This window comes from Labrus bergylta, chromosome 3, assembly GCF_963930695.1.
Source record: "Labrus bergylta chromosome 3, fLabBer1.1, whole genome shotgun sequence".
In the NCBI taxonomy this organism is placed as follows: Eukaryota; Metazoa; Chordata; class Actinopteri; order Labriformes; family Labridae; genus Labrus; species Labrus bergylta.
In genome coordinates, this window is record NC_089197.1 from 14,716,348 (window position 1) to 14,786,942 (window position 70,595).

At 41.0% G+C, this 70,595-nt stretch overlaps 5 protein-coding genes across 16 annotated transcripts in view; 2 read left to right on the forward strand and 3 right to left on the reverse strand.

Annotated features, from left to right (window-relative positions):
• Nucleotides 1-8,320: 8,320 nt before the first annotated feature.
• On the reverse strand, nt 8,321-16,112 carry ctxn2 (cortexin 2). Of its 4 annotated transcripts, none has more exons than XM_065952787.1 (3): nt 15,982-16,112; nt 11,034-11,169; nt 8,321-10,091 (listed from the first exon to the last, which is right to left on the reverse strand). In XM_065952787.1, exon 3 carries the CDS (start codon nt 10,020-10,022, stop codon nt 9,777-9,779), a length of 246 nt encoding a protein of 81 aa, XP_065808859.1. In that variant the 5' UTR covers nt 10,023-10,091; nt 11,034-11,169; nt 15,982-16,112; the 3' UTR covers nt 8,321-9,776. The 4 variants fall into 4 exon arrangements, with proteins under 4 accessions (XP_065808859.1, XP_065808862.1, XP_065808860.1 ...); XM_065952790.1 differs by lacking the exon at nt 15,982-16,112 and adding an exon at nt 10,617-10,679 and having other exon boundaries at nt 11,034-11,395; XM_065952788.1 differs by lacking the exon at nt 15,982-16,112 and adding an exon at nt 10,617-10,784 and having other exon boundaries at nt 11,034-11,395.
• Nucleotides 16,061-26,292, forward strand: myef2 (myelin expression factor 2). Of its 4 annotated transcripts, XM_020641196.3 has the most exons (17): nt 16,061-16,253; nt 18,169-18,371; nt 19,117-19,169; nt 20,138-20,145; nt 20,256-20,349; nt 21,209-21,400; nt 21,754-21,907; nt 21,998-22,047; nt 22,130-22,190; nt 22,499-22,606; nt 23,110-23,154; nt 23,240-23,335; nt 23,447-23,542; nt 23,767-23,826; nt 25,137-25,324; nt 25,640-25,691; nt 25,911-26,292. In XM_020641196.3, the coding sequence occupies exons 1-17, from the start codon at nt 16,138-16,140 to the stop codon at nt 26,072-26,074; spliced, it is 1,740 nt and encodes a 579-aa protein (XP_020496852.2). In that variant the 5' UTR covers nt 16,061-16,137; the 3' UTR covers nt 26,075-26,292. The 4 variants fall into 4 exon arrangements, with proteins under 4 accessions (XP_020496852.2, XP_065808857.1, XP_020496851.2 ...); XM_020641195.3 differs by lacking the exons at nt 16,061-16,253; nt 18,169-18,371; nt 19,117-19,169 and having other exon boundaries at nt 19,272-20,145; nt 23,077-23,154; XM_020641197.3 differs by lacking the exons at nt 16,061-16,253; nt 18,169-18,371; nt 19,117-19,169; nt 23,110-23,154 and adding an exon at nt 23,077-23,109 and having other exon boundaries at nt 19,272-20,145.
• A 552-nt stretch (nt 26,293-26,844) lies between these two features.
• slc24a5 (solute carrier family 24 member 5) lies at nt 26,845-33,195 on the reverse strand. 2 transcript variants are annotated; one of them, XM_065952784.1, is made up of 9 exons: nt 32,903-33,195; nt 32,368-32,547; nt 31,327-31,410; nt 30,959-31,062; nt 30,711-30,811; nt 29,522-29,802; nt 29,036-29,242; nt 27,745-27,846; nt 26,845-27,573 (listed from the first exon to the last, which is right to left on the reverse strand). In XM_065952784.1, exons 1-9 carry the CDS (start codon nt 33,063-33,065, stop codon nt 27,251-27,253), a joined length of 1,545 nt encoding a protein of 514 aa, XP_065808856.1. In that variant the 5' UTR covers nt 33,066-33,195; the 3' UTR covers nt 26,845-27,250. The 2 variants fall into 2 exon arrangements, with proteins under 2 accessions (XP_065808856.1, XP_065808855.1); XM_065952783.1 differs by having other exon boundaries at nt 29,036-29,245.
• Nucleotides 33,196-37,445: 4,250 nt separating this feature from the next.
• On the forward strand, nt 37,446-40,226 carry LOC109989453 (RING finger protein 148). Its single transcript, XM_020641217.3, has one exon. It carries the CDS (start codon nt 37,760-37,762, stop codon nt 38,846-38,848), a length of 1,089 nt encoding a protein of 362 aa, XP_020496873.1. The 5' UTR covers nt 37,446-37,759; the 3' UTR covers nt 38,849-40,226.
• Nucleotides 40,227-62,581: 22,355 nt separating this feature from the next.
• The window catches only part of sema6d (semaphorin 6D), a 20,482-nt gene continuing 12,468 nt past the window's right edge, over nt 62,582-70,595 (reverse strand). For 2 of the 5 annotated variants that reach the window (XM_020641211.3, XM_020641212.3), the window contains exons 13-20: nt 70,209-70,382; nt 69,695-69,835; nt 69,409-69,486; nt 69,221-69,279; nt 68,567-68,623; nt 67,838-68,020; nt 66,529-66,770; nt 62,582-66,423 (exon numbers count right to left, since the gene is read on the reverse strand). In XM_020641211.3, coding sequence (XP_020496867.2) covers nt 65,299-66,423; nt 66,529-66,770; nt 67,838-68,020; nt 68,567-68,623; nt 69,221-69,279; nt 69,409-69,486; nt 69,695-69,835; nt 70,209-70,382 — 2,059 coding nt within the window. In that variant the 3' untranslated portion in view covers nt 62,582-65,298. The remainder of the gene's footprint in view (nt 66,424-66,528; nt 66,771-67,837; nt 68,021-68,566; nt 68,624-69,220; nt 69,280-69,408; nt 69,487-69,694; nt 69,836-70,208; nt 70,383-70,595) is intronic. The other 3 variants (XM_020641213.3, XM_020641214.3, XM_020641215.3) reach the window with 3 other exon arrangements.

A 70,595-nucleotide genomic window follows, 5' to 3' on the forward strand; every position in this document is an offset into this window, starting at 1 on the left:
TTTCCTAAGACCTCTTTGCATGAATCATAGAGGAAAACTCCTTGCAAAAGTTCAGAAAAGAACATAACTAATATGGCTACTCGGAAGAAGTTTCAAGGTCACTTACCGTTTATAATGTGCATTACTATGACAGGAAAGACAAGATTAATATTAGTTGATAAAGAATGATTAATTTCATAGCAGATATATTTGCAAAGGATATAATCAGGAGAGCTTTGATAACAGGAGGGAAACCATTCTCTTATATATTGGGCACATTAGAGTTTTATAACTGATTATGTCTTATCTCTAGTAACTCTGTCACAGAAGATATTCATAAGTTAAATGTGAGTTAATATGAGACCATGAATTACAGGAACATGCTGGAGGCACCTCTTAACAGCCACATGACTTCTAAAGTGCCTTTAACAGACCTCTTAACAGCTAAACTTCCTTATTACTGATACACCACAGTGATTTATGCACACAGTAAAAGGCAGGCTAATGACTGGAAATATGACCTTGGCAGTACTGCAGGCTGAGAAAAACACTCCAACACGTGTTTTATGTGCAGATTGAAAGGAAGCATCAATTGCACAATGGTTATCAGACTCTGAACGCAGTGGATCAAAGTAACTGAAAGAAATTTTTCCACATGGACTGTAATGAAAACTTCAGGTGCCTCCGTGCAGTTAAAGATCCTCAGGCCCTGCTAACGCTACAGCAGTCGGTTTGGTTATCTGGACTGCTAGCAGCAGGTGCATATGCTCCAGTTTGCACAGAACAAGGGAGTCTGCTCTCTAGTTAATGTGCAAAAGTCCCAACAGAAAGAAAAGTGATTAAGAGCCAAAAAGTGAAAAAACCAGCAGACAGGATTCCTGACATCTTAAAGGGGGTTTTAAAATAAAACAGGGTGGATTCACTTCATGGCATATATTTGCAACTGCAATTATCTCAATTATGCTTATTATAACAAAAGAAAACATCTCCATCAAACTTGTTATATTATGTTTGCTTATCTGTAGTGGACCTTGTTAGACATATCAGATATGGATGTCTTCATTATTCATCATTTGAATTTCCCTCTGGATTAATAAAGTATCTATCCCTCTATCTAGTATGTGATCCTATGAACTGACCATATTAGCGTCAGCAGGCTCTCTGGCTGGTGTGTTTATGACCAGGGCTATCCTGCACTGCAGATCAGCAGATCAAGTTATCTTAGATTAAAAAGAGAACAAAGTATGGAATAAGTTACTAACTAAAAAGTAAAACTTGCACACATAGTTTATAGATCTCCAGACTCTGCAAACTGTCTCACAGCCTTGACTCAATATTTTCTTGACTGTGATAATTACAGGACTGTAGCCCAGTAGCTTAGTCTGCAGGGACTTGGGTTGGGAACTGGAGGGTCACCGGTTCAAGTCCTGTTGCAGACCAAGCCTGGAAATTGGTCTGGAGACATGCCACTTCCTGAGCACTACTGGAGTACCCTTGAGCAGGGACAGCTCAGGAGCATTCACTTTAATATTGATATTAAAAAAACGAATGAATTAAATGAAAAAATAATTTCTGTGTGTAAATCTGTTAGGCTTACTGAATTAAAAATATTAGCCTAAAATGGACTCCGCTTCCTAAACATTCTTTAATCCTAATGGTAAGACTCATTTTGAAGTGAAAGAAGTGTAGTTTTCATTATTATTTGAAAGCAACAGTCACCTGCACATAACCAACAAAAGATACTGAAACACAAAGCAGACACAACATTTTGCTCTGGATCAGTTAAAAGTTAACTATTAGATTAATAGCTTTAAAATGATTAATAACTGCTATATAAAAAAAACAAAAAAAACAATAGGTAATGTGAGGTAATCATTGACCTGTCCATTCAGGCTTCTACAGCTGACGTCTGAACTCTAACTCAGCCTGGACACTCAGCAGAGTTATAATGTCACATCATAGATGATTTTTTTTTTTTAAACCACCTCTTTATTGTCTTTTATAGTAAAGCATAAACAGTGCATAGCAAAACAGTACACACAATACCAAAACTAAAAAAGAGGAAATAAAAGTAAAGGAAAATAAATAAATAATAATAATAATAAAAACAAAAACATAGCAGCCCTACTGACAGTCAGATCTGTTCATCAGTCCAAACCTCATTTTGTATGTCATTACCCTCCATTAAGTTATAAAAAATAGTCCATACTTTCCAAAACTTGTCAAGTTTGTTTTCTGAGAAATAGCTTATCCTTTCAAGAGCAAGAAAGAGAGTCATTCCGTTCAACCACTGAGAGACTCCACAGGTTGTCCATTTCTTCCATGAATGAGCAATGCATCGCTTGGCCTCCAGGAAACAAACATTGAGTAGATATTTGACATTATTTGAAAGTGCAAAATCATCAGGATAGATATTAAGAATACACAATTTAGGGTTAAGAGGCACCTACGAACAGGTTATACAGTAAAGACACCTGTCCCCTGGACTCAAGATTATCTAAAATAATGCCCCCAAGGGTAGATAGATGGGGAAGATCTAGGCTGTTATTTTGCCTTGACATTATAAAACTTCTGAGCTGAAGATATTTGAAAAAGTGCTTATTGGGAATGTTGTATGTAGCTTGAAGTTCCTGAAATGACATTAATTTATTATCCTTGTAAAGGTCAGATACTTTCACTGCACCCCTACTAGCCCAGAATTTAAATCCAGAGTCTGCCCTGCCTGGCCGAAAGTTACCAAGAAGTGGTGTAAAATTTACCCTCCCCCAGATGCAAAAGAGCACTGTACCATACCATTATAGTGTTCCTCAAGAAAGGGTTTTTTGTTTAACTTTTTCCTATCTGCAGAGTAAATATACAAGGGGGATTGCAATTGACTGGGATTCCATAATAAGCCATGATGGGGGGTTATTCATAACAAAATAGAACATAGCTGCTCTAATTTGAGCTGCTCAGAAATACCACATAAGATTTGGTAATTGCAGTCCACCCCTATCGTAAGGCAAATATAACAAGGAAAGTCTAAGTCTTGGGCGTTTGTTGTTCCAGATAAAATTGGAAAACGCTTTTTAAAAGGAGGGTTGTGGAGAAAGAGGTATTGCTTGGAAAAGGTACAGAAACTTAGGCAAAATTGTCATTTTTAAAATGTTTATGCGCCCAATCAAGGATATGGGTAGTTCGTTCCACCTGTTAAGGAGCTGCAATACTGAATCTGTGAAGGGGTTATAATTTGATTTTAACACCTAGGTAAGTAAATTCTTGTTTTGATCGGGGGGTTGAGTCTTTAATTTTCTGCCAAAAACATTATTATGGATTTATTATTATTTATTTTGTATCCTGAAAATGTACTGAAGGTTTGTATCAAGTCAAATAAGGCAGGTAAAGTTTGTTGCAGGTTTAAGCAAAACAAAATTACATCATCTGCATACAGGGCAATTCGATATCTCCTAGTTTTATTCCTGATATATTGATATGTTTACGAACAAACATGGCTAGTGGCTCAATAGCCAGAGTGAATAAAAGAGGAGACAGGGGACAGCCCTGTCTTGCTCTTCTATTGAGCTTAAATGGGGTTGATGTAAACCCGTTAGTTAAAATCTCAGCTTATGTGTTAGAGTAGAGAAGCTGCACCCATCTGAGAAACTTACCCCCAATACCAAACCTCTCCATAATTTCAGAAAGACATTGCCATTCTATTCTGTCAAAGGCCTTTTCCGCATCTAAAGACAGAATAGCATTGTCTTCGACATTAGTTTTCTCAGAAACTACGTTTAGCACTCTTCTTGTGTTGTGAAACCCCTGCCTCCCCTGCACAAATCCATTCTGGTCAGGGTGAATAATTGTTGGTAGAATTAGCTCCAATCTCTTAGCTAGTACTTTACATAAAATCTTAAGATCATCATTGTCACAACACCACAGGTAAGTGAACCCAAAAGCACGACTCACGACGCAGTCTTTGATGGGGGAAAAAAAACAGTCTTTACTTTTGAAGAAGATACAATCCAAAAAAGCGATCACAGGGGAAACAAAAGGCTTGAACGCTTCTCACAGGGGTCGAAGACGAACTGGCACAGAAGGAAGGGAAGCTACAGACTAAATAGTAGGGTGAGAGGGAAGACAACGAGATGCAGCTGGGAACAATCAGGGCGGGGCAGACAATCACACAGGTGGGAAACACATGAGGGCGGGAAGTGACGGATCTGAAACGAGAGGAGAAATTAGTGACCCAAAACAGAAAATAAAACAAGATAGAAATAAACACAACCTAAGACCCTGAGCTGGACATGACAATCATTGAGAAGAGATACTGGCCTGTATGATCCACACTGAGTGAAGGCTTTCCAGGTTTAAGTAGTAATGTAATAACAGCAGTGTTAAGCGAGGGAGGAAGGGATCCTTTATCAAATGATTCTCGGTACATATCTAGCAGAGGTGGTATTAGTTTGGACTTAAAGAGTTTATATATTTCAATTGGAATCCCATCAGGTCCGGGACTTTTTCCTCCTTTCAAGCTATTTATAGCCTCAGACAGTTCCTGTGTCCCGAGGTCAAGCTCTAATGAGCCCAGAATTTCTCCACTCAGGGGGGTAAATTCTAGTTTTTCCCCAAAAAATGTTTGTAGGTTTGGAGCTGAATCTGAATACTCAGAGCTATACAAGGAAATGTAAAATTCTAGAAAATAATTATTGATTTCCTTTGGGTCAGAAGTTGTCACCCCATTATCTGTTTGAATTGAGTTGATTGCTTTTTCTGTTTGTAACTGTCTTATGCGCCAAGCTAATAGCTTCCCAGCTTTCTCACTATGTTCATAATAGGACTGTTTTAGTCTCATCAGGTTTTTTGTTGCCTTATTTGCAGATAAAACATTATATCTAGCTCTCTGTCTATGTAGTTCCACAATTAGCTGCTGGCAAGGATTAAGGCAAATTTGAGTTTCAGTTTCTTCAAGTTGTTCCATCTCCATCCTGTAAGATTTGTGTTTGAAGCTAGTAAAACTTATCATTTGGCCTCTTAAAAAAGCTTTAAAGGCTTCCCACCTCACAGCTGCAGATGTTTGATCAATATTGCTTTCAAAATAGACATCTATTTGTGCCCCAAGAAATTCTATAAATTCAGGGTCCCTGAGCCAAGTTATCTGAAGCCACCATAGGAGGATGATAGACAATGTTCGGAAATTTTAACAGAAATGATGTTGAGGCATGGTCTGAGATTATTATGCTATCATACCAACAGTTAGTAATTACCGATACTAAGTCTGCAGAAACTAGGTAATAATTGATTCTGGAAATGGCCTGGTAGGTACTGGAGTAACAGGAGAAAGTTAACTAATTTGGGTGTCTACTTCTCCACATATCAATTAAATTAAAATCTTGTATACACTGAAACAGCTCTTTTCTTGTCTGTGGGTGTAAGGTGTCTATCCCAGTGGATCTGTCCAGCTCTGGCTGTAGTACACAATTGAAATCACCCCCAATGATAAGATGACCAGGCAGGGCAGCTAATGATAGGAAAAGGTGTCTGTAAAATGTTGAGTTATCACTGTTTGTCCCATATACAGTACATTGACTAAATTTAGCCTGACTGAAAGAATTTGACATTGAACAATAAGATATCTGCCAAAACGATTTTCAGTCACACATCCTCACACATCCTCCGCAGTTAAATGAGTCTCTTGAAGAAAAACTATTTTGGAATTTCACTGTCGAATCCTGCTAATAACTTGCTTTAATTTGACAATTTTGTTTAATCCTCTTACATTCCAGGAGGTAAATTGAAGTTCAGAGGCCATGAGTAAAAATCAAAACCATGTCAGGATGATTAAACTTAAAGTGGCTGCTGCTAATATAGAAAATAACATAATAAAAGAAAAACGAAACATAAAAAAGTGCAAGAATAACAAAGAGGAACCTAGGAACATTACTGAATGTACTTCCCCAACTGAAATACACCCACCCACCCCAAAGAAAACACATCCTAAAGAGCTCACTAAGGAGCCCAACTATGGGGCTACGCTGGTCCACACATGCTGTTGTCATAGTGAGGAACAGCCTACTTGACGGTCAGAGTGAACCCCCCCCCCCCCCCCAACCTCCGTTAATCAGTAATATTATCTAAAGGTGTAATTCTCGTCCCTCAATTGTCCGCGGGTTCAGGATGGTCGACCCTTAGTTTCCATACAAATTTCTCTGCCGCCGCTGCTATGTCAAAAGTGTGGCGTCTTCTCTCGTGCGTAATGAGTAGTTTTGCCGGATGAACAATCCCATAGCGTAGATCCAGAATGGAGAGAGACGCCAGCTCTTTCTTCACTTGGTCGAACACTTTCCTTCGCTTCTGCAGGTCAGCAGAGATGTCTGGGAAGAGCATAAACCGTTGGTTGTCCAGAAGTAAATGCCCCTTCACCCTGGCAGCCCTCATAATCTGTGTTTTGTCCGTGTAGTTTAGGAGTTTCATTATCACAACTCTAGGTCGCGCCGCCGGCCGCACTTCAGCTTCATTAGGTTTTTCAATTCTATGAGCTCTCTCTATCAGTAGTTGTCTAGGAAAGTTACCTGCACGAAGCACCACAGGCAGCCACTTCTCCAAAAATTAGCACAAATTAGTCCCTTCCCTCCCACGAGACAAAGGTTTGAGCGACGGCTGCGGTTTTCCAAATCGTCCACCTTATTTGTTAACTCCTCAATGGCCATTTTCATGGTCATGTTCTGAGCTTCAGCTTCTATCTTCAGCTTCAGAGATACGAACCGTCACCGCTTTCAAATCAGACTGTAACCCTTGAATTGCTTCAAAAAGTCTGTCGAATCTTAGCACGAAGTCGTCCTTCATCCCTTGAATAGCGGACGAGATATTGTCTGGGCTGGTAGCTATGCTAGCGTCCGTAGCTTCTTCATTAGCTTCCCCGCTAACTTGCAGCGTGGAGTCTAATTTTGCAGATTTCTGTGACTGCTTTGGTGGTTTCGGTGGCATTTGGAACTTTGCCCACGGCAATATAATATATGGTGGTCAGAATTAATTGTGGTCGTTTAGTTGCTAGATTCTTTGAACTTGACGGAGGCGAAGTCCATCACAGATGATTTTAGATACATTAAAGCTCTATATTAGCAAATGGATAAAACAGAGGCTTTTTAATAACTAAAATAATGGAATCCCTGCCAGGGACACTGTCTCTTCACTGACTTGATTGTTTTAAGATATTTGGGGAAAAATACAACACAAATGTTGCACTATTACAAATCTACAGCACTTTTAAAAGTATTGGCATAGCTTCATAGAAAGGCCTCATATCTCCAACAAATCAAGGACATAGCATGTGTAGTCCAAAGACCGCAAGCAATAAAACTGATGATTGATAATCAGCAGAAGCTAAGGTCCGTTATTCAGCTGACTCATTGGTCCTTCACTATGTAACAAGGATTCTGAAAGCACTCAGGTCCTATTATCTTTCAATCTAATTACATTAGTTTCCTAACTACTTCTGTGTCTTCACATCAGAATGATTGTTCCTGATACATATTTGCTTCGTGCAGAAGAATTGAAGCAGATCACTTGGAATATGCAGGGTGTAACTGTCAGCTGAAGTCTTGCTTGAAATTGTTTGGCACAACAATGATTACAAAGAGATGATCAGTCGTCTCTACTTTTCTTCCTGTCAAAGAAGGGAAAGTCGTTTATGGTGTATTACAAAAACCTCTGCCAATGTACAACCTGAGAGCGCACTGAGATATGAAAACACAATAAAAAAAAGGAGACACTTTTTGTGACCATTTGACAGGTTTATCACATGTGTTACTTCCTTTAAGGTTAGTGAGCCAAAAGAAGAAAAGGCCAGTGTTTTTCCCCCCGACTAAAAATAGATTTCAGATAAGGATGTCACATAGGTGACAGAGATAATGGTGCAATAGTGCATTCCTGGTGAGTGATGTGTTTCAAGGGAGTCGCCGGGTCTGAAATTGAACTGGTCACAGGAGGAAAGGCTGGTATGGCTCTGCAGCTTTATTATGACGTTACTTTCTCTGAGGATGTGTGTGTGCATTCCTTTTGCTGCCATGAGCCCCTTTCTCTCCATAAATCATGCACAAAGACACTACATGTCTGAACGAGCATCTACTCCTGTTTCTTTTTCTTCCAGCTTCAGCAGCGATGGAAAACTACTGCTAGACTACAGATTTAGAGGCAACGTAAAAAAAAAAAGGCTTGAAACTTTCATCTGCTATTTCATGCAACTAATAAATTCCAGCAGAGTAAACGGCCAATTGCCAAAGTGACAGCATTTTGTTTTCTTACCTGCTTTGCTCCACAGACTGCAGTAAAGGTCCAAAAGGCAAAGATTTGAACAACAATGTCATAAAGTGAAGAAATTCTATTTATTTCACATCACAATCAAATCTATATCAATGATAAATCTCTACCATCAGCTGAGCAAGCAACAGGTCAGGAGATGCACTATCTGTCATCATGATATTCCACACACTGCCACTCTCACGCTCACACTCACACAACCAGGTGCTTTAATGTATCTAGATGAAGGCACATAAACCCATTGAAGGTCACAGTAAGGCAGATTCACAGCACTAAGGAGAAACCGTAGACCGTAAGAAATAGCAAAGAAACAGTTTGACCAGTCTGTATTTTTTTTTTAGTTTTTTTTTTAGAATCTCAGTTTGTCCTGTTTCTCCTCTGTCTGGAGGGAAGAGAGCAGGTGAGGAAGAGTGAGGATGGCTGAGAGATAGGAGGAAATAGATGTCCACAAGAAGTGCTGACAGACATCCCACCCCTGTTTTCATGTGACCTTTTCCTTTTCAGACAGGTTGTGAGAGTTTATCCTTGTCATTAGAAAAACTAGCAGCGCTTAGAGAGAGAGAGAGAGAGACAGTCCTTTCTTGTTTTACATCCTCGTTTCCTGTAAAAGTTCTTTGGCTTGATCGCATCAGCCAACCTTTAGACGGAATGCTTCCTGGACAGTCCATAAATCAGCATTATTACATTTCTTTACAGACATACTGTCAAAAGTAAACAGTCGTGTTTTTTCTTTAGCTCAGACGTGAAATCGTGCAGAACATACAGAACACCATCAGCAGCAGTACAAACTCTTAGTGATGTTTTTGCATCATTTAGAAACAGTAACACCATAATGTAAATCACAGTTTGTTCAGTTGCCTTTCCCATGCTCGGAAAGGACCGACCTACACACAAACACAGCAGCAGCAGCATCCTTTGGATCACCAACAGACTGGATCAGACGAATCCACAAAACACTAGTTTGACATAATACCCTGTATCCAACCATGTACATTCTAGTGCAGAACAGCTCAGCTTTGCAGTGCTGCAACTGCTCTGTTTCCCATTCATATAAGGAATCTTGTCCCTGAGTCTTCAAACTACATCTGAATAATTTCCTAACGTGTCCCATGAACATCCTGCTTTAACCACCTCTACAGACATTCAACTTAAAGGTCTGGGTTAAAGGGAGCTACAGCTCTGTATGTGTAAATCTATGAGCTGAATCGCCGCTCCCTGGCAGATTAAGAGACAAAAATATGACACAGTGTCTGCCCCTCACATTCGCTCGGACATACACAATAACAGACACGTAGTCACACACAGTAGAGAGGCTCTGATCGAACAGCACACACACACACACATTTCACAACATACACAGCTCCAGTCTCTTGGGTTAGAAAGTCACAGAGAGATGTCTTAATGGCATGTCAGTGGCAGGTGCAGGGCTGTGGCTTGTGTGTATTTGTGTCCATGTATTTCTAGGCATTTTAGAGGACATCTATGGATGTATTGTCTCAGTGTTAAGTCAGGGCATACTCAAACGTCCCTTTCTCAAGCCCCTCAATGCCGTCTGCCCAGTTGGAGGAGGGCATGCTGCTGTAGGGGTCCAGCAGGATCCTGAAACACCTCACTATCAGCAGCCCCAGGAACACCAGCAGCATCCCCACAAAGGCGAACGCCGTCTTCTGCTCCAGAGTTAGAGAGTGCGCCATCATGTCGTTTCCGCTCATGGCAGCAAGGGAGTGGTTGTAGTGGACGCTACACATGGCAAACCAACGTCTAGGTGCCTCATCTCTCCTCTGATAGGGTCAGGCATTTAGAAGCCCACATGTTACCTGCACAGAGATAGCATGAGGGCTTCCGATTAGTGCTGCCTTGTCTCTTGTGCAGAAAGAATCCATTTAATAAACCAATTTACATTTCATCACAGTCAATGCATACACTGCGTCATCTTTAAGAAATAAGGATGCATGTATGGGAATGAGAGTTCAGTCTTTTTTTTTTCCAAATGAGCTGACCATGAAACATATAGGGGTCACAGGTTTCTATAAATAGCCTCTTTTCAATGTGCTATCAAACAGATGTCCAAAGACTTTGTTCGATCCCTCCCTCACTCTGCCCCTCTGGGAATTTTGCAGAAAATTACAAAAGGCAAACATGAACAGAAGAGTGGGGGGACACTGCAGGAAAACGGGCTCAGGAATATGAGCCAATGCTACGGCTTTATTCCTTCAAGTCGAGTTAGAATAAGAGTATGCCGCAGTGCATAGCCAGCAGTTAAACACAGGCAAAGCAGTGAGATATCAGTGATGAAGATGTGACGTTACATATATTCAGTTAATAGGAAAGGGCTCTCTAACCTGTTGCGTGTGAGCAGATGCCTGCCAGACACCGCAATTCCATTAAACAGGGCAGTGATGGTTCTGGATCAAACATGATCACAATAACTGGTGTGGTCACACAAGAGGGAGTCTGCCTCTGTCATTCTTTTCCCGCAAATCTTTCATATGAACACAAGCAGCAGGTGGCTGGATTGAGAGGAAAGGAGGGAGGGGGTTAAGATGGGAGAGAGAGTACATGCAGACAGAGACAGAGGAATGAACACAGAAGACAGACGAAGGAGATGGAAGTAGAATGATGAGACTGCTCAAGTATGCCTGGTGTGAGGGACAGAGAGGAGAAAGGGAGGGAGAGAAGCGTGAAGGAGGGAGAGACTGCATTGACAGATTTTTTTTTTTGGTGGGGATGTCTGAAGGAAGAAAAAGCAGGCATCTCACCATCATTATCGCTCCATCCTTATAGACCTGTTGCTGCTGTTTTCTCCGAGCAACTCCTCTTCCTCGGAGCCTTCAGACATGTATCCATTAATCCATCCATTGCTTTAATGCTGGAAGCGCAGGGCGAGCCTGTCATCTAAACAAAAAGCGAGGCACAAATGCAGAAATGAGGCTGGATCGAGCTATGTTATGTGTCTCCTCTCAAAGAAACAGCTCCTCTCCTCATGCTCCCTTACTTGCTGCCTCCTACTCATTATCATTCTGTTTCTCTATCTCTCCCTCAAGAAGCACGCACGCTTGCTCCTGCTGCATGGCAACCACTTGTTAGTCTCACTCAGCTGCTCTGCTGTCTCACTCATTCACAACACCCTCCTCCCCCCCCCCCCCCCTTCTTTCAGCAACACCAGTAACAGATGCAGCAGCAAAAACAAGTTGCCTCCTCTTCTTTTTCTTCTTTCTCTCTCTTCACTCTCCCCTCCCTGGCTTATTTGGCTTTTCTAAAATTACTCCACCAAAATGTGACAGGAATACCATGGCTTAGCCCGGACTAGAAATGCTGCCTCTCACTGCTCCTGGCACAGTAAATGATGCTGCAAAGGGTAGTTTTGGTACAGCACAGCATTATCCTGCAAGCCTTGTTTGATGATGTGTTTTTAATTGGTGCAGTTTGCTGTGGTCAAATTGAATTAGCCTCTCTGCTTTTATGCTTACGAAAAGTAAGGTCCCCAGACAAGTAGGGGGGAATTGGAGTGAACTAAAAGAAGTATTGTATAGGTCGTCTGATACCCCAGTGTAAAAGAATGCAGCAGTGAAGTGTCAAGCCATCGCTTTTGTTGGTATGCAGCGCAAACTCATATCAGCAATCTGGTTCGTCTCACAGTGGTGCAGTGGCTCGGATCTAAGGATAACCTGAGCCACAAGGGAGATGGTCATCACTTGTTTGATGTACAATAATTCATGGCTCAGAGAAGAGAGCTCATTTTTTCTTTTTCCAGTTGTACACAGCAGAGACAATCCCTCTGAGAATCCAAGCACAGCCATGAACTGCCTCCCTCACATTTACTTTTGCTTCATAGTTGAAAAAGTTTTTAATGCCTCTGCAGTGTCTTTTGATCTCTCTTTTTTTTCTCCTTGGGTCAGTAGCAATTTTTTCTCCTGCTGTGCTATTAATTCTTGGATGTATTTGGGAAGAAAAGGAGACTACAGCACCGCAGTGATTTATCGACTGACTCAGCTTCTCATAAGCACATTTTTATTTCACATTTATTTCAAGGACAGTTCTTGTAAATTGGATGAGGAGATGTAACATTGTACAGCCAATAAAACTATTAGACATTACCTCACTGGCCTCATGTCAATTAAAAAGACAAGGTCAGAATGGAAAACTATTGGGACACACTCACAGCACAATAGTGCTGCAGATAGTGTGATATTAATCCAGATGAATTTGCTGTAAAAATGGAAGTCATTGGAATGTTTTTATAAAAATGAACACAAGTTATATCACTAACATTGGGATATTTGCTTATGAACTGCCTTTATCATATCTGTCATAATCAGGACAAGCAGATGTGCTTTGGCTCATGGGTCAAGGTGTCCTCATGTGCTTTGAACCTAGGACAGTCTTAACCTGTTGCATAAAGTATAGACTCCCCGTGGCCATAGGACAAAAGGATAAAGACTGTTAGACCTTTATTTCCAACAGGCAAGAGGTCAGGAGCAAAGCTGATATTGAACACTATATAACAATGATTCCCTTTCAATGTTAATGAGCTGTACACCAAGCCCTCCTGTGATAATACAATCTGAAAGACAGATGCAGTGGAAGTACAAAGATTTTAAATACCTCATTAGGCCGCCCCATTACCCTGACTCCAGCAATTACTGATTCCTCGGTGGGCCAAAAACTTATTTACATTTCTATAGTCCATTGTAAATTAGATTGTCATCTGCAAATGATAGCTATTAAGTACAATGGAGGATTAGGGCCACGTAAAAAAAAAAAAAAAAAAAAATTGAGATTAAAGTCATAAATATACAAGAATAAACTCGTAAATTCACGAGTTCGAGACCAAAAAAAAAGTAGAACTCTGAAAGTCTTTAAAGACTAAAAGAATAAAGTCGTTATTTTAGTCTATATCAGAAGAGCAGCAGCATCCTGTTCTGACAAACATGGAGCATCTTGTCCTAAATGTTTCACTGATAAGGAAATAGGGTACTTCCTTGTGTAGTCGGTAAAAACAGTTAGTTCAAGAGAAGTTTTCACTTCAACTTGCAAGACCTTGTTTATCTGTTAAATGATGTATGAACAGGACACAAACTGGCTCTGCACATGAGACACTTTAACAAGGCAGACCGATAACAGACACAAATAGTTGTGTTGGGGCTTTACTTATGCAGATATGCAACTACACATGCTTTTGGCACATCATCATCTTCACATTGTCATAAAATATCAGCACTCTGAAAAGATACTGCAAGAAACTGTGGCTTTTCAGAAGAACCACACTGACTTGGAGGAAGTTGTCTGCAAGTTGTCTGAGGAAAATACTTTAAGAGTTCTACTCTTAAAGTATTCTAATCTCATAAATTTATGACTATAATCTCGAAATTAAAAAAAAAAAAAAAAAGTTTAACGTGGGCCTAATCCTCCGTCATAATTAAGAATATATATGATCTTAAAAAGAGCTCAACAAAAGTAAGGACATTTGTGTTTGGTAGATTCTTTTTTGCTGTAACAATGCTTCTTGGCAATAAATCTTATACCGTTGGAAATCCTGTTCTTTTCCCTTTTAAATGGTGCCACATTTGTAAGGAACATTTGTAAAATGTGGAGAAGATGCAGAGAACGCTCTGCTGATTGCTGCACTGATAGGCTACCTGATTGTCAGCACCTGGGGTATCATAAGCTCAAAACAAGAGTAAATAGCAACAGCAGAATAAGCTGTTCGGCATTGGCAGAGAAGATTTGGCAAGTTTTTCAAGGACGCAACCCACATACTCAGCTCTGCTGCTCATCCCACAAATGCATGTTCCTTACAAATCTGGCACCATTTAAAAGGGAAATAAACAGGCTTTCCAACGGTGTAAGATTTATTGCCAAGAAGCATGTTTACAACAAAGAAATAATCTACCAAACTCAAATTCTTTACTTTTTGTGCGATGTTTATAGTTATGGAAGAAGTTGCAAATATATAGTTATTAAAAAATGATCTTAAACATGTTTAAGCCTATGTATATATGGGGTCAGAAACAGACTTAATGTTTTCATAAACAAGCTTTAAATAAAGTATAGCTTGGAGGAGTTATGCAGTCTATAGGGGGAGGGCTAAATTGGGGAAATGTGAGTTCATCACAAACTCCAATATTCACTTTTTTGTTGTCATTTGATCTGGTTGTCCTGTTTGACTGAATTGTTTCTTTAAACTACCGATGAAAGTGTCCTCATGTTTCATTTCTTTGTTTGGTTTTTACAAGTGCATGAAATTTTCTGTAGTGTTTAAAAGGAAACCACTAATGGGAGGTCTTACTGTTTCTGACAAATATTATCACAGGTTCAAGTCCAGTTTCCACAAGAAAAATATGGCCTCAAAATTAGCTAAATGATTGAAGCTCTATAGTAATGTGAAATATGCTGCATTCATCTGTGTGTTGTGTGACGAAGTCAAGCCATCAAGGAAATGCATTTTCATTTTTAATGATCGGATTTTCATCTACAGATTAACACATGTACTTTACTCCATGTTAAAGGTTAACTTTTCTGCTATGTAACAGGTCAACAAGATTTACAGTCATAACTGGAAACTGTAGCAACTGTATCGATTCCTGAATGAAGTGAAAATTAGTTTTCAGCAGATAGGTCACATTGGTTTTTGAGTTATGCTATGCAGAGGGTAGCCCTATAACTTCTAGAATTAGAATAACCTTAATATAGCCCATATGTAAAACCCATATGATAGACAAGCTCTCCTATGGATGAACCTTAAAGTATGCCAGTTGTATGCGGCAATGCAACATTATGGATGCCAACCGCCTTTAAATTTAATCGAAGAAGATGACTTGCTGAGCAGAGAGTCAAGTTGCAAAGTATTGTTGACATTGAATGTATTCCTGCAATGAATGAGCATTACTCAAATAGTTTCAGGAATTTCAGGAAAGTAGCTCATCTGCACAATATCATTTGCAAAACGACATCTGGAGAGTACTGCCCTACAAAGGCAAAAGGCAGTAACTTCAATTTTTTCAAAAATTAGTTTTTGTCATTTTTGGAGCGTTACAGATGTGCTTTATTATGAGGACAGATATATTGAGTCAATTGTGTGTTTTTTTTTAGAAAATAGTAGGTTGTATTTGCCTTAACTTCCAAAAGCCCTCGAGAAACCAAGGCAGAGTGCTGTTGAGTGCAGTGAATGCCTTTTGCCTTGGCATGACCCGTTATTATTGTACAGGCAATGCAAAGGCAGAGTACCTTAACTTCCAAATAAGGGTCAAAGGTCATGTTTGAGCTAAAGATTTTTATGAACATTAATAACCTCATTAAAAAGACAAAGAATTGCCACATTTCCAATATTCTGCCTGCAACTCATTTGGCTGGACAACAAGAAGACTTTAAAGTCATTTTTCTCAGTTCTACACTCTGGCTGAGTTAAGGTCTTTTGCCTTTGTAGGGCAGAGTAGGCTTCTTTATTTAGGGACTAATTGATTCTGGATAATTGTTCAGGTATGTGCCTCAAGTAGGCCCACCAGGATCAAACTCGGTTTTACAGGTCTTGCCTAGGTTTTAGGTTTTTTTTGTGGGGGCTTGTGGTTTAGTATGGTATTTTAATGCAACTTAAGGTATCAAATTCTACTCTTACTTTTTAAGCCACTCTATCATTCTCTTATTAGGCTACACACTGACTCCTGCGACCCGTCAACTTGCCGCAGGACAATCATGTTTGTGCACTACCTTTTCGAGTGTTGCCGATCGTTCCACCGCGGCTGCCTAGCAACATCTCCCAACTCTCGCGTTGACGGCACAAATCCCACTGCACATTTTTGAACTGCGTAGAGAGACCGGAGAGATCGTGTGTAAAGCAGCGTGTGGCAAGATAATCTTCCAAACATGGCAGATGTTGTTATTCTCGACGAAGAGTCAACGCAAGAGGAATCCACCATTGATGAATCCGTCAAGTCCGAACCCGAGGAGACATCTGAAGAAACACCCAACGGCGTGAAACCGTGAGTGGGAAAAAAAAAAAAAAACCTGCAACCTTTAGCTCGCTCAGCTAAAATGGTGTCCTGTGATGCTAGCCATTGTCAGCTAAGACGCCTCTTACTTAGCATCCGCTGTCCAACGTAGAAAACAATGCAATTTTATCGTAACTGACTAAAGGTTTTGAAGCCAACACAACACAGCGAGTATTTCACAACCCTTAACAATATATTCTCCACTGTGCCTTTTTTTGTCCATAACGTCCATACCTTTGCTGCTATCGATTTAGCCTAGTGCTAATCTCTGTTGTGTTACGCTAGCATGCTCTTGATTGAAACTCTTTTTAAATCCTCACGGAGAAATGTTACAATCTTCCAAGTCGATAAATTCAACATAATTTAAGTAGTTGTAGACGGCGATACCAGCAAGGTAGCATCAACAACCCTGTTAAACTTCAGTGGGATGTGCACGTTTAACTGTGCAGAGCTAATGTTAACAATAACGCGCCTTTAGCTGCTAATGGCTGCGCTGCACAGTAATAATAATAATAATAATAATAATAATAATAATATCGTTATTTATTACTTTGGATATTTAAGTGATGTTTTTATGTGCAATTGGGGACAAGTTTTGATAAATTTCCTAAAATACAAAATGCAAGGGGCTACGAAATACACTTGATGTGAAGTCTTCAAGACATTAATAATTTAACATATTTCCTATGAATACCTTGTTTACATTTAAGATAAGATAAGATATACTTTATTCATCCCAACAGGGAAATTTAGGTGTTCCAGCAGCCAGCATACATACAAACACACAACACAACACATATATACATACATATCCCACCCATACAAAAAAAAAACATGATCCCACAATACAGTTTGATATATGATATTTGCAACTCAGGCTAAAGTTTAAATGTTTAAATGTCTTCTGTCCTTACTTAAAGGGAGTCGTTAATTATTTAAGTTTTTCATTCGTACATATTCAGTTTTTTTTGCGATGCTTTTTAGGTTCAGTGGTAAAATCGTGTATAGGTCTATTACTCTTACATTTTTTTTTTTCATATATGGTTCAATAAAGGTGTTTTAGCTTTTATCCATACAAAGTAGGGCTGGGCAATATGGACCAAAACTCTTGTCTTGATATTGAGTAGCTGAATGGCGATACTGGATGTATATCGATATATATTTTATTAACAGTGAAGACACATGGGGAAAAATAAACTACCTGTTTGTGAATTTAAAAAGTATTGTTTTAAAATAAAAATGTTCCTTAAATACAATAAAAGAGGGATAGACAGTCAGGGCGCGGTCACACTGGCCATCCGTACCGTGCTGTACCCAAGCACGATTGCGCCCCCTCGGAGAACAACACAGAGCATGACAGCTGCTTATTGGCTTATATATTGCCAAAGCACACCTCTCCGAAGTGTGCCAAAGCCAAGGAAGTGTGCCGTGCCTGAGCACGATACGGAGCGGTCACACTGGTCAAACGAACTGGACTTTACCGTTGAAGCGTGCTTGGGCACGGTACGGCTGGCCAGTGTGACCGTGCTCTGAGATGAGAAAAGGGTGACATGGCACCTCTATAACGTTATTTTAATGCAACATAAACTATATTGATATTAGCGATATTGCCTTACCCTATATCTTATCGAAAATATATCGCTATATCTGAAAAACTCGATATATTGCCCAGCCCTGATACGAAGTTTTACATTTAAGTACTTAATCATTGTTATTATGCTACTTCGAGTAGCTACCAGATTGTTTTTTCCTTGAGGCAACTGTTGTGATTTGAATACCTTTCATAGAGCCTACCAATTCATGTTAACCTGATATAACTAACATATTTATGTATTCTGATATATGGACAGGAATGTGTGATTTTGAGATTGGTTGTTCTTTGTCTGCAACTTTGTGTTTGTTTTAGGGAGGCTGATGATACTAATCCTGCCAAAGACAAGCATGAGTCTAAAGAGAAGAACTCTGGGAACAGAAGAGGAAGCCGCTTCCATCCTTACAAAGAGAAACATGGTGGAGAAAAGAAGGGTTCTCATAGGAACCGGGTGTTCATCAGCAATATCCCATATGATATGAAGTGGCAGGCAATTAAAGATCTAATGCGTGAGAAAGGTAATGTCCCCAGTGATGGGGATGGTCTCTTCCCTTCTCTCTATCTCTTCAGCTGATTAGAAGTTATTGACATTTTTACTTTGATGGAGCATCTTGCTTCTTGCAGTAGTAAATTAGTTTGTAGCTTTCCATGCAGATAGTAGGGAATCAACTTAGTGTGATATTAGGTTATTGGAGTTTTCAATTAAATTTTTTGGATGGGCACCAATTTAGTTTGGGCTGATATGTCTGTGAGAAATGGAAGATAAACTGAGTTACATTGTCACTTGTTTTTATGGCATTGTCAGCTCCAAAATGTAACCTCAAATGAGTAGTAGAATTGATTGTTGAATGATTTTGTTGATCTGTTGCTTGGTAAGTTTTGATGATATGAATGAAAATATTGTAATGTTTTACTTTCTGAATTATGGGGGTTTAAAGAAGCCTTTTGAAAGGTCAAAGGACAGCTTAAAACTCTCAACTGCTATGAATGGAATCTGTTGACAAACTGATCATGTCGAAGTCTTTTGAATTTCCCAGGTTTAATGTAGCTGTGTTTCTCGCTGGCCTTGGCCTTTGGGTGTCTCAGTCACTGCCCAGAAAGGCATGGTGTTGTCTGGTGGGATGTTGGTCTGGGCTGACTGTTGATCATTAATGGGAAATGTCCACCTGTAGCGGCATTGCCAAGGCCTACGGTGACTTGAAGACTTGGTGACTTAAATTCCTTTGTTCTTTTGGTATTTTTCCTTTTGTATGTCTCATGTAGTTGGTGAGGTTACATACGTGGAGCTCTTTAAGGATGCAGAAGGAAAGTCAAGGGTAAGTGATGTGGCCAACTTGCTGCACGAGGTTTTAAATGCCCTCAGCAGGCTCTTATCAATCAAGTGCTCTCTTAGGTTTTGATCCTTTGGGTCTTACTAAGTCACTGAACTGGAGATACTGAAGGTTGTGTTTAGAGCCTGATAGATGGCCAATGATTGATATTCATTTGAAAGGGAGATGTCCTGTTGATTTTGGAAAACTAGCCTAACGAACTCATCTAAGAGTACATTTTGCTTTTGTTGTTGTTATTTCAATTGGTGTAAAAGTTTGTTTGTTTGGCCATTTTCCAAAGGGAAATGTGGGTTGTGTGATTTGTCTTATCGATTAACCCCCATGTCTCCAAATCTTTTACAATTCTGTTATATGGCACAGCTCTCTCTTCAAAGGAACAAACAGCCTTGAAAGATAATGTAATGATTCATTGTTATGTTTATATATAAAAAATGGAAGTCATGCATTTTATAGAAACAAATGTGGACCACACCATTTTTATTAAGTAAGTTGATAAAACGTACCCCTAAACATTGTACTAAATATGTATTTTAGTGTCTTTATTATTTTCTACTTCAGAATTTATACCCAGTTCAAAACACTCAAATGTTTTAGCTAGACTGCAATGCATAGGAGTAAATGTTTACTGAATATTTTAAAGGACATTGATATTTTTTTTCTGTTATTATTATTATTAACTATTAAATGTCAACACTCAGTTTAAGAAAATAATAAAGGTAATGTCTTATCTGTCTTTGAAGTAATGTCAATTTTAGACTTAAACACAACCAAAAGTGCTGGTGCAAGCCAGTGCAAAAACTGTCCGACAGGCACGGAGTACAATTTCAGAAGCATGTGAATACATTCAATTAAAAATGTTCTTTTGCTTGTTCCAAATATTAATTGCACTCTGTTTGCTCCCTCCACTATGGACATCTGTGCTACCTGGATTCCTATGTGGCCTCCATGTGCAGGGTTGTGGGTAAGGAATTCTTCAAATCTATCAAACATTCAACTTTTTATTTTTTTTACATGAGATGTTTTATTTCTGACATGTGCTCATCAGATATCTGTGTTTCCTTCATTTAACAGTGTGGTTGAGTTCAGAGATGAGGAGTTTGTGAAGAAGGCAATAGAAACAATGAATAAGCATGACCTGAGTGGAAGGCCACTCAACATCAAGGAGGTGAGAACAAATGATAAATGTTAAATGTTGCATTAGAGTAGTGGATAATAAGAACTGTTTTACCGTCTTCATGTTGTGTTCTATAAAGTTATGAAAAATACATTATCTTAAATTACAATGTGGAAGCACTGTAGATAACCAAAATAGCCCCCAATGACAGATGGTGTGTTTAGGTCTTCTCTGTTTACGTCAAAACCAGTCTGATTCTATTGTTTCCAATTGGAAAGACCTAACTTCCTGCGAGCAACACGGCACAGTGTTTCTGTTTTCCTATCTGTTGCTTGCGTAGACGGACGAGGAAGGGGGGGGGGGGCTCTACACTGCTTACACTCGCTTTTCTAAGTCAACAGAGCCTTTTAGCTCGTCTTACATAGTGGTGCATTAATAATATCTACATCTGTGATCGAAATGTTGAGCTTTGACTTGTGTCAACAACACCGGAGAAAAACGTTTTTTTTTCGGCTCACCGCAACCATTTATTTATGTGCCTCTGTGTGTTGTGATTTGAGTCTAAATAAATAAAAAGCATCACATTCCAGTTTCACCTTCAATACAAAAGCACTAGATGTCATATTGTTTGCAAGGGGAAACTGAAAATCACAGAACAAAGAATTCTATATTTAACAGATGCAGTGTAGACAGCCAGCGTGCGATCATGCTATTAGGACATGGTGTAAGTGTTCATAAATAATTGCAGGAATCGATAGCACCAAAGTACGAAAGTTTGATGGAAAACACACACTGAGATACTGAATTTGTCAACAGGTATCATGTAATGCATAATAGTCTTATACTCGACTTGATTCTTTGGGTATGTTGAGATGGCACATTAAAGTATTGCAATCGATGTTTTTTTTAGGACCCTGACGGAGAACATGCTCGGCGTGTGTTGCAGCGCATGGGAGGAGGTCAACAGGGAGGTCGTGGGCAGGACATGGGGCCTGGTGGGATGAACATCCCTCACTCCATCACCAACAACCCCAACATCCCACATGACATTATTCTTGCTCTGCAAGCTGGACGATTGGGCAACACAGTGTTTGTGGCCAATGTGAGGACATAGTAGTAAATACTTTCCAAGTCTGGCTGTTGTTAACGATTCATCTCTTAAAAAGGTGTAGAGGAACAAAGGGGGCTTTGGCTCTGTAGAAGAGTCGTTTCTCTCTCAACTTGAAGGTCGCATGTTGAAGTGTCCTTGGGCCTCCCGCTGCTATGATGGTAGCATACATGCCAGTGGGGCAACAGCACGGATAGGCAGTCAGGCTTTTCTCGTAACATCCTCTGCCAGGTGTAAACTTAGTATAAATGGGTGAATGTGACATGTAGTGTAAAAGCACTTTGAATAGTGAGATTAGAAAAGTGCTCCAAGTCCACAAGCTATTTATCATTTACTTTGTTTTACAGCTCGATTTCAAGGTGGGCTGGAAGAAGCTGAAAGAGGTGTTTGGAATGGCAGGTGTGGTGAAGCGGGCAGACGTGAAAGAAGATAAAGATGGCAAGAGTCGCGGCATGGGAACAGTGACTTTTGAGCAGCCACTGGAGGCTGTGCAGGCCATATGTATCCTTCAGAGTTTAACACTTGTGTAGAAAAGCACTGAAAGCAATGCTTTACATTTCATAGAGACCTTCTCCTTGACTCAGGAATCAGCCATGTTCAATGGACAGATGCTGTTTGACAGACAGATGCATGTTAAAATGGTATGTTGTTTTAAGTTATTGTATCGAATTTCTACAGAGAATTAGAAACTGGACTTCCAACATTTATGTGTTGCTTTTACAGGATGAAAAATCTCTTCCCCCTGATGATTTCCATCAAGTAGAGAAATCTCCTCAGTTACCACGTGAGTGCACTGTAATCCTCTTGTTAGTTTTGGACACAAAATTCACATCCATAGTAATAAGCTCAGTGAATTGTGTGTAGGGTGGATTTTGTCAGTTTAAGAGTTGTTACCCTCTGGGAGCAAAAGGCACAATATTTGAAAGTGTATGTATTGTTTAGAGACGTTACAAAGGCTTAGATACAAATTATTCAAATGCAAGACAAAAATGCATTATGGCAGGCTCATTTTCTGCTCTTGTTGTCCATATTTCTATCAACCCTAAAATGAATTTGTTCAAACTTTTCTTTGTGTTGGTTTTTTGTGTGCAGGGGGTCTTGGTGGCATTGGGATGGGACTGGGACCAGGGGGGCAGCCTATAAATGCCAACCGTCTGAGTGGTGGAGGAGGAATGGGCTCCATGGGGCCTGGAGGTGGAGGTCAGGCACTTCTCAAATATTATTTGTGATTCTTGGGTAGAAAAGTCCCACAAGTGCTTCTTTGAGTTTATTACATGCTGTGTTGGAAACCAGTCTGTCCCTTCAGGCACATGCTTCTCAAAGAGAGGCAGAGACATCTCTGCTAGCTTATCAACACATTGTCCAATGATTAAACAACTTTCAATATAATTCAGTTCTGTTTAATGTACCTACAAACCAATAGACACAGGTAATGTGTAAACCACTCAGTCATTGACACTTGGCTGAACCCTTTCCTGGCTCATCTCTTGACCCTGCGGTCATCTCAGTGTGGGTCAAAGAGATAAGAGAAGCGGAGCTCCTACCAGCTGAAATACAGAACTTTTTTTGTAATGCCATGTTCCAGGGTCTGACTGTGTGCCTTTAAGTAATGTATGTTCAGAGTTTGGAACAATCAGGCTACAAACTTTACACAATTGTGTGTTTTATAGATATGGCCAGACTGACCTCATCTTCTGCCATAGGTATGGATGTTCAAGGTGGTGGTGGAATGAACAGACTTGGAGGAGGTCAATTTTTCCTTTTGAAAATTATTTTCCAGCTTTTTTTGAGGGAAGGAATGAACACTTACAAAGTGTGTGCGTCTGTTTTCAGGAATGAGTGGCAGCGGGGGCTATGGGGGTATGGATAACATGGGCAGCATGGGCGGTTTTGGAGGGAGAGACATGGCACCAGTTGGAAGGATGGGAGGTAAGTGAGCGTATTCTTTCATGATATCGAGAGAATTGGTTATACTACAAATATTTAAATTCACCTTTGTGTTATTGGCATCTTGAGTTCAAGGTTTTCCTCTTTATTTAGACATGTTCCGGTCAGGAATGGGGGGAATGGATCGCGACTTTGGCCACAGTGACATGTCAATGAACCGAGGATTTGGAGATTCTTTCGGAGGAATGGGTAAGTTACCAGCTTACCTCAGGCAAAGCTCATTCCAACATACTAACTCCCAGACAGAGAGGAGTGTATGCATGTTATTCTTTCTAATTTGGTTTTGTTTTGATAGAATTAAGGGATTGTTTTGTTGTTGTTTGTGCTCTTCTCTTTACACGCTGAGTGTTTATTTGCTTGTCACTAAACTGTTGAACTATGGTCCAACCTAATCTTCATGAACTTTCCTGTAGGTGGAGGTTTTGGCGGAGGCATGAGCAGTGGTGGCATGGGGCATATGGGAACTGGACTAGGTACATGAATTATTCCATTCACACCTTTTCCGAATCTGTCATTTATCACTTCTTCCTTTAAAGATACACACCAGCTTTGGAGGTTCTTCTAAGATTTAGTTGGATCTGTAGCAGAGCGGCATGCCTTTTTATTATTAACATTTAAAGTTAATAGCCCTAACAGTTTTATAGTTATTTAATGGTTTAAACTGTCAATAACTTAGAGGCATTAGTATAAGTAAAGCATGATGTACACAGTCATTATGTGTCATGCTTTGCTTAATACATGATGGGTAATAAGCTGCTGTTTTGTCACATAATCAACATCCTTTTTCGCTCTGGTTTATGATGCATGCTGAGGGAGGATCAATGCTATTTACATTGATAACATAAGTTATAGTGTTGCTGCAACCAAGAGTCTGTATTTCACTTAGTTTTTATTGCGAGACAAACTGCCAGAGAACCACAAAGACTTGATGATCTTGATTTGAATCACATATAAATGACACTTGGCTGTTACAGATTAACCCATCAGGTGGGACAGTTATAACATGTTTTATCAATGACACTGTCAATCATTATAGTATATAGCACCACATTCAAATCAATTGCAATTCAAAGTGCTTTACAGCGACTGAAACCCAAGAAAGAAAATAAGCTCATCAGTCATGTGTGGCATTGCCTTTTTGACGCTCTATTTTTCTGTAAAGAAGCCTCTGCATGATCCTGTTAACCTCATAATTTACTGAAGAAGTGTCTTTCCATATGTTGTGCTATTGTTGCTATACCTCACTGTTACTGGCACAGCAATAAAAGGAGTGATGTGATTGGATTAGAGTTTATTTTTTAATCACCACAACATCCAATCACTGTTTAAGGTAGCCTCCTGCCTTTCGCACTGCTAGATGAGTAAATCCAAATGGCACCTGCCAGTCATTGTTAAAAAAAACAAAAACAACCCTTCACGTTGAACTTGCATGAGGGAAATATCTTTGGGTTGTACACAAATTACAACGTGCAAATCACGTGTTTATGAATCCTTCTTAATTAGTTTTATTATATTTATCGACCTGGTCCAAAGTCCACTCTATCTGAACAAACAATGCCACGGTGACATCATAATCTGTGACAGAAAATGACGTTTGATGATGATGATTAGCATTTTACAGTGTTTATACACACCCTGTCACATGTCATTGTACTCGACTAATGACAACCCATGTATAAAATAGAAAACAGATTGGATATGCAGGTACTGTTAATAATAATCAGTGCTGCCCTTTGAACAGTGCACCATGTTACTCTTAAAGTTTTTGCTGTTTTATTTGCAGGCAGTGGAATGGGAAACATGTCGATGGACCGGATGGGCGGCTCCAACTTTGACCGTATGGGCATGTCAGGGATGGACATGAACCGTGGCTTTGGTGGCTACGGAGGCGGTGGACCGGGCCACATGGGCGGGGGCATGTTGGACAGAGGCTCCGGGTCCAAAGGCGGCTGTCAGATCTTTGTGCGAAATGCAAGTGTGGCTTACATTATTGAAAGCTACTATAGAGCTTAAGAAGACTATCAAACATGAGCGGGGTTACTGCTCCATCTTAAATACCTCCCTGAATTTCATGATAAATATGTTTCCTCTGCACTGATGTCATTGTATTGATTGAGGTTTAATGGGACACACCCCATGCCTGCCATGCATTAACATTTTAAAGTGATTAATTTGTGCTTTATTAATGCACTTCTCATTTCATTTGCATCTTGTTACTGATCCAGATATCATCCAGTTGATCATTTTGACTAAAGTTTTAATTCATTTCCATGTTTTGTGTTGCAGCTGTCCTATGATCTGACCTGGCAAAAGCTGAAAGAGAAGTTCAGTCACTGCGGTATGTCTCTTGTTTACTATAAACTATGATTTACTATGATGATTAGTTAACATGTGTTTTTCTTTATTCACAAACCCTGACTTCTCTCCGACCTTTAGTTATGAATGGCTGTGTAATATTTAAAAAAAAAAGAGGGGGGGGGGGTATAACATTCATCAACAGCTTGTTGAACGTTGTGCTCTTCAGATTGCCTCATTCGCTCCTGTTTGTCTCCTGCAGGCCAGGTTATGTTTGCAGAGATCAAGATGGAGAACGGAAAGTCCAAGGGCTGTGGAACAGTGAGGTTTGACTCTCCTGAGAGTGCCGACAAGGCCTGCAGGATGATGAATGGAACCAAGATCAATGGCCGAGAGGTGGATGTCCGCATTGATCGCAACGCCTAGAGCTTTTGTAGTAATCATGCTAACACACTTCCACATTCAGCCCTCTTGACGATGATCTTTTGTTTTGTTTTAAAAACACAATTACTTCATATCTCCGTGTGTCCACCGTTTCATTTTTTGTTTATATAAACTACATAGCTCTTTTATCTTTGTTTTGTAAACCCCTTTTTAATTTGTTAGGCAGTTTATTTGAACAAATAAACTTTTTAATTTTTAAACCTGGTGGTTGTAAAATCTTCTGGGATCATCGAAGTCTTGAGTTGTTGTTGTTGTTGTGTCAATGAGATGTTGATCTATAAAGAATTATTGCTCGACACTGCCATACAGTGGCCTGATGATGTGGGGAATTCTACTTAAACACAATGGCAGCAATAAGAACAGAGTGAAAACAGAATCAACATTGATTTTATCAGGCCTGCTCTCTAACAGTTATCACAGGAAGCCATTTCATTGTCCACAGATTGGTGTTAGATATTGATATTGATTGTTAGATTGTCACTTAATTAAACTGGCATGGTTACACATCTAAGTATAGATCAGTGTCTGAAGTCCAATCTGAACTTTGAATGAAATGATAAAAGCAGAGGAACTTATTTTTTTTACTTTGTCAGGAAGAGCAGAGTGGAAAGTTTTTTTTGTGTGGCTCTTTCCGCTTTCCTCCTCACAGGCAATAAGGAGATGCTCATAAAAGCTTATCAGAGGTTGTAGATGTTGCCTCTTTTTCTCTTAACTCACCCACTTGCTTAAAAAGAAGGACAAGGCCACATCAGAATAGTTAACACCTTTATTACTTAACTCTGAGTGGTCAGTTCTAGATTTATTTGACCTCTGCAGTCACTCCTGAGGCGGCACAGTCTCTGTTTATGGGTCTTGAGTAAGACAGAAGACATCTCGGCATTGATAGCTGGGCTTCATTTTATGATAAGTCCATTCTGGATCTCACAGGCACACACAAGCGAATGATCTCTGGTACATTTCCTCTTACAAAGATCATCCTCTTCATGAGATGTGACCAGCACAAGTCTTTACAGCAAACTATCTTTAGAAGCATGTGAGTGGGCTCATGCTTCACTGTCTTGACAATGTGAAGATTTATATACTTGGAAAAAATGTGTTGTGTTTATGGAATGTTAACAGTTTCCGAGAAAATGGCTCCGGTTCTGGGAAGGTCAAATCTCAGTCACCGCACAGTTTTATAGGATTATTCCCAATAATCCCCAGCTCATAGAGGATGGACAGAGTGGCAAAGAGGATGTAGCAGAAAAGACAAACCAATCCCAACTTCCAATCCAACTTCCATCCGTTAATATGAACGGCTACGAACAGGAAGACGATGGAAAGGAGGAGTGTGCAGGAGATGTAGACCAGCCCATTGCTGTTGACATCTACAGGGTTGGCGGTGTCCACAAAGACGGTCTTGATGAACCAGGGCAGGCCCAGGCACAGCATGTCGAACACATTAGAGCCCACAATGTTGGACATGGCCATGTCAGCTTTCCCTGATGACAAGAAAATATGATAACACCATGGATGGAAGTTAATCCACACAGAACATCAGTTTATGAATTATCTCTTGTTATCAAAAGGGCTGATATGAAATGAATCTCAGTGGTGTTAATTTTAGAGTTGTTATACTGGGCCTTAAACTAAATCCAGAAACACTTGTTTACCTTCTCTGGCCACCATCACACTGGCCACAGTGTCGGGTATACTTGTTCCAGCAGCAAGCAGGGTGAGTCCCATCACTGTATCAGGAATGCCAAGGGTCTCGCCTGTGCAAACACAGTACCAACCATGAACCATGTCAGAATACCCCTCCTCCAATAACCTCAATCTAGGGAATGAACAGTGGCTGATTTAAACAGTGGTCAACGGGTTAATAAATAATCACTGGAGGCAGGGCAGTAGCGCGGATTGGAGAAATAATGAGGTCATAAGACACAATTCCCCCTGGCAGAATCCTACCAACCTCAGGAAATTTCCATAAGCCTCTAACTTGACTCTGTAAAATATGTTTAGCAGTTACAGAACACATTTCATGTTTTATTGAGTTTTTAACTTTTCTGTTACGTGAAGCGTTTCTCCTGCATTCTGTGCTGGGGAAAGAATTCACCGTTTAGTCTTGGAAGTATCTGAATGAGTCTAAAGCTTTATAATCCCTTAAAGTAAACTCTCTTTCATGTCACTATACATCCCCCAAATTAGTGGAAAATTATTAAGGATATGAGCATTTGTCCTCATTGTCAGCAATGAAGCTAATTAGGCGCCATTGTGGGAAAATTTACTTTCAGTAATCTTAATCGCCACCGTTACCCGAGTATTAACCAAATAGTTTGAGCTTCCAGTGGATCATCACACTCCTGCCTAATGCGGAGCAGCAGCAAAACATTCTCCATCACATTCTGAATGGATGCCTCGTACCTGCTCAGTCCCATGCCTCCACTTTCATAACACTACATTTTTCTCCCTTGTGAGCCCATCTGAAGACTACGGCATAATAATCCCATTATGCTTCAGTAGACCTACCACCATCACGAGATGAAGGAGCCGCCCTTACGAGCCTGCTCCTAGGTCAGTTTCATGTGTCTGAACGTAGGGGGGATAGAGCTTCTTTTCAACCCGTGCCTGTGGATAGTTCTTTACTCACACGTAGGGCTCACATGATTGTGTATCCTTCGGGGTGAAACACTGTAATCCTGCTGTGGCTAGTTAGGCACATGGCCCGCTGGAGCTCCAATAAACCTCTCCCTGCCCCCCTTAACTTCGCAGGACAATGGCATCTCAAGAATTAGCCAGCAGACCAACATGTGATTCTACTCTGCAAATGAGACCTTTTTCTCACAAGCTTGAAACTCTTGTGATCCCCTGAGGCCCTGTAACCGCTGAGTGATGGGCTGCTTTACACCTGCTCCTAAACGACTCAGAAAAAGCTTTTATACAAAGTGGTAATAGTGATCTTACCGACGACTGTGACCATCCACACCAGGATGTACGTGAACCCTGAAATCCAGACAGCGGACATGAAGAAGGTTACCATGTACCATCTGTTCCAGAACCTCCTCCTGCAGTCAGGGATGGTGAGGAAGAGCAGGGTGATGATTGGCAGAGACAGAACCCAGAGGATGCGTTTCAAGTCGCTCTCCGGCATTGAAAACACACTTTTGTGCTCTGCTGAGATGACAGAAGAAACATTTAAAGAATGGAAATTTAATCAAAGGTCATACAAGTCAAAGTCCAAGTCAACTTTATTGTCAATTTCAAAATATGCCAGACATACAGTGGGATCGAAATTGCGTTTGTCTCCGTCCCGCGGTGCAATACAACCAAAAATGAGGTAAAAATAAGATAAATAATATTTACAGTAATAAATTCAAACATCAAGTCTTTGACTTGGTACAGGTGGACATGCCATGTTCAAATGCTGGAAAACCAGATCAGGTGTTTTACCTTCAGGAATCTCATTGAGGCCATGCAGGCTGAGGGACAGGTGAGAGTATCCTGAGTCGTCCTGGAAGATCCCGCTGTCTGTCCTGGAGCGACTGTGCACTCTGAGATGGGTGTCATCGTTCCAGCCCATCAGTGGCTGTATCTCAGTCTTAGCAGGTTCTCTGGCCACACAGGTGCAGCACGGGCTGATTTTCCTCAGGACAAACTCGCTGATGTTAAGGTCGAAGCACAGGACCACAATGTAGAGGACGTAGACCATCAACAGACAGGCAGCATCATACCTGTTAACAACCCGAAGAACACACTTTCAAGGGTACATTTCTAACTAAAAGTGCAAATATAAGTGATTAATAGTCAAAAACCAAGCCCCCACTAACTCAACCAGTTATGGAGCTTTCAACCATAATCCCATGGCCTACTTTGAAAGAACGGACCTTGATCTGTTGTCAACAGATGCACCAAATACAGAACCTTTGTCATGTGATAACATCTGAACAAGCTGCTGAAGAAGGCTTTGGAATCACAGTCAGAAGCTCAGGCCATAATCATAATAATAAATCAGATAGACCTTCCTATTGTTTATTAGGAAGGTTTATTATTGTTTACTAACCTAAACACGGCTCAAACTGTCTAAAGTGATCCAGAGACTTCAGAAATATATTTTTAAATGTCAGGGAAACTTTTCTAATTGGTTCCAGTTTCATAATCTAAATCGTTTTTCTTTTTCTGTTGCCCTGCTATAATGATGAGACGATCTTGTTTATGTTTCAAGGTGTATTTGTTCAAGCTGATAATTAGTAATGTTTTTTCAAATGTGTACGACAGTTTGGTGTCTCATTCCTCGTTTTTTTATTTTTTATTTTACAATAAGCTGTGTAATTAATCTTTGCCTTATGCCACATCCCTGTCAAAATAACGTTCTGTATGTGGACTTGCACTATATCTTAGTTTGCTGTCACCAAAATACAGCAATTGGAAGACTTTATTAATGGTGAATGCTGCAATTGCTGCGTTTATTTGAGACATTTATTATTCTGCACTCTCATTGTTATAAAATAAATCTGTGTGTTAGTGTACTGTAGTACAAATTGTTTGTGATACATTTTAAGTTGTTTTTCCTTATTGTCACAAGACACACTAAACTACTTAATTGGACTACCTTTACAGCCAAACGCACACATACACTCACCAGTAAACCTTGTTATCACAGATGATGGCAATAACAGCAGCAACACTGATGCTGTATGCCAGGCAGTCCCTGAACAGTGGCCAGCAGCTGAGTCGGCCTGCCTGATAAATGAAAAACAGTTTCACAGCTTATGAAACACAATGTACACAACTATTCTTCCACTCCGACCCAGTTTATATTTTATGTGCTGCTCGTTATGGGCAATCTCTGCATGATTGTTGTCAGTGTGAGGTTGGGACAGGATGTACCATAGAGGCCAAGAGTCCACATGCAGCACAGATTCCTAGCAGGTTGTAGACCGCTGATCCGACGATGGTGCTGATCCCAATGTCTCCCTTTGTCACAAACACACCTTACACAGAAAACACAAAGACAGTTCATCTAAGCTTTGAGGACAGGGTCAATGTTAATGAAAAGGTTAAAATGAGGAAGGAAACATCAGCATAATCAAAGGTCATAGTCACTTCCTGTTCCCATGTGGGTCATGCTACAGTTAAGGGGGGGGGGGGGGTAAGGTTAGGCAGGGACAGGGTGACAGTGCTGATGATGCTCGAGTCATCCTCATCATTACAAGGTGAATGTTAATTATTGATTTTTATTCTAATGTATTTTTTACCCAGAAAGGCAGTGACCAGTTCAGGTGCAGAACTCCCTGCTGCCATAAATGTTGCTCCTGCTACATCCTGAGACAGCCCCAGACCTGTGAGACACAAGAAACACCGGACAAGCACGACAGTTTACACGGAGCGTACAATATAAAAGAACCAACAAAATCACTGACAGCAATGACCAATCATATCGTAAGTTTCACTGATATGATACGTAGTGATGAGCTGTGTCAAGGGAAGCATGAAATCATAAATAAAAATATCTCAACTGATTTTTTTTTTAACAACAAATAATGTTGAAAATTTGCTGGTTCAACTTTCTGTGACTTAATTATTTTAAGATCTTTCTGTTTTATATCACTGGTGGGAATATATTTTGGTTGTGTGCTCCTGGTCAAACAAAACAAGACATTTGTACACATTACTTCGGCTTTAATAACTTTAACTTGTTTTGTTGGGTTTTCAAAATGTTGTGGATTTTTGCATAAAGAATCGATTCATTGAAAAATAATCTCCAGATTAATTGGTTTTGGGGAAAAAAAATCAAAAGTTGGAGCCCTAGTTGAGTTAATAAGCAGAAGAAGTAGAAAACTCAACACCCACACTGTTTTTCTTCAAAATCAATCAAACTAAAACACTTTTGAATTAGGCAAACCTGCTACATAGGTTTAATGAAAGGACCTATTGAGTTTATCATGTTTTTTTTGTTTTTTTTACACATTTATTGGTCACTCTCAAGAGTCATAGAACATCGGCACAGCCAAATCATTTGAAGTTTGTCAAAACTTTAACGTCTGGTGCTGCTGCTGTGGTATTCACTTCAATATCCCTTTTACTATACAGTTTTCAAAAATGATGATGGCATATCCTAATTATTCCCATACACCTCAGTAAACTATTATATATAGTTCATGTGATGATGCAATGATTCCCCTCACCCTTTACACACACACACACACACACACACACACACACACACACACACACACACACACACACACACACACACACACACACTATACAAACACAAAATGTTTCATGTCACTCACGGTCACTGATCACTTCTAAAGATGGCAGAAAGTAGTCATCGCAGACTATAGCCACAGCGAGAAGCATGTAGAAAATAAGCATAAAATAGATGACGAGGCCTCCATCCTTCCTCTCCTGCAGTGTGAAGAAGCCTTCAGGAAACTCGGTGGTCTGCGATGCGCTGCACTCTGTCTCATTCTCTGAAACAGAAAGACACACACACACAAACGTATCTTTGATAAACCCTGAAACAACCAGACTGTTCTGGAGCACTGAGTCGGCCTCATAATCTCTTAATGGCAGTTTCATGCTCTTTCATGCCAATAAGACAAGAGGGTTAGCTGAGCAAACACTGTCACAGCTGAAGAGCCACAATTGATTACTCACACACAAACAAATCTGTCTACCTCACAAACACAATAAATTGAATCAAATGACAACAAAAAGAATCAAATGATGACACAAAAATCTCTCCGGATATAAAGGGCGATTTAAAACTCCATAAAAAGACACAAAGTGGAACACAAACATTCTTAAAACATCTGATTTTCTTACCGACATCCCTTCGCACCCTGGCTGGGTGGCTTTCCTGAGCTGATTTTGCTGTAAATGATACAAGATGAACTGTGCAATACAAAAATATTACAAATCCTAAAAAGTAAGGTATAAAATCTTTTCTCCTCTTTTTCTGCAGCACTGCAGTCTTACTCATGGTCATTTAAGTCAATAAAAAATGAAATTATCAAATATCCCAAGGAGTCATATGTTGCTTTAAGTCCAACAAGTTTGCAAAGATTTAATTTGAGCTAAAGCTGCTTGTAACCGCTGCATCTAACACTACTCTACGACTACAAGACCCAAATAAAGAGATTATAGGGGGGGAGAAAGCATCTTTTAAGGGCTGGCGCTACCAAGTGTGGGGGATCACGAGTTGTTAGGCATTCCAGTCAACTAGAACAGACTCCGGCCTGAGGCTCATTTGGGGTGTAACAAAGCATAAAACCATCTTAACACCGTTCACATCTTTTCAACTAATTAGTTGTTCTCATTTTGGTAAAAGAATTATAACCTTAAGTCACATGTTTGTAAATATTTAGAGTGTGTGTGTGTGTGTGTGTGTGTGTGTGTGTGTGTGTGTGTGTGTGTGTGTTGTGTGTGTGTGTGTGTGTGCGTGCGTGCATGTGTTAAGGGGGGGGGTGGATTGTTTATAGCAGTTTTAATGCAACAATCAATAACAAATGAGTCTACAGTATAGCAGTATAGAATTAAAATGCATGTTTCGATATATTCATAAAAAAACTAAATATATACATCAATATCAACATTTGTATAAGAATCATTACAAAAAGGATGCCTTCACAAAATACTACAGCAGCTGTGAGCAAAAAAGGACAGTAGCACAAAGAACAAGTGGAAAAGGAAATTAATCTAACTCTGAAAATCAAAAAACGCAACTCATGCTTACAGTTTGATATTCTAATCTATGAGCACATCCGTTTAAAATCCCCACCCACTTTCCTTTGTTTAAAAAAAATAATTAGGTCCATAATTCGCTTGTTTTGTTGTTGTGCAAACTAGTTTCATATAAATAGGTTTGACAATTAAAATAAAACTAGTACAATGATCACAACCCCTGTGGGCCTATATGTCACATCAAGCAAAAGTTCACCAAAGCTTAGCACTACTATCTCCACTCTCTAGCTTAGGTTGGTAAGGCCTTAACCTTTTTTCTTAACCCTTAAAATAACGTTTTAAGGTTTCATTGCAAAGCCTAACAAACTGGACAAAAAATACTTTGAATTGGTGATCTAAAAAAACATGTTTCCTTGCAATTTTGCTGTAGCCTAAATGTCAATACGAACCCAAATGAGATCAAGAAGAAGAGAAAATAGAAAAAGTTATTCTATTTTTCATTTCAAAATCAAAAACATGTATGTTTTCATATTCAGTTCACAAGACTCTACGGAGCCCCTGTAGTACCAAGAAGTACACCAATATAAAATGGGCACAATATATTAACTTTATATGTATAGACCTTATATTGGGGACTTTAGGGGCTCCGTAAGACTCTCTCCTGCATCTTAATCATTAAATATTTGAATATATAAATATTTAGATAGGTAGCAAATCATTTGCGACCCATTTCAAATGAGTTAGATGAACAATGGGTGGATATTCAAAGTATAACTGACTGCTTTCACTTTTGGATCCAAAAAAAAGTATACCCTTGTGTGTCAGGAAAAAAAAGGGGGTGTGTGTGTTTGAGGAGCGACGGGGTGTCCTCGGACTTGCTTGGACATGCCCCAAGTTTCCCCAAATCCTGACAACCAGCGACCATGTGGGCACTTCAAAACAACCAGGACGAGCTCGGGAAAGACGAAACAACGGAGCAGTGTCTTCAAAGCAGAAAACAGGCCTGCAGAACTATTGGTAAGTGTCTCTGCTGACTTTGTATTACAATGGCATTTGCGTTCAAATTAAGTCTGCATGTGTTGGGCTAAGTCGTAATGCTCACACGGCGTGGTTACCTGAAGATTACCTGTTAATTCGGCTTTGAATAAGATTTCACTGGTAATCCAAGTAGGTCAGCCAAATGCAGCACTTGCTACTATTGTTGTGATGGATCATTTTGAAAACACATCAGTGTTTTTCTTACGTTTAGAAGCTCACAGTAGTGAGCAAATGGCGCCCCCGTGTGGTGTAACTATGGTGTTACTAGATAGGTTGTTTGACTTTTCTGAGAGCGTGAGTCATGTTGTACTTTTTTTACATCATACTAACTTGTGACAGTGCGTTAACATCATTGATGCCACAGAAATCCGAGGTTTAAATCGATCAGTCTACCAATCTTTATTTGTATAGCGCTAATTCACAACGTGTTATGTGTTCTGTCTTTTGAGTGTGATGTCATCTGATTGGGATGCGAGGATTTCTGAGCTTATAATGCAAGACACATTTCTGTGCAAACAAACAATAAACTGTTATCTTATCTTATCAAATATTATCTCAACACACTTTGGAAAAAGCAAGCGATTGATATACCAACATTAATCCATCATGAGCACAGCACTAAGCAACATTTAGCGAAGCAAAAGGCTGAAATCTTTGGCAAAACCAGGCTCATAAATGAATAGATAAAACAAATATTAATGATATGGCATATCTTAAATTCAGGACAATCAGTTTCATCCGGTTTCTTAAAACATTCAAACTTATCCTTAAATAATATAAGGTTGTATTTTAGGCCCATCTAGCTTTTTCTTATATTTTACGTTTGTCTCAATGACCCCCCCCATATGCATCTCTATTTAAAAAGTAGGAGGGCATTTTTCTTTTTATGTTGCTATAATATAGCCTATGGGTGCCTATATTTTTTCTTATATTATCTACCTAATAATGTCTTAATAATTACATTGCAATAATGGTCTCAGTACAATAATGGACTCTGTGCAATTACTGTGGTGTTTTAAGCTAATTGCACCCTATGTTTTTATTTTTAAATTTATTACATTCTTTTAAAAAAAATTAAGGTTTGAATATGTACGTGGGTATGGGTGAGATTTGCTTGTCTTGTGTGCTGGTGTATGTTTGTATATTTGATATGCTGCAGCTGGATTGCTCCAATAGAGTTTCGTTGTATAACACGGAATGAATGAAGGCGTGACCCCAGCAGCCTTCATGGTAACTCTTGAATCCAGCATTGAATACCATATTTTCTGGGGATAAAATAATCTGTGGGTCTATTGATGACATACACCTACATCTGGTACTATATCACCTGTAAATAACAGAGCTAAAGCCTGGCCGTTTGACCCACTTACTTTAAAGATTTTTTTAATATTTGGACTTTTTTTTGTTGCCTTTTTTAACTGAGAGAGGACAGTGGATAGAGTTGGAAATCAAGGAGAGAGAGAGAGAGTGAGGAATGACATGCAGGAAAGGAGCCACAGGCTGGATTCGAACCTGGGCCGCCCGCTTGGAAGACTATAGCCTCCATACAGCGCCCCTTTGACCCACTTACTTGCTCATTGAGCCCATTAGTTGGTTATAATTGTTTTTAACAAATCCTTGTCTGACCAGTAGATGTTGGTGTTGAAGCAGAAACTCCTTGAGCCTACCTTAAAACTATTGCTGCGAATTTCCCACTAATAACTATGGTCTAAATTGTTTGTTTCTTTTACATAAAACCATTGGTTCTATGTAGTCAATGTAAGGTTAAAACTTTGGGTGCAATACTGTTTTACCTTCTGCTATGTGTGGTATGTTTGAGTTTAAGAAATGTCACCTGAGTCATGGCAGCACCATTGTTCCTGTGAGCTGCAGCTGCATATCAGGCTGTGTTTTATTGACAGATTTTTGTCCCACAGAGATAAATTATTAAAAAAGCACATTCTACAGCGGCCAGTGTGCTTTGGTTTCTGTGTTGGAGCAGTGAGGTAAAGTAGCAGCTTGGCAAGAAGCCTCTCATTTGTCATTTGAAGCCTCTCTGTGTCTCTTAGTGTGTGTGTGTGTGTGTGTGTGTGTGTGTGTGTGTGTGTGTGTGTGTGTGTGTGTGTGTGTGTGTGTGTGTGTGTGTGTGTGTGTGTGTGTGTGTGTGTGTGTGTGTGTGTGTGTGTGTGTGTGTGTGGAGGATAGAGGATACAATGGAAACTTGACAATGACCTGTTCCATCTCAGTTGTCACTGGTATGCTTGCTGTTTGGAATAAAGCTTTTTGTGTGACTCTTGTATCAAAAAAAAGGAAAACATTTTAATACCTCTAATGCAAATCTTATGTCATAAAAAGAACACATTTGAAATGTGGATATAATAGCTAAAATGTGTGTTGGAGAAAGATATTTGTCTTTGAGAAGACATAGCCACGAGTTAGAGAAGTAGTTATTTCCCGTTTGTTTTTCACAACAGTGACCTCACCGAAATAGAGGAAGGAAACAAGCCAAACTGGAGGAACCAGTTGAGTTTCTTTACTCTTGGTTATACAAGGAAACATCAGCAGCTTTTACTAGTTTCACAAGATCTTTATGTGTTTGTGACCTATGTCTGTGCAATTATTCTTATCATTTTCTTATCACTTCTTGCCTTCTCATATGCTGTTCCTTGGCTCTTGAAACAGCACAGGTCTGTGTTTTTTTCGTACTTCAACTTGTTGAATAGCAGCACCCTGCCCTCGGAGAGGAGTGCTCACTGTTCAAGGTTCAGGAAGATAACGAGAGGTGAGTGGCTGACGCAGAGCTCGTGTTGTGTTACCAAAGACTCATATCAGATTACCATAGACAGCAGGTTGGGTGAAACTGTAGCTGTGTTCAGATCGCTGTGGCTCAAACAAACCAGGAACTGGGACTTACAGAGGAGTTCTGAACAAGCGAAAGAAGCTAACAGAGGGCTTCCTGTTGTTTTTAAGAAGAGTGTTACCATGGGTGAGAAGACACAACACTGCCTGCTGCTTTTGCTGTGTTTTTCAGCGCTTGTTCCCTGTTCAGCTGCCATGGTGTTTTGGACAGCCGTGGTGGAAATAAGCTATGCTAACAGCAACAATCAGACTGTGGACAAATACTGTGAGTGTGGGGTGTTTGGTCGCAACTCTCCTCTGGAGAAAGCTTCAGGCATTGTAACCCTTCCCAAGGGAGACCCCAAAGGCTGTGGCCCGGATCCTGTTTTCAACCGCAACAGCAGCTCACCACCTTGGATCGCCCTGATTAAAAGGGGCAACTGTACCTTCAGCGAGAAAATCAACGCCGCCAAACGACAAGGGGCAGCTGGTGTGCTGGTGTATAATTTGGATGGCAGCGGAAACAGCACAACTCACATGGCACACTCAGATGCATCTGATATTGTGGCAGTGATGATTGGCAATCATCAGGGCATGGAGATTGTAAAGTTGGTGAAGAATGGGACAGAGGTTCAGATGCTTATTGATGTCGGCAGCGCTCACGGACCCTGGATGGACAGCTACTGGCTTTACTTCCTGTCCATCGCATTCTTTGTTGTGACAGCAGCTGCGATCACATACTTTGTGTTCATCTCTGCGAACCGTCTCTACAGTCTGAACAGGCACAAACGCAACGAGAGGAAGCTGAAAAATGAGGCGAAGAGGGCGATTGGGCGTCTACAGTTACGCACACTTAAGAAAGACGACGAGGAAACGTCAAATGACTCCAACATGTGCGCCGTGTGTATCGAATCCTACAAGGCAGGCGAAGTGGTCACGGTGCTAACGTGTGACCATATCTTCCATAAAACCTGCATTGAGCCCTGGCTGCTGGAGAGGAGGACCTGCCCCATGTGTAAGTGTGACATCCTGAAGGCCTTGGGGGTTGACGATGAGACAAAAGACCACATTTCCACTGATTCACCACCAGATGTCACTGTGGTCACAGTGGCAGGAGGAGAGCCTTTGTATGAAGTCCCACTGACTGACCCGGGAAGCTTTGACCCAGAGAGTCATCAGCATCTCTATGACAACAGGGCCTTTGAGGGAGACTCAGAGGCAGCGAGAGGATGAACAACAGCAACGGAAACATAACAGCAACAAACCAGGACACAGTCAAATTCCCTGTTTGATGTTGTGAGTCATTTTTCCGAGATACAATGAACCAGCACAGCAGAATCTACAACTATTATGATCCAACATGAGAAAACACTGTTCATCTTGTAATGCAGGCATGCTGAAAAGGATGTTTGAAAAAAAAAAAAATCAAAGGATGACAAATATTAATGGACCTTTGTTTAATTATCTTGGATGCTGTTGAAGTTTCTTTGTATCTGCTTTGGTGCAAGTGTGAAATTATAGGGTGTGTTCCTGCAGGTACCTTGAGAGGGTTATAACAGCTTGTAAACACTGAGAAGTCGTGGAGTGCAGCCAGTGGCAAATTGCAGTTTTGCATAGTAACCACACCAGCTGGACACTGTTTGTGAAGGAAGTACAGCAGATCATTTTACTATCTGTGTGAGGGGTTTGGGGCCAAAGTGTTCATTTCTGTCATTGTCTTTTGAATTAATATCTCTTTATTCGATTCATCTTAACAAAACAAAACTGGGGCATGTTTTTTTTCCATGTTGACAGGGTGATATGCAAACACAACCCTTGTGGACACACCCTTGAATGGAAATGCAGGATGACACTCGTTGCATTAAAATGAGTGAATAACAATCACCTGAGGGGCTGGCGCTCTGTAGAAACATGCACCAAGGAAACATGTTTTCCAGATATGAGAATAAGAGTTTCCAGGCTTGTTATCAGGCCTTTCATTCTCTGATTATGAAATCATCAAAGGTGACTCACAGTGATATGATGGGGCAATAAATGTCATAGGAACTGTACACAACATGCATCCAAAGAATGTAATCTTGACTGTTGGATAGGGGGAAATTAGCTATGTGATACTGTTGTTTGACATTAAATATGTACATTGAGATTGATTTGTAAATCATTGAGGTAATATAAATATGAACATAATGTATTTATAGTACTTTTCTAACAGCTGATTTGTATGTACAAGCACAAATGGTTGAACAGGCCTTCCAGGTTTTACCTCTTTCTTATTTGGAACAGAGTATCCTGCTTCAGTCCTTGTGGTCTACCTCGGCACTCTCCAGACATTTTGTTCAAGACCAAGACTAAGTTTTGCAATTCTAAGTCGAAGTGTGTCCCTCAGTGGGTGATAAAGCTAACGAGTGGTTAAATTTCTTTATCTTCTGGTGAGGAAGTGCTGATTGTGGTACTTAAGATATTTTTCTTTATTGAATCATTTTTTTTGCTATACTGTTGAACAGATTCCAGGAGTCTTAAATCATTATGTGAAATGAATATTACTTGCTGTATTAAATCACATTGATGCTTATTAAAATGCAATAAATCCCTCAAAATGAGGCTAACGTTATGAGCATACTGTGTGATCTTGCAAGAGTGCTGTTTCTGTGTGTATGTGTGTGTGTGGAAGCAGTGTTTAAGAGTGTGTGTTTCTCCACATCGGGCCGGTCTGTGTGTAGTCAACGGGCGTCTCACTTATGGCCATGTTCCCATTGACCGTTGGAGAGAAAGGGAAGCTGTAATTACCTCCGCACAGGTGGGAGCCGATCTGAACACGCCTCGAGCCTGAGCCTGATAATCATCATATCATATAAGTAGGAAGGCTTGATGGAGCAGGCAGAGATATGCAGCTGTTAGCTGTTATTCGTTTTTATTACCCTTCCTTTGTGTTTCAGAAGTACATCAGAGAAAACTTTTTGTGACGCTGTTGAACACATTCTGTGAGTCACGCAGGCCGTTGTGATTGGTTATAAACCAGTTCTCTGAAACAGATGGCTCGTGACCTCTTAAAATAAAGTGTACACCCTTTCGTAACTCTCTCACCAGAGACTATGGCTTTTAGTGTGACATCAGGTCAGAGTGATCATTTCATCTTAAGAAATGTCTTTCCTCTTGAATTGTTTAATAGTGAATAGTTTTAAGGCTATAAAGAGGTGAAAAAATCAATTATTACACAACATACATTCAGAATCTGATCTTTATTTTGGGTTTTAGCGTGTCCACTGTCATATTTGTGTAGAATCTCATGCTTTATTTGTGTGTTTCTTTTAAAAGTATTTCTAGAACCAAGGGACTATTTCCATAACTCCACTGTTGTCCAGGATTTGCTGACAAGGATCCTCGTTGGCATGCTTTAGCCCCGTTTCCACCAAGCGGTCCGGTTCAGTTCAGTATGGTACCTATTTATTAGCGTTTCCACCGTCAAAAGTTGTTCCAAAATAAGGGATCCTACTTTTTTGGTACCCTTCATTTGTGGGGCCAAAGGTACCAATCTGACCCTAAAAGATCCCTACTTTTTTTTTTACTGTGTCCTGTTCTTCTTCTTCTTCGTTGAATTTAATCAATAGCGGGCTACACCGTGTTGGGCTGCTATGATGTCACACTATTTCGTAGCTGACACGGCTATCTCCATCTGGCCATCCTTGCTCCAATACTCCTTCAGTGCTTTTGTTAATAATAGTAATAATAGTTTTCATTTTGTTATCCAGCTAATTAAATAGAACAACATAGTCTTAAAAGTCACCAGAGGACTGAGACCTGCACCAATGCATCATGAAAGCAAATGAAAACACTTTTTTTTCATGGTCCTTGTTTTTGTGGGTTTAAGGTAAGTGAGGAGCCATAGTGAGCTGAGATGGGATGTTATGTTATGTTATGTTAAAGTTAAAAGTCTAAAGCAGGTCATGAGCTGAGGGCAGACACTCAATCATAAAAAAACAGTCCAGCTCTCTCATGGTGTCTCCTCGCCCCTATGAGATCAGTGTACACTGGATCTCAGGCCAGCACTCTGAGCTCCGATTCATAGGTCAGATAGTTAAAGTGGTATCACAGTGAGACAGAGAATCAATAGTGAACTAACTGACCGGGCTGGAAACAACTGGCAGACTCGAGGTTAGAGGTGCGCTCTGCTCGGTGGTGGCACCGCTCTGATTTATTGCACTTGTTAAGAGAAAATTGAGTCAGAAGGCTTTCATTTAATGGCATGCTAGTCTTTGGCTGTACTCTAATACAGCACTTGACCTTCAGTTTCAGATGGGAATCAAGAAGTGGAATTAAATACTGTAGTGGTCTTAGAACGTATCTGCACCTGAAGTGTGTGATCACTGTAAATAGCTCATGTTATTCTGAACAAAGATAAACATGCAGGTTTAAGATGAGGCCATGTTAGATAAACAGCGAAACACTGGCTTTATGTCGAGGATTGTTGCCCATGCTCCTTGTTGTGTCTCACTTTGTTCCTTTGACTCTAATGATAGAAAGCCCTGCAACACCATCTGCTGGACTAAATGTGTACCTGCAATGAATTTACATTCATACCAAGCCAATTGGTCACAAGCCAGTCCATCGTTTCATTTTTGGTTTAAAGGTGTGAGGGGATTTTTTTTTGGTGCTCAAATGGAAAGTACAAGTAGTAAGTAGTAGAGGGGCGACTCTTTTAATATGACCCATGGATTTGTGGCACCTAGGTCGTTGGTCGTGAATATTTTGTAAAGTTTTTAAAAACGTTTTGGCCTTTTAAAATATTCACCTGAAAATTACTGAAGTACTGTAGAACTGTTGCTTAAGCCGTTTTCACATATGCACTCCGGATAATATCTAGATAATTGCAGGAGGACCGCTTCGGAGAATCTCCCGACCTAGCTGTTCACATATGCTCCTCACAGCGGGGGAGGCAACAGAGTCTGCTACACGACGTTATAATGACAATATTTGCCTTTAGCTCTATGCTATGTGTAATCCAATGGAATGACAACATCCACAAAACAGAGGAGAACAACAAACTGACCAACAGAAAACATAATGCAGCCGTTTAATTACGTGCACGGAGAGCGTAGTGGTCGCGTGCAGACACTTTATACAGTCACTGTATATAAACATCATTCTCTTTTCATTGGCTGAAATTGAAATCTCCGGAGTATATTCGGCCGCGATCAGACATCAGCTCACTCGGACTCCGGGTAAAGACCGCGCGAAAAATGCGGCTTTTTGCGTTCACACATAGCCTAAAGACCCTCCGGGTTAGCCAAATCTCAGTTTTTCAGGAGATTTCCAGATGTGTGAAAAGGGTTTTAGAGTATGTATTTGTGCTGCTTTTTGTGTATACTTTAATGTCTGAATTTGAAATCTCTCTCTCTCTCTCTCTCTCTCTCTCTCTCTCTCTCTCTCTCTCTCTCAGCCTTGCTGCATTGTGGTCCCTTGTGCAGCCTCAGCAGAGTAGAGGAAAGTCTTTCTAATGAAATTACAGTAGTTGCTCTCGTCTCGGCCTCTGTTGTCCCAGACAGTCTGAGTAATTATCCATATGAAGGGAGGAAATTTGATTACAAAAGTGCACTCGGAAACAAATGAATCCATTTAGCCAATACGTACAACATTAAAAACATTTCTTTTCTTCTCTTACTGCCTGCTGCTCGTACAAAGTATCAGATCAAACACTCTGGTTAGATAAGTGTTATCCTCCACTCGGCTTTCTTAGTGTGTCATTGGCTCTGTGATTAAGAGCAAAGATTGGGTATACTACTCACAACTTCTCTTCATCCCAACAGGTTTGTCTGGTTTTTTTGGCCACTCACTTTGTGTTCACATTATTAAAGAAACTCTTACTCCTCCTCCTTAAATAAAAGTACTTTCACTTATAGTGTACATGGCTCAGGAGGTAGAGAGTTCGCTGCCAGCATCTCTAATCAGGAAAAGGAAAAGCCATCTCCTGTACTGCATAAATTTCTCTCCATATAACAGTATATATACTTTCAAGTTACCAAGACTGCAGCAAAGTTTCAGGTTTGTCCAGCTGTGAGCTCCCCCTTGATGTTGTCAGGCCTTCCTTCCTGTTGTTGGCCCTCTGGTAGATCAGATAGTGCTGAGTACACGGGACAAAACAACTGTCATCCTGTGTCACCGTCGTTTCCTGTCATGTCCTTTGACAAGTTGGCCGGCTCGCCCTTCTTTGCTCTCTTTTTCCTGCTGACAGACAGCAAAAAGGGCAGGCAGGCCATTGTGTGAGGTTAAAGGAAAAGAGAGGATGTCATAGGAAGAAACACCTTTCCCCCCTCCGACTCAATGGCAGGGGAAGGAAGTGATGTCATAAAGTTATCTGTCTCTCATACAGAGGCTTTAGTTTGTGTTTTTAGATTCACTCCTTCCAGTTTGAACTCACTATTCATTTTCAATCTGGTGTGGTTCAGGAGCAGCTAGGGTGCAGAAATAGAAAGTGTGCCATCTCCTGGAGACATATCAGTATCGCATAGTGTGAACTAGCTGAGAAATGAGGAAAACCTCTTCATTGATGATACTCTGAAACAGTTTGAAAATTTGACTTCTAGTTGTGATTTTTATGCAAGTGTGCAAAGTTTTGTGTATGTGCTGTTGAGTTCACCAAAATAATCGAGCACAAACTGTTAGTCGGTTAATCATTTGTATCTATTAGTTTCAGGAATCAATCCTAAAGAAAAACTTGTTAGTTTGAGCTGATTCAGTTGCTTTTTCATGTGAGTATTTTGGCTTGTTTTTGTCTCATATAATGGCAAACTCATTATTTTTTGACTCTCAAGGGTAAGCCTTCTGTTCTGAGAAACTGTGAAGACATTTCTCACATTTTCTCTGCATCCAAACAAATGAGAAAACATTCATCAGAATAATTGATCCTGAACATAATGGTTTCTGCCCTTGTATTTAGACATCTTAATTACTAGTAAAAGCAGTAGTTGTCTCTATGTCCTGCTGTGTGGTGCAGGACACATTTGGTATTCTGTCTGCTGCTGCGGATTCCAAACATTCCCAGCATTTGTGCATGTTATTACCTCCGTGCTACCCCAATCTATCTATCATCTATTCCACAAACACACACACACATCAGAGAGAGAGAGCCAGAGACAGAGAAAGATAAAAAGAACTCCTCTGTGTGCCTCAAGAGAAACCCTGCTTTAAAGCAGAAAAGGTCTGAGAAACACGTCTGCATCCACAATCAGCTTCTGTCTCAGCAGCCGAAGTGATGCCTCAGCAGCGAGCCGGCACCTGTCTGGGACCGGCTCTGTACTTATCAAACCCATTTACTCAGTATGAATCCAGCCTGCGTGAATCCTGTGTGGTTTCCCCCGTCAATAGCCCTATTTGTATATACTTCATGAAATGATTTGTCAGCACTCCTCAGTCTTAATGATTGAGCTTGTGCACCATCACACGCTGGAAAAATATCCTCTTGTCTCTCTCTGAATGTTGATGGCCCGAGGCAAGGTTTCAACTAAAGTTTTTCTCCTGGAAGAAACTGCCACTCAGCACACATTGAGGACACGAATCAGTGATCAAGCTGCTTTTCATCAACTCCTGCCATTTCCTCTAACTCCATTCATGCACACATTTCTGGAGGCACGCATTGCAGAAATGTCAATAGCCTGTGAAAGTAGGCACGTGTGTGCTTGTGAGCGGATCCTCTGGTTGTCGACAAAAACCGGCTGATCCACCACTACTGGTAGCCCCTTCCTGGACACTCTATCAGCCCGCTGTTCTCAGTCTTTGCTGGAAAAACTGCCGTTCTCCACAAGCTAGCTGCTAGCCCTGTCCCCCCCTTCGGTCCTGGGGTCCTTCTCCATTGCAGCTCCCACCCTCTGGAACTCTCTCCCAAAAAACATCAGAGGATCCCCCATACTCACTTCCTTCAAGAAATCCCTAAAAACTCATCTTTTCATCACCGCCTACAACCACTGACTGACATCCTCTTCCCTTGACACTATTTCTATTTTGTATTGTTCTCTTAGTTTTTGCTTAGTTTTTTGTTGTTGTTTCCTGTCAAAGCGTCTTTGAGTATTTAGAAAAGCGCTATATAAATCTAATTTATTATTATTATTAAGTGTGTTTGTGTGTCATGCTCTTTCGCAGCAGTCCATCCATCCAGCCTGATTAACTCCTGTTGCCCGCGGCGATTCATTAATGACCCATTTGCTTAATTGCACAGAGTTAGCAGGACAAAGGCACAGAGGCAGTACCTGGGGGAGCAGAGTGGGGGGAACAGGGTGTTTGTGTTTGGATTTAGACCAACAGTAGAAAGCAAGAGAATCTGAGGCTGGAAAATCTAAAATAGATGTAAATCTAAAATAGATGTAAATCTAAAATAGATGTAAAAATCATGTGGAGAAGTCTCAGGCTCTTGCTCTTTGTCTTTTCTTTCTGAAATTACGTTTTCCTGTCATGTTATGTTTTTGTGTCACCATGCATTGTCAGTATGGCTTCACGTACGTGTCCAACAATGACACAACAGAAGCTGCAGGTCTGTCTCTGTGTCTCTTTCTGTGTCATTGTGCTGAATCTGCTTTCCTGAACGCAGTGCGCATTGTCGACAGTCACCCCGTTCACTCCGGCCATCTGTCGCAGGCCTGCCTGGGCTTCCCTACACAGTTTGTCCACAAGCTGTGGCTGCCATTTGGTTCCCCAATAAAAGTCACTTGAAGGTTTGTCCTAATTTTTTGCACACCAAGGGTCAGAGCTGGGATATTGACCAACTTCAGCTAGATGAAAAAAAAAAGAAAAGAAAATGTCACTAAAATTAGAGCAGATTAGAGGCCCAGGGAGTGGTACTCTTCAGTGTGCACAAGCTATTGTTTTCATCATTCTCATATTTATATATTATGTATTTCATACTAGAATAGGCAACAAGAAGAAGGGAGGAACTAATAGGAGAGCTTTCTGAAAGAGAGCTCTAGGAACTGTTGGAGCCCTCCCCCCTTTTTATTGATTCCACACTGCAGGAACTATTTTAGTTCCTAGAACCCTTTTTAGAGGAACCTTTTGAGCTCCTGCTTCAGAGTAGGTACCATGGCGGTACGAATTTGATTTGAAGGAAACGTTAAACATTAGAATTATTAGCATTTGTTAATCAGAGTGTATATGTAATGAAGTCACAATAATCCTGTTTAATGTTAAACTGTGAACAAAAAAGATAAAGACTCTATATAGGAGCCATATTGTGTATTTTTAACTCTGTTGGTTGGTTGGTTGCCATGTTTCAGCCCTTATATGTTATATGTTTTATGTATTGTCTATGCAGCAATTTCCCAGTATCCGAGACAAATTTCAAACAGACAAATAAACCTTGACCTTAATGTGGGTTTGATATAGTTTCCGGTAATTTGCAGCGGGCCTTGTTTTATCTCATATTTTTACCTGTGCATTGGTGGGGCGGGAGGCTAGACAGAGAGGGTGAGTGGGTTTGAATATTTTCTCTTGACTGTCATTGTTATCTTTATCGTCATCGTCATCATCGTATTAATCATCATCTTTTGCACGTTTTGTTTAACAAATCAACAAACTTAAAGTCCCCATGGTGTGCAGTTCTCAGGGAACTCCCTCGTGGATAGTTCCTCTTCAAAAAGTTCTCAGAACTGTTCGGTCCAAAAACACCCAATATTATACTTAACTATTTTGAGTATTCACTGTTCCTCCACTTTCTCTGATGATGAATATAGTACAGTGTGCATCAGTATATAATCAATGTTTACCTTCATAAGTAAACCCCCACTGCTAGATGAGGAAAGTGTAAGGGATAGTTTGTTTTTTGTAGTTCCTCTGTATCTCTCCGGTGTGTGTATTCTGTGTCTGCGTTTCCCTCAGCAGTCCCTCGCAGGTTTCTCTGAATTTATATTCATGCCAAGTCACCAGGCTGGAGTTGGTAATGTCTGCTCGCTTATGTTTGTTTATACAGAACAGGCCGCTTTTATAAAAATGTGGAATAATATAGAATGTGGATAGAAATGGGGAGGATGATACTGTAATAGCAGAAGAATGCAAGGAGGCTTCAGATCTAATAAAACCTAGAGGACAAGTAAGCACAGAGGTACAGTTGAAATGTCAGGAAAGAAGACGGGACACAAATCAAAGTATTCTCAGAGAGGACTGTCCTAAATGTAGAGTATATAAATGTCAGCTCCATGTACTAGATCATCAAAATTACACAAAAAAAAGTCTCATCAACATGTGCTTCTCGTCATCATAAAAATAGAAAATTAGATATTTCTGTGATAAGACCTATCTCTGTTTACATGTCTTCTCTTTCTCCAGCCAAAGTGTTTTTATTCACTCCATTTATCACTCCGTGTAGAAAAGCTTTTATTATTATGTTCCGCCTTTTATACTATTTTTAGGTATTTCCTTTTCATGCTGTAATTAATTTTTATAAAGATCAGGCGCTCATGCTAAAGAAATTAAGGTCCTGACCTGAAGGGGCGGAGGAAGGAGAGAGGGTCGGGGGAGGAGTGCTACATTTGTACACGCTGGTTGATTCAGCCCCTGCATTGTTAAAATCAATAAAAACAATGTTAAAAAGAGGAAAAGTTACTTTTCATTTGAATGAACCAGCTGGTGTGTATTAGAAGTCATTTTCATTTAGATAATATGAAAATTTTTGCTCCGGGCTTGAGTCGGTTGATCATCAGTTTTTTTTTTTTTTTTATGACTTCATGACGATGTTTCTCCTTACCATCATATCTTGTTTATGGAAACAGCATTATCATCATATTTGATCCTTGTGACTTTATGAAGTGCAATAATATTTGGCACACAAACAGTCACAGATAAGCAGCAAGCAGGAAACTAAAGCCTGAGAGATAAAAACTTCATCAACTACTTTGTGCATTTTTTTTAACTTAACTCTGTAAGATTTCAGTTACAACTTTTGTGCTAATCAGTGCAAAGTAGACTTCAAACCAAAGTTACTGTCTAAACATGGATGCAGCTAAAAAATAACTAAACAACATCAATGTTAGTTGATCTGCCAGACAGAGTGTAGCTGGTCTGTTAGCAATAAGGATCCTATGGAAACTATACATTCTCAGCACGGAGTGTTTTTTTTTTTTTTAACTTTGCCAGAATATATATCTTAAAGGGACTCTTCACCCTCCTTTTTTATGCTTATATAACAGTATCATAAAGAGTGGGCGGGGCTTCTGGGCTGACTAAAGGTTCCTTGGGTTCATTTATCTTTATCTTACTTCCCCTTCATCACACTATCAGTACACTAAAATATTTTATAATTTGCTTGTTTTTTTTTTTTAAACAATATTTTTAAGTAATTTTTTTTGTCTATTTGAACTAAACATGAGGCCTTTTTGTAGCTCTTTAGTTTTTGTTTCAAATGTCCGCAGTGAACTTGTGTTGTTCGAAAAAACAAAAGGTGTTGTTGTATCAGGAGGAGAATGGAAGGCTTTGTCCTGACTTTCTATATGTGCAGGCATGAGTTACATCCTAGTGAAGCTTCCTTTGTCCAAGCAACGGGATAGCTGCTCTGTGACTGAGCTGAGGCCAGAGCGGGGGATGGGTGGAGGGAGGCTTGCAAAGTTGAAGCTTGGAAACGGATACTAGTCCCCGGCTTCAGGTGGGGTCATCTAGAAAAGCATGTGACGCAGCGTAAACAAAGAGGATCTTGGCCTCAGGCTGGAAGAGGATTGTTACGCAGATGAGACAAAAAGAGGGACTCACTTGACAAAGTTTGTTTGTGTTCAGATTTTCTCCAACCACAGCCGCAACTCTTTGTGAGAGTTTCCTGTGTGGTCTAGACTGAGCATGGATTTGTGGTTAAGGTGAGGTATGGCACCAGGGGAATAGCATGCAGTTGGTGTATGATGTCAGTAGAGGTGACACCATTCTGAAGAAGAAGCTCTTTACAAATGGTTTACAACGATTCCATTTATTAAAGATTAATGCATCAGGAAGACTGAGCGCATATTTTCTGGAAAATGCCCGAGAGCTTCTGGACCACAACCGATTTATTAACAACATGAGTGTTTACAACTGCAGGCTTGAGGAATTGTGGTAAAAACCATTATCAATGACTCATTAACGTATATAGCTGCAGACGTGATGGCTTTTTAAGAAATGAGAAGCCAGTAAACACACCATCACTTCCACAGTTGGAAATGTCAGGGCAACCAGCTGAGACCCAAGGATGTCCCTGTTCCCTGAAAAGAAATAAACAGCTTCATGTATTCAAACTCCTTAAAGGAAGAATATGCAACTTTTTGATCCAGTAGATGTCGCCCTTGAGCACCAGCATGAAACCAAAACAACTCGTACTGCATTGTTGTGTTAGCATGCTAATGCTAGCGATCTTTAGTTTGCTCGTATCTTCACACTGCATGTAAATTTACACAAAATGACCGTGATCTAAAAACGTTTAAGTGACATTCAAATAAGCAGTGAGTACAGTATGTTGTTCTTCTTTCTCTAGTCCCTCAATTAAACAACTTTTATACGCAAGGGGATGAGCCTGCTGGCTGTCTCGACAATGTAAACAAAGTGTAGCTATGGCTAGGAAAGCTCGGAAAGCATCACAGACAGTGGGACTCGGGTGTCACACCCATTGTAGACAGTCATGACTCACAGAGTTATTTTCAGAGGATATACTTGATTTCTATTATATTTAAGTGTGAAGAATCACGTATTCTTCCTTTAAAGAACGGAGATTTAATGTCTGACTGAGCTGCACAGATGCAGCAAGGGGGCAACGACTGTAAAGTTAAGCCAACTAAAAATAACAGCAACATTTAGCAACTTCGCTAAATATTTAGAATCATAACATGTACTTTTAACATTTAGATATAACATTTATATAGCTAAATGTGGAGAAATGTTTCTGCTTATTATTAAGTGTTAAGTGTAAATCGACGCCCAATATGCAGTGTGGCAGATTTAGTTACATTTAGACATGGACAGGCCAGCTGCTCTTTTTCTATTCATAAAAAAAAGGTGCTCTTGTCTATATTATTCATATACTGGCAGGTAGCCAATCTTTATTAAATACTTCTAATTTACAGCTGATTGGACCGCCGTCAAACACAAATATTTTGCTGGAGCTTCCCTCTCAGTCATTTTTAGAAGCTGTCCACTAGCCTATTGTTTAGAATTGCAGTTGAAGTCAGATGATACATTAAAGAGCACAAAAGTACACCTGCTGAAGAGCATGGTTGCTTTTCCCGTGTGAAACCCACGTTAATGCAGGGCCTTCTGCCTCGCTGTCCATATTTTTGTGTCCCTCATGATGTGCTGAGTGAAGTTTAGAGTTTGCTCCCCTTCACTCCAGAGTTCTCAGCCAGCGCATGAGGCAAAGCCTCGAAGGCTTTAACAAATGTTTTGATGGCGTACTGCTCCAGACCAGAGCAAGACTCTTCATACGGGCTGATCTGTTTGGCCGGCTCGATCATAGTGGCTCCTGCTCCGGGTACCAGACGTTTGTCCCTGACCAGAACCTTGAAGGTTTTTGACTCCATCATCTGCAGCCCTTGTCATGTGGTCCATCAGGTTGTCTGTGGAGCCTCTGATCACGACTGTCGAGATGGCGCCCGTGTAGTCTATGTACTTCATCAAAGAAGTTGACATTGTTTTAAGTTATGTAAAGTTGGTTAGGCACGCACGTTAGTTATGTCAGTTATGTTAGTTATGTGAACACATGTTCAAAAGTTATGTAACTGCCTGCCTACATAAGAACATTTAAATCCAAACCCTGACCCTATTTTCTCGACATAACCAATTAGTTTGAAGCCTTGAAATAACAAAACTTTTTTTTAAAAGTTTATCTCAACATTGATTATTGTTGAAAACTCATCAAGTGTGACCTTTTGTGAAGAAAACTTTTCATTGAAGTCTAAGCAGATTTATTATTGCTAGAGTGGCCACTTAATTTTTTTCAGGCTTATCCTAAGAAAGGCTCACTTGACCTGTATGTACAAACTGAACACTAGAGTAGTTCCTATGTTGTCATATTTTAGAGCAAAGGGGCGCTCATGACTCTTTTTCAGAGAGCAAATGGTTTCACAAAATGTCAGAGTATTCCTCAGACTGTACCTACAATGACAAAGCAAAGCTAGAGGGATGTACGTGAGCATTAGTATTTGTTAATCAATAACCATGGTGGTTAATTTGAACTTTTATACCCGTTGCATAATCAGTGCCTTACTGGAAAACGATACTCGTCTAGTTAAGACACACACAATGTACATAGATGAAACAGCCTCACACACACACACATTCCCTCAATTGATCCTCCTTGTAAATAAATGTAATTTACAGCCATTGAGCTGAACGGGCCCTCAGAGTTCAGGCACGGCAAACTCGACTAAATCAACCCTGACTCCAACAACAAATCTAACAGCAGGCTGGTCATCGAGGAACTGTGAGCAATACTGGATCAATGAGAAGGGAAACAACAGATAGAGAGAGAGATGTAGCTCTAAGAGAGGAGGAGGGATACTCCTCTTTTACCTACATGCATGAATTCACACACACACACACACACACACACACACACACACACACCCACAATATACAGTGTCTTATCTACAGCCTGAGGGAGTCAGTGAGAGTCAGGGAGGTACCCCACACAGAAATAGTCGCCATGGCTCTCCACGCCTCTTGATTGCTGCTTTAGATCTCTGCAGGTGAAGGACAACATTGTTCAGGGGTTTTGTGGGAAACCCCGCTTCTACCCCACAGTGGTACCTCACATTTGCATTTCCTGAACTCATATCGCTCTGCACTGAATTCCCGTCGGAGAAGATCCTTGGACTCATTATACATATTTTGATGTGGAAACCTTTTCCTGAGGGATTCATATACGTTGATTGGCTTTAATTATGTGTGTGTGTGTGCATTTCACATATAATGAGCCAATGTGTGTGACCGTCCATGTGAAGTGATGTGTGACACTGGTAACTGCAGGCTATGATGGGATATTTTTCCTTGTGGGTGACTGAGCGAACACGTCATTCTCTTCAGGCTTTTATTTTCTTGCCCCTTCAGTCAGGTTGTCGGTGTGTATATATGTGTGTTGTGTGTGTGTGTGTGTGTGTGTGTGTGAGAGTGTGTGTGTATGATGTGTCATGTGTGCTTGTATGGCTGCGTGTGTGTGTGTGTATGATGTATTATGTGTGCTTGTATGGTGTGTGTGTGTTTGTGTGGAGGGTTAAGAAATGGGCCTGTCAGAAGTGAATGATCAGACTAATCAGGTGGAACACTGCAGACAGCAGGATTAAGACACAGGAGAGAGAAAGCCCGAATATAGCCAGGGTCAACACACGTCTCACGCTAGGGGAGTGTGTGCGTGTGTGTGCGCACTGTAGAGCCAGTCTTGTGATGCCCCATGATAGGCCTTTTTTTTTCTTTTTTTTTCATGTAATTGCTTTACTGTGTTATGACGTGTGAGTCAGAAAATCCATCATCAACATCTCAAAACCTTTTTTTTCTTTGTGAGGAGTCAGGTGGGAGTTTACACACACACACACAGACAGACACACACACACACACACACACACACACACACACACACACACACACATCCAACTACAAATCTACAGCAACACTGACATCGAGCACAATCAACCTTTTAAGTAGGACACCCATGCCAATTAACAAACAAAGCTGCTCCTTTAAAGACAATCCCTTTACCAGCAGGCCTTAATTGCATTTGCTTGCTAAGTGGAATTACTTTTTTCTGGAATAAAGCCTGACACATTGTTTACCTCCCATAACAACCAACGCATTCAACATAAATGAACCTTACAAGCCTAAACGGATAGATCATCAGCCCAGAAGACAACAGCCTGTGTTTATCTGCCTCATCTATCCATTTAGTGATCCAATCACTGATAAATGTACATTCTCTCGTACGGACACACATATCCGGCTTTCGTTGGTTTCTTATTAGACAGAATAAAAAACAATAAATATTAATGGCCACTCTATTAGAAGATAATGCTCTCATTCATAATCATCCATTAATGTTTGTTTACACAATTTGATTAGACCATAACCCCAGCAAAGGCACATCATGCACTTCCTCGACGTTGTTTACAATGGAGGAATACTGAAAGTGTGGAAGCTAATTAAACTGAAAGTTGGATACGTCCCATTAAAGTTTACTCACATTTGCTGCTATTTGGCAATAAACTGCTCTAGGACCGGGACAAAATATCAATACGGGAATTTATCGCTGTCTTGACTGGTGTGAAACATTCATCCAATCACTGGGGCCAAATTTGCATTTTTTTATTTTTTTTAAAGATATGGCACTCTAAAATGATTAGCCTGCCAATTTTACTCACTGCGTCAGTACTTCATGACTCCTTGCTGTGGCGCTAATGACATGAATGAGGGTAAAATGAACAGAAGCCTCTTGGCCAAAGAACAAATTGTCAGCGGGATAAAGATAGACGACAACAGCTGGATAATGTTGGAGAGCGGTGAAGAGAAGTGAAAGAAAGAAGCATGACAAGAGGTGAAACTGAGCCTCAATTGCAGTTGACAAAAGTCGCATTACACGAATCCTGCACTTTACAATATTAGGAGCATCCTCAGTTAATCAGTTAATCAGATATAATGTGTTTAAAATGTTTAATCCATTGTTTATGTTTACCGTAATGCACCAGAAACAGACACACTCCTTCTTTGTACAAATCCATTTTACAACAAATTCTAACTTTAAGTCTGATTCCGATCAGTAGCATGTGACAAAGACGCTCATGACACCACCAGATCTAACCTTTGTCATATTTCACATCATGTTGTTATAATACATCTCATTACATTTTCAATCAGAGTTGCACAGCATTGTCAAACGGTGTGAATCCAATTTTCCCCCTCTTTCCCCCAAGGTTTTTCTCATATTTCTCCTCTTATTTCCATCGCGCGTGTTCCTCCCTCTCCTCCTCACTCTCTGCCGTCCCTCCAGTGCTGCTCTAATTAAACACGGGGTCGTTCAGAGTGGTGGTACAGAGTCTTCCAGCCGAGCAGAGGAGAAAGGCTCTAATTCCAGCTCTCAGGATGGAACTCTGACACACAATGGCCCTGCCATCCTCTCTGCCCCCCCATAGACTCCCATCTGAAAGCCCTCTCCTCAGGCAGCTTTTTAATAGGCCTCCCCTCAACCAGCACACACACCCACCCACACATATAAACACACATGCATAAGCACACGCAAAAACACGTGCACCTCTGCAGTAACATACATATACAAAGTACACACAGACTCACAAGACATTGGCCCCCTGTGTGTGTGTGTGTGTGTGTGTGTGTGTGTGTGTGTGTGTGTGTGTGTGTGTGTGTGTGTGTGTGTGTGTGTGTGTGTGTGTGTGTGTGTGTGTGTGTGTGTGTGTGTGTGTGTGTGTGTGTGTGTGTGTGTGTGTGTCTGTCTGTCTTGTGCTGTAGCTCACACTGCTCTGGGCTTTTTGAAGTGCTCCTTAGGCCAGGCGACAGCCTTTTTACTTTCTGGCTCATGCAGAGCAGCGACCGCTATGCTAGGGCTAGAGCTCTGACCAACCTGTATTGTAAGAGGAGCACTCAAGAGCAGACTGTTGAGGACCAAAGGTTCTTTTGGCCATTTTCTCAACATGATGTGGATTTTAAAAGCACTTCACGCAAACTGATTTAACACAAAAAGGAATTGTAAAAAGCAGGTTGTTCTGCCTAGATACAGTGTCACTGTGCTGAAACTGTATTTCGATTGACAATTTCTGTCAGAAAAGTCAATCCAAGTTTAGGATGGTCATCACGTCCAATTAGGCTAGTATTGTTGTATGATTTAGGTAGCCTTATACTGTATATGTAGCCATTTTCACATATGCACTCCTGAAAATATATAGATAATTTCAGAAAGGACCGCTCTGGATAGTCTCCTGACCTGGCTGTTCACATATGCTCCTCACAGCGGGAGACTATCCCTGTCAAACAGGAGGGGGTCTCCTGAAAAAGCTGACGAAGCAACAGGGGCCGCTATACGATGCTATAATGAGAATATTTGCCTTTGTGCTATGTGTAGTCCAACGGAATCAGGCTATCAAAAAAAGAACGGAGAACAACATTCTAATGAACAGAAAACACTATGCAGCCGTTTAATTACGAGCACAGAGATCGTAGTGGTCGCATGCAGACACTATGCACCGTGCAGCAGTCACAAGATAGAAATGTCACTCCCCCCTCCTATTGGCTCGAGCTGAAGTTTCCAGATGATATCCTGCTGCGTTCTCACATCAGCTCACTCGGACTTGCTGCAGAAAAGCATTTAGGGGTCTGGCAGGAGAAACTCCGGGTAAAGTCTGAGTGAAAAATGTGGTTGTTTGCGTTCACATGTACAGCTCCGGGAAATATTCTGAGTTTTTCAGGAGTTTTCTGCAAGTGTGAAAGCTCTGTTCATCCCAAAAATTATTTCAAACTCAAATGTGTTTATCAAATTCATGCAGTTGTCCATGTGACACCAAGGTTATTTGGGGGGGGGGGGGGTGGATTTGTGGCAGAATAAACCAAAAAATAATAATCTTGCAATGTTTTATTTTCTATAATGAAAAAATGCCACTTAAACAAAAAGTTGATCTTACTAACAAGAAAGGTCAAAGCCTCATATAGCGCCACGCTGTGCCGTTAACCTCGTCTGTCTAAAAGCTTTTAAAGGCCAAAGCTGGACCATTTTACTGGCAGACATTTTGTTTCACCGAACATGGAAACTTAGTTTTAATACGTGCAGGTGTAAATAGTCACAAGAGCAGCGTAAGTGTGTTAAACTGCGGAAAGTAGTCCTAGAAAAAAAAAATCAGCTCCTTTAAGTTATTTTTTAAACCAAGTCATGTTTAATAAAAAGTAAAATACACATGTGGCACTTTGCAAAGGTTTTCATCTTCATTAGTAAGCCATAGTTTCATTCCTTAATGTCCCAAACAGAGCTATGAGGTGGATACACTTTTTTATGAGTTAAGGTCAGGTTTACTGTAAACTCCATGAACAGTAAGTTATGAAATATGTGTTCATAGCGACTTTATATCCAGAGAGATGAAACAGATTGAAATCTTCTTTTAGGTCCTGTGTGGGTATGTGCTGATGGGGAGGGGGTGGTGCTAAGCTGTATCCTGTGAGCTCAGGGTATTGGATGCTTGTTGAGTTGTTTTTGCCCTGAATGATAATTCTGCCTGTTGGAAAGACTAGGGGTTGTTGTGCAACATCTTGGCACTCATCTCTTCCCTCCTTTCCGTGCCATCTTCTCCCCTCCGTCACTCTCTGTCCTCAGTCCTCTTTTTCCTTACAGCTACCCTCCTTCAATCCTCTGCTCCGCTCGCTCCGAGACTGGAGAAGCGCCTTAACAACACAAAGAGACAGTATTCAACAAGGATGGGACGAGACACAGAGGGCTCATTAGCTCAGTGTGACGCCCATTACGTATTGATCTAGAGGCTGTGGAGGACAGCGAGGCCAGGTTTATGTTTGTATCAGTGCAGTGGAAAACGTGGGACAACAAGAGGGAAAAAAAGTTCTTTGCTATGTTGGCCTATAGGTGTTTGATCTGATTTCTCCTCAGTATACATGGTTGGTTGGCAGATAACTGTGGAGTAGAGACAGAAAATTGGGCCGCTGATACTACAGCAGCCTGCTTGTGAAATCTCTCTAGGCTGATGTGCACGGACTATAAGCCCATTGATCTGTTGGGAGAATTAATTTGCTCTGGCACTAATGCAGGACGGGGCTAACTTCATGTTGTTAGCCAACGTCAGATCCAAGCTATGTTCAATTAAGCTGCGTAACAAAGGCAGAGTGCTGCACTTAAAACTGCCGTGCATAATCGGAACCATGGGACAGAGTTACATCTGAGTACTTTTTGTAATTCATGTGGTCTTTTTTAAGTAAGGATGTGCTCTGATCTGTTATTTATGTGTAATCGTCTCACTCTGACTTGAACCACAATTAAAAGGGCTCTTTGTTTTGTGAAGGAAATATTGCTGCATATGGTGTAAGATTTTGATAATTATTACAGCATCCTGCTCAATTTGCCGCAGTGTTTGCTCCAGGGTTAATCAAGGGTCTATTTGTGTTTATTTGTGCTGCGGGGGCTTTCCCAGGCTCATTCCTCTGCAGGTGACGAGGGCACCTTTGGCCCAGATGTGCACGTTCGTGTCACCCCTCAGGGATAGGTGTGTGTGTGTGTGTGTGTGTGTGTGTGTGTGTGTGTCGGGGTGTGTCTCCAGGTGAGTGTCTGGGAAGATGTGATTTTTCAATGACAAAGCACCGTAATAGCAGGCTACGCTTTAGTCATAAAGCAATTGGGGATAATCCACTGGTTTACCAACAAAGCTCCCAGAACACCCACACTGTAAACGGCCTGGGTCAGGGCTTCATCGGGGGGAATAAAGAGAGAGGGAAGTAACAGAACAGAAGACAGAAAAGAAAATAGAGTGGTTTTTAACACAGACGAAGAGGGTTTGTAATTATGAAACCATCAGACAGGAAATTTGTGGTGATAATGTCTAACTTATACACGTGAAAAACCTCATAAAAAGAGTTGTTTGCAGTCTCAGTCGATGAATGCTCACTCGATAGGCTTGCTGAAACTTGCACAACTCCCCGTCCTCGTTCTTCAGAACACACACTTTTCTCACACACGTTCAAGCGTATGCCCTGGTGAGCAGATGAAATGTGACAGATAAGTACGTTTACCTGCAGGTGTTTGAGCAGGGTCTGTGCATCTTAAGGAACGACATCGGACAGATATTCATCTCCCTGCTGCTTTTAACACTCTATCTCTGTCTCTGGATGCTTTCTCTCCAGCCACCCTGTTGATGCCATGCATGGCAATTCCTAATGACACAAATCTTGATTTAGCACCTTGTCACTTTGATTTTCAAACTTATAAAAAGCCAAAGATGGCGTTAGCCCCTCTTTAACCCTTGCACTCCACATGCTCCTATGGGATTTGGTCACAAAGTGCTGACTGTGCCAACATTTTGGGGAAAAGCTCACAGGTTTATTTTCTGACATATTTTCCAGCTGTGGGTGGTTCCTCTGAAGGTGATAACAAAGATATCTGCAGGCTGCCAAGAATAATAAAATATTTGCCTGAGCAAAATCCTCTAAGTTCAGCTGTAGTCCTGATTGATTCTGTTCTTGTCTCTATTCGATGTTGAATGCACCATCCTGGCAGAATTAGGCAGCAGACTTTTTGTACCTTTTTAGAATTAACAAAAGAAATTAGTTAAACCAATTACAGATTTTTTCCCCCATAGGGTTTCAAAGACTTTATTATGTGGCTAACTCGGACACAAGTAGCTCATTTTCACTTCACGGTACGACTGTGCTTGACTCAAATCAGTCTGCTGTTGGTACCAAGCAGCATGCTGAAGTGTTGAAACATTAAGTTAATCTGGAGGTGCCAAAAAACTGCAGTTCCTCAAGTGTCAACATGAAGCTGGTTGTAACAATCTGGGAATTTCTCTTTGGCCCTATGTTAAAAAGCCCAGTTTTACAGTATGGTGCTCAAAAACAGTCTCTTATTTCATTATCTCTAAAAATGTATTTAGGATGGATTTTTAGTTAGGCCAAAAGTTTTCTTTTTTAGTAATTTTTATAGGTGTGACAGATTAGACTGACAGGTGGGCCCACCTGAACTCCACCTCTATACCTGTTTCTGGAGAAGCAGAAAGTTAGTTGGAGTCAGTGTTTGCATAATGGTGACTGCCATCATTTGGCTTCATAGCACCTCCTCAGAAACAAATGAGTGACATCACTGACATTATGTTTCATACAGTCTATGGTTGGTACCTATAACTTTTACTGACAATGTCTCCCACTGCATTATAGTAACACATCAATGCAGGCAATATTCTTAAATGCTGTCATGGCAATGTGAAATTACCTTCAACATAAAACACAACTGAAATCTTCGCGTCTTTAATTAATCACTTCCATTTATTTCAACTCTAAAGGCTCTAAATATGTCTAAGTATGATAGAGTGTTTTGTTTTTTTAACTTGAGGCATCAGGCCAACTTTGACTGGACTGCAAGAATATGCAGTAAACAGATCTGACGAGTTACAAATTGACTTTCTACATTATAAATACTTTAAAAACCCTTGTCCTTGTTGCCTCAGCACAATTACATCCATAGTGAACCAATTCCATAATTTTGCTAAATAACAATGTTGCTGTAGAAAACACAGGTTGTAGTGCAGATGAAACCATAAAAAGAGGTTGTCATGTCTTTTCTTGAGGTTAACCGGGAGCAAAGCAGCCTTTCACTTCATGAAATCTTAGAAGCTGTTACATAATAAACAACTGAATAAAAATCTCTGCGGCCTCTCTCTCTCTGTCTCTCTGTCTCTCTCTCTCCGGCCATCCCTCTAACTTTGTTGATTGTTAAGCTTGACTTTTTGAGCTTGTCTTTTTTTTCTTTTCATTACTCGAATGTATATCTCTACTCATAAAGGAATAAGAAAAAGTAGACCCTATACCTGTCAGCACTTCCCTTCCTCGTATTTCTACAATCCCCTTCTCTTCTTTGCGTTTCCTTGCCTGCCTTTTAAGTCACTTTTCAAAGCAATGTGTGCCATTAGCCAACTGTCAATGTGAGGGTGCTTGGCACATGGATTAGACTTTGATGGCTTTCCCCCGACTGCAGAGGCTGAAGTGCGAAAGCGTCAAACTTTTTTTTTTTCCAATCCCACTCAGAGAAATTTTCGGCTTCTTCCCTGTCATTAATTCCACTTTCAAATGAAGCATTACCCGGACACTCTGTCAGACTTTAATGCATCAGAGAGAGCAAATGTACTTGCTAAAGCCCACAAAGAAGCCCTTTTAAGCACCTTTCCATGACTGAGGCTCGTAAATGTAATTGCTGGTTTCACCTCCGGGCTTTTAAGAAAAGAGGACAGGAAGGAGTACAGATGGACGATTTTCAGTCTAATCACTATCCTTAAATTTCTAAAGAGACGCTGACGAGAAACGGACCAGATCACTCTCTCTATGGTTGTATGTACTATGTGTGTTCCTGTGTGTGTTGGTTTGGTTCTTCTGTGTTTTGTGTGCATGATGCAGTTTCCAAGCACAATTTAATCTACTCTCATATTAAGCAATTTACTTTCATCTTCCTCAATCGAGATGGGTGACCTTGTTCCACTTACACTTAACCAAGAGATGTTTTTTTTTAGCATCTGCTTCCTCTGCCGCTTGTGAAGTGGGATAAACACACAGACGCATGCACGGACACACAAAGACATGTCTGCATGACAACAAACGCATGCTTTTTGTCTGGGAACAGTCGATGCTGGTAATGAGTCTAAGTGTGGCCAGGCGGACGAAGCAGTGAATGAAACAGCTACAGAATCACTGGCTGTGTTTGATTTGCCTCCACTAATTCAAAGAGACCATCTGATAAATTGAGAGGATGGGATGTACATCAGAATAGTAAGAGGCGCCTCTTTGTTGCTCCTCATTCCCAACCAAATCACACCCCAACCCCCGTTAGAACACCCAGAGGGGAGAATGTTCCCCTTGTGTGTGTGTGTGTGTGTGTGTGTGTGTGTGTGTGTGTGTGTGTGTGTGTGTGTGTGTGTGTGTGTGTGTGTGTGTGTGTGTGTGTGTGTGTGTGTGTGTGTGTGTGTGTGTGTGTGTGTGTGTGTGTGTGTGTGTGTGTGTGTGTGTTAGAGAGGGAGAAAGACAGAGCTGGGTTGCTAGGAGGTGTGAGTTTTCAGGAGGTCCTGCTGAAAGCAAATGAAGGAGCACTTGTGTCAACATTCTGACAGCAGCGATGAGCCACAAAGCCTCCTGGCCAAACAGCTAAAGGGCTGCATAACCCCGCTCCAAAAAAGCAGGAGCGGTGCTCTCCGAGCCCTCCTTCACTTCTTTTTTATGTGCAGACCAGTAAGATGGAACCATTTTTCCTTTCAGTCTCAATATTTGACTTGGAAAAGTTTCCATGGTCGTTGCTTTTAGCCTTTTTCAGGATGTTAACACTGAAATGTGAAAAAAAAACAAAAAAAAACGTTTACAATGGGGAGAACTTGTTTGTGATGTGATGATGTTTTTGACATCTTTGCTGTATTTGATAGATTGCTGTGGAGAGGCGCACAGGAAATGTAGAGAAGGAGAAAAAGTGGGGGTGACATGCAACAAAAGGTTCCTGGTGGGCTTCAGACTGAGATGTTGCTGTTGATATGTGAGATGTGGTTAGCCTTTTTAGGCTGCAAAGCCACTTTGAAATCTGTGTTTGTGACACATGCATCTGCATTTTACTTTCATGTTCTAACGCCAAATCTTTTTTTTCTTCTTCTGTAATCGTGTGAACGATACATGACAATTTATGTCTTTCTGAAACATAACAGGCGGGAAGTTTAATCTGTTCTGCTAATCGGAAACAGATACTAGTGACTTTCTTTCATCTAACCATCATCCCTTTTTCCCTTTGTTGCTGGCAGCTAATCTTATCACAGGCCCATCTGTGCGTAACACCATGCAATGGCTGTTTATGTTGCACGTCTCTTAAGCGTATGCATGTGCTTGTGTGTGTGTGTTAGCCCTTCCACAGCTCATTGGAGGCTCAGATCTCATGCCGTGAGCAGTAGTTAGTCCAGATGTTTGGTGGCTACAGGAACATACTACTTTGGAAACTTTCCCACAAGCTATCTGGTGTGGTTGACTCTTCGCTGGCCCCAAACTTCAAAACAACCCAGCTCTAAAAATAGTCTGAGGCTCTTAATCATTCTGCGGACTCTCGCTGTCTCTGATAGTCAAATCAGAGCTCAGCAAGGACACAAGCAGCATTTCCCCCAGACCAGTCATGATGTAGGGACAGAAAACATCTACCGGCTCTTAAGATGGTTACACAAAGGACCACGCATCTGAATTTGACAAAACATCCAACTTTAGACACATAAAAAAGGGAACCCAAGATTCAAAACAACCCTCAAAGACAGGCTCTTTCTGTGCCATAATGTTTTATTTCAACTATACATGCCGTGTTAAAAAAATCAACAAAAGATATCATGAAACAAAGACCATCATTATTATTTACACATTCACAGTACAATTTTACAACATATCTACACGCTCAAATACTCTGGAGGTCATATATACAGCTGGCCTTGCATCGCCATGTTGCACAGTATTAAAATCAAAAATTACATGACAAAATCTGGTTTATCTGCACACACACACACCAAGCTCAGACTGAAATATAAAGGCTTCAATTTGGATTGCAACAGAAAGACCCAGTTCATATTGCAATGTACAAGGCAGTTGAGCAGTGTGTGTTGGCTGTATGTTTGTGATGTCAGTGTGCATGTATCGAGTAGAAAAAAGAGCCCAAACACTGGTTAGATGACAGGCAGAAAGTCTTTACATACAATCATCACTTGTAAACAAAATGTGGCTTTGGGCTTAACAGGCAACTGACACTCGGATAGGATTGCAGATGCAGATATAATGAACCCAATGCTAAGAGATGTGATCCCCCAAGCGTCCCTACTGACCAATGGAAACAATTCCTGTCACTACAGATTCTGCATGACCGCCGCCCATGCCAACAGGCGGCTTTCACATGAACACTGTGTTGATACATTGGCTGTGGGCAGGATGTGCTGCGTTGAGCTGACTGCTCCACAGTACAAGGTCTAACCACCCTACATCCCACTGTCAAGAAAATACATTCACAGCATGGCACCTCTATGTGCTGGATTGACACCCATTCTTTCAACACCGACAGTAAAGGAGAAAATTGATCCATACTCATAATGAAGATTTTTTTTTTTTTGACTATCCTTCAGTAAAATTCAAAAGTGGAATGTTTTTCTGTTGTTTCCACATCACTCCAGTTTGGATTAGGTAGTGATTTTTCAACACATCCTGCTGATTTTGAATTATCTCATATAAAAAATGTGTATATAGTATATGACAATAACATACAGAGGACCAATTGACATTGCCAATATTATATAATGTACTAGTTTATTTTGTGAATAAGGCACACAATGCACAGATTCAGGTTCACTTGCCTAAAAATATTTATACTCCTTATTTATAGTATTTAATTATATACAGGATCTTGTCATTCCCAGCATGACTCGTTTGGACACATTGGTAATTGTTGTGTTGATTGTACACTGGCCACTCACGGGGGAAGCTGCACAGGGAACACAGGCTGCAGAAGACAGAGGTGTTATATCCACCATTTTGTTCTCGGGTCAGTATCATATACCTTTTAACAGGATTAATGCAGGGGGAATTTTCTCCTGTTCTTCTATTAGGGTTCACACAAGTTCAAACAGAAGTGCCCTGAAATGTTGAGTTCCTTTTAAATTGAGTTAAACCATTGGTGTTGCTTTAGTTTCAAATGAAAAATTCTTTAAATAACACAGTAAACGTTATAAAGGCAAATAATATGTTCAAAATTCCTTTATAGAATGAGAGGAGAACTGAATATGTTTTTACTAATACCATTGCTACATAAAGAAAGAAGTCTCTTGAACCACCAGCCTATTTCCTACAAGGGGGCAGTGGAGGTTAGAGGAGGTTTCAGTCCTGGAGAGAAGCATTCCCCCCCATGTTTCAGTCTTGACAGTGTGTTTGGTTGCTGAAAATTGAACATCTTGGCCTCTGTAATGTATCACACACACAAACACACACACACACACACACACACACACATCAAGGGCAACTGAGGTCTGGTAGAGAAGAAAACGTATCGAGGATACACCTTTTTCTGTAACCGTTAGCAGTAAATGTACTTAGTTAAATTTCCCAGTGAGATACAGAGTCCCTGTCCCAGTATAAACCCAGGATGAACAACTTCACTTCAGCCTAACTTTATTATAAAATCACAACAGAGTGGCAAAAGGCTTGGTTTCGGATGGATTTAAACAAGAGCAAAGTAGAGATTATATAGTTAAAATGGGAAACAGTGACTTAGGTCTTAGACGGATCTTCAGGTGCATCCTCTGGCATATGATACCATTCCTGGCAATCAAATATAAAGGCCTTATCTGTGTACTTCCTAAACACAAACCTGCATGCCAGACACATACGCACAGACGCACACACATTCATTTGCACTCTTTCTCTCTGTCAGCTTGCTGCTTCATACAGCTGTCCACAGTCGTATGTTTCTAAAGCAACAAGCACGTTTTCAAATTTTGAGTTCCCTCTCCTCTGCCCCCAACCATCTTGCAAGTGAAGGCATGGCCTACCTCTCCTCTTTGTTCAGTTCACATTAGTGGGAAGACAGTGCTCAAGGGCAGTGACAAATGAGACCCATTCTTCAAGTATTTCTCTGTTTTGACCCTCGTACAACACGCACTGGCGGGGCCCAGCGTCTGTGTCGTAAACCTCGTACCTAATATTGGAACAGGTGTCACCAAGCCCAGATACAACTTAGAACAGCGGATTAACTATTGTCCACTGTGTATATCCCATGGCTACCGAGACAATGGAGGGACATGGGGACGTAGGGAGCAAAAAAGCTCCAAGGAGTATCTTTGGCCACGTGTGATTTTCCCTTTTTAGAGTGAGTATATGTGCATTTCATTTAAAGGGGGAACAAACCTCAAGTCGATACACAAACACACACCAGGCCTACCCCGTCCAAAGCCCCCCTTCAAGCACTCGGGGCTATACGCTCACTCAGATAAGTTCATGTTCCTTTAATAACTGTACTTGTTGACCACTCGCATCTGTGGAGTTTGTGGTGAAAACCCATTGGGTTTAGGGGGCACATCTGGCTTTAGCGAAGGGGTCCTTTTAACCCCCGTGCGAGGGAGTGAACAATGCCCGTTGTAGCTGCCCTGTCGGGGTACAGAAGATGGGTGGGCAGAGTGCATTCCTGCCCCCATTACCCCGCTGTGGGAGTCAAGTCTGGAGGGGGGTGTTGGAGGCATGTAACCCCCTCTGTTCATACTGTGTTGGCGAGACACAGACACCCCCATTGTTACCCCATTTGGTGAGGTGGATAAGGAGTGCCTATGAGAGGCACTCCGTTGGAGTTGGTACCCCCCTCTGTGCCTCTCCAGTGTTCCCCCCATGCTCAGGCTGCCCGTGGGCGTGGTGGGAGTGGAGGGCAGAGGCACATCAACCCTCTTGGTGGGACTGTGCCTGGGTAAGGAGGAGGAGGGGGAGTACAGGGAAGCCTCGCGACTGGGCACCTTAGGGGGCATTTCAGTCAGTTCCTCCATGGGTTCCAGTGTGAGGTGTTGCCTAGGGCGGGGCCCTGATCCGTCTTGAAGAATGGCCTTAGGGGTGGCCACAGAGTCATTGAGATGTTTTAAAAGGTCATTTAGGGTATTCCTGGCATCCACAGACCTCTTCTGGTCTTTCCTACTTCCCTTAGAATCTGGGGTCTTTAACTTCCTTTCTGAAGAACGTGGCAGTGTATCATCCCCATCCTCAAAGTCAGGGTGATCATGTGTGGCATTAGGCAGGACAACCGCACTGGGTATGTGGGAGTGTCCCAGGGCGAGGTGAGGGAGGTTGGAGTTGGAGTTAGGAGGAACGGGAGAAGGAAGGAACTGAGGACTCTTTGCTGAGTTGGACTCCTTGCGAGGACCACCGGCCTTCCCCTGAGCCCTCTCCCACTGGTTTTTGATGGGCTGTAGTCCTTTCTGCTGAAGCACAGGAGTCGACTCAGGTGTAGGCAGGGCAGCAAGCTCTGGGGGCTGACAACCATCCCGCAGGATCATGGTCTTGGTGTCCCCATTGGGTGAGTTCAGGTCTTTACTGTTGCTCAGCAGGTTGGTGTACAGCTTGGGAGAATCAATGTTGGTCTGGTACTCCTAAGAATGAGACAACAACATCAGTAAGGTTAGACAGGTGTCACATCTTCAACAATTACTACCAACAAAAGGACGTGTGCAACTGAGCCGTTGCGATGGCTGTACCTTTACAGGGCTGTCAAAGAGACCATTTAGCTTGACGAAGCTTCCAGTAGAGTCTGAACAGGATGGCGCTGACTCTGCATCCTTGTGGACATTTCTTGGCTTACGGAGAAATGAGTCTCGGTAGCAGAAAACAATAAGACCAGCCAGAAGTGCACCCATGAGAAAAGCAGCAAACACACAGGTGATGAGGATGTTCATGTGGACCATCTGGTTGGTCTCACCTGCCTGGATATCCCACACACCTATAAAACATTAAAGCACTGTTTAAACCCCCGGTGAAAAGGGTCAAAATGCTCACTGAAGCATCCCCCTCCATCCAACAGCAGAAAATGTGCATGTTTGTGTGTGAAGACATTCATGCACACGTTTCTGCTTTTAACACATCTCCACATTGTTGTCTAGCACTTAACTACAAACATACTCTGACATTTTGTGATTTCTATTCCAGATGAAGAAGAAAAATGGTGAACATTGGCAGAAGCTGTTAGGTACCCACATCCATTTCACCATCTAAAAGAAGCAGTGAGCAGTTCTGTGTTAGTTCAGAAGGGAAGACTTCAAGTGTTGTCTTGAATCCCGTTCCAATAGAGGCTTTTTGTCATGCGTTGAAACAGTACCAGAAGGTTAGGAATGCATTCTTATCTGAAATAGAGAGCCAAATCGAACTGTTGCACAAGAGATCAACCAACGGGAAGTTTATTTCCAAGGACAGAGAAGCAGTGCTTGCTTTCCCGGTGTTCAGATGGCTAGAGTTCTACAGAGAGTTTGTTAGACACCACAGACATTGAAGGAGTTAGTCATACACCATGCAGCCACAATAGTGTTGTGGCAGGGCAGGCCCAGTCAATGATCTACCAGCCAGGGTAAATTGTTACTAAACCTAGAGTTAATAAATCTCTAGTGGCAGCGACATAATCTAAATCTAAAGAAAAGCTTAAAAGAAACAATAAGAGAACAGAAAGTAAAAGTTTTAGTGATTGGAAAGCCGAATTAATAATTCAGAAGTAAGAAAGAAAGAAAGAACACAAGGAAATAATATGTTTAAGGAAGTAAAACAATATTGAAATACAAATATTTTATGCATAGAAAAATTAATTATGTATCCAAATGTATATTCCAAAAAGAAAAACTTCATTAAAATGTGCTATATTATACAATGGGAATCCTAAATAGCTGCCATTGTGTGCCATGTGTTTGCATATGTGAGCTTATATGTGTGGATTCCCATTTGTGAGGCTTAGTGAGACTTGTTGGCAGCTATCAGATTGGGTTCAATGCAGCATGCTGGCTGCCTCCCTGCGGGCCTTACCCTCTTGGCCCCCTGGGAAAGAGTCTAAAGAATGGGAGGTGGCTGGGTCATCCTGCAGCACAAAGCCTGAGCCGTAGAGCTCTGGACCAGGCTCAGAGCTGGGGCTCTGAGTGGGTATGAGTACTGGGGGAAGTATGGGCCCACTGGGGTGGACAGTGACTGGCGGTGATGAAAACTCCATGTCTGTGGTGACAAACAAATTATTAACAAACTGCAGACGTGGGTAAAGCATTCTGTTATCCCCCTGGTTAGTAGGCATTGGCAATGGGTCATTTTATGGGTTAGTGTTTAAAAAATTATGAATAAACCTCACCCAAGTTAACCTTTATCAAAATATAGTGTTTTCACATTCACAGACCAATCAATACACTTCTTGTTTTTAGTTGAAGAGAATTTGGAACAGGAAATAAAGAGGATACTGATGTTCAAGGAGGAGTTGGTACACAACAGTAAGGATGCCAAGAGATGGAGAGTGGGCATGCAGAGAGGAGGGAGGAATCCAAACATGAAGTGATGAGTGAGAAGGAGGAAGTGAATATGTGCCTCCAAAAAAAGCACCAATGTCGCCCGATGGTTCTGGCTTTTGTGGCGATGGAAAATGAGGCAGGTGATTTGAGCATTCAGGAAGTGTTTGGGAGGAAAAGATGAAAAGTGACAGTGGCGTAGAAGACAGGGCTGGAGATGCTGAACTCAAGGAAAGAAACCATTTGAGTAAAAGATCAAACTAACCAGAGGTAGGGTCGCCATATGATTTGTAATCTGGCGCTGATGTAGTGCCCAAAAACGCTAAAGGAATTCAAAAGGACAAGAAATCAGCATAAGGGAATTCAGGAAGAAAAAAAAGTAAAGACTAAAATTCCCTAAGAGACACGAAGAGTGCAGTTTATTAGACTTAACAATAAAGATACAAAGCACTCGCTAGAAGTGTCCGTCTCTCACTGGAGTCACAGAAGGCCCTCTGGTTCTGATCGATACTGAGGTTCAGCCTGGGTCATGTTTAGTTGGTGCAAATGAAGGGACTGACTTTTTTTTTTTTAAGTTGAATGAGTTAAGGTAGATTTTCTAGACATCAGATATCTTCAAACCTCTACCACTTGCACCAGCTAGACATGGCCCTGAATTGTACATGTCCATGTTTCATAAGTTACAGGTGGCCATGTACTGTATGCAGATGTGTGTGTTAATACTGAACATAGACTTATGTAGGGGCAAGTTACTGGAGTGGTTACTGGTGTGAGTGTGCAGGCTCATGGTGTGTGTGGAGATGAGTGTGTGTCTCATTTGCGTGTGTGTCCATGTATGTGTGCATCTGTGTGTGTGTGTGTGTGTGTGTGTGTACGCGCTGCACGATAGACGACATGGCAATGGAGATGAGATACGTACCATGACAGTCTCCAAGGTGGCCGGTGTTTCCAGATTCAACATCCTGCTCATACCCAGTCCTGAAAAAAGAAGAGACAGATAGAAAGATGAATCCAACAGCTGCAGGAAGTCTTGTAATCGAGATTTCTCGTCTGTTATATTTGAACTTTTTTTTATTTTTTTTATTGGAGCTAAGGGCTTTAACTCACAAAACTCCAGGCAGAATCCTCTCACAGGCTCCATGAGGCCTCCAGCCACAGTAAGGGTCCCTTAATGCGATGCAAGACCTGGTGGCACACAAACACACCATCAAACCACCGGGTTTAATCGGTCTGGGAAGTGCTCTTTCAACACACGTGACTGACTGAACATTAACCACGACTCATAAGCTGAGCTGTTATCACTGCTTTTATGACATTTACTGAAAAACAAAACACTAAAGTCATAAACCTATGACTCTAAAAGTGCCGACGTGCACATTTGTGCGTCACTTACTTGTGGCAGGCAGAATGCCTTTCACAGCGGCTCAGGGGAATACGGATGACACAGCTCGAAAAGGCGACATACAGGCTGTGTGCGTCTTTATCCACGTGGAGGGAGAGGACACGCTTGTCATCCTCACGGTTAGACAGGCACCTGGGAAAAGGAAGCGAGAAACATGATCAGACGTTTACCAGATAAGTCTGTCTACTGTTTCAGTCTCAGTAGATTTAATCACTTGTTAGGTGGAGTAGGCACATAAAGCCTTTTCCACGCAGTTTAACAAGATTGTAACCTCTGACACGCTGCAGCGTTTGTATTCATATCCAAAAATAAACAGATATATAAAAAAAAAAAAAAATTGAAAAACTACACACATACTGTTCCGGCACAGAATGCAGACAGACAGGCACTGCCATCTGTGCCAGAAGGCTTCACTTTAAGAGTTGCTGACTCCTCGGCCAGAAAGCAGAATGGGAAGGGAAACAGAGGCAGACAGAGAGAGTGTGAAAAGTGTGCGTATCCCTACTTGGCCCTGTTGAAGACATCTATCTCTTCCAGAAGCAGGCTGTCATTCAGGGCCGCAGAGGAGGTCTTAGCCAAAACCTTGAGGACAACCCCTGACTCGGCCCCGATGAACACAACTGTGTGGTTCTTGTGAGGTCCCGCTTCATTGTCCACAGCCAGCGCTGTCAGTCTGTACCTACACGCACAGCAGAGGAGCATGTGTTACTCACAGCAGGGGTGCAAAATAGGAGAGGACATTTTGAATGCACAAATCACTCCGTCTGTTAAATGTATTGAAGGTCGCACTATTTTTTTCCAAACATATTTGCATTTAATATCACCATGATGACAGTTAGCCTACCCTGGGCATAGTAAGATATTGATATATGTGACGCATTGTCTAATACGA

Coding starts and splice junctions, on each gene's coding strand:
- ctxn2 (XM_065952787.1), bottom strand. CDS start 10,022: ATGTGTAGCGTCCACTACAACCACTCCCTTGCTGCCATGAGCGGAAAC.
- LOC109989453 (XM_020641217.3), top strand. CDS start 37,760: ATGGGTGAGAAGACACAACACTGCCTGCTGCTTTTGCTGTGTTTTTCA.
- myef2 (XM_020641196.3), top strand. CDS start 16,138: ATGGCAGATGTTGTTATTCTCGACGAAGAGTCAACGCAAGAGGAATCC. Junction 22,191..22,498: donor GAAATCTCCTCAGTTACCAC/GTGAGTGCACTG, acceptor TTTTGTGTGCAG/GGGGTCTTGGTGGCATTGGG. Junction 25,325..25,639: donor GTCAGATCTTTGTGCGAAAT/GCAAGTGTGGCT, acceptor TTTGTGTTGCAG/CTGTCCTATGATCTGACCTG.
- slc24a5 (XM_065952783.1), bottom strand. CDS start 33,065: ATGACCATGAGTAAGACTGCAGTGCTGCAGAAAAAGAGGAGAAAAGAT. Junction 32,548..32,902: donor CAGGGTGCGAAGGGATGTCG/GTAAGAAAATCA, acceptor TTTCTGTTTCAG/AGAATGAGACAGAGTGCAGC. Junction 30,812..30,958: donor GTGGACTCTTGGCCTCTATG/GTACATCCTGTC, acceptor TTCATTTATCAG/GCAGGCCGACTCAGCTGCTG.